Source organism: Hibiscus syriacus, unplaced genomic scaffold, assembly GCF_006381635.1.
Source record: "Hibiscus syriacus cultivar Baekdansim isolate YM2019G1 unplaced genomic scaffold, ASM638163v2 tig00110418_pilon, whole genome shotgun sequence".
Lineage (NCBI taxonomy): Eukaryota > Viridiplantae > Streptophyta > Magnoliopsida > Malvales > Malvaceae > Hibiscus > Hibiscus syriacus.
The window spans coordinates 1354779-1426867 of NW_024062730.1; the positions used below are offsets into that span (position 1 = coordinate 1354779).

The 72089-nt window shown below is 32.2% G+C and overlaps 3 protein-coding genes and 1 pseudogene across 6 annotated transcripts; 2 read left to right on the plus strand and 2 right to left on the minus strand.

The window, feature by feature from the left end:
* The first annotated feature begins 21810 nt into the window (after positions 1-21810).
* Positions 21811-24803, plus strand: LOC120124375 (phosphatidylinositol transfer protein 1-like). Of its 2 annotated transcripts, none has more exons than XM_039143079.1 (10): positions 21811-21948; positions 22057-22100; positions 22183-22331; positions 22939-23030; positions 23157-23164; positions 23265-23336; positions 23526-23693; positions 24099-24194; positions 24318-24440; positions 24562-24803. In XM_039143079.1, exons 2-10 carry the CDS (start codon positions 22080-22082, stop codon positions 24658-24660), a joined length of 828 nt encoding a protein of 275 aa, XP_038999010.1. In that variant the 5' UTR covers positions 21811-21948; positions 22057-22079; the 3' UTR covers positions 24661-24803. The 2 variants fall into 2 exon arrangements, with proteins under 2 accessions (XP_038999010.1, XP_038999009.1); XM_039143078.1 differs by having other exon boundaries at positions 21814-21948; positions 22070-22100.
* Positions 24804-39357: 14554 nt separating this feature from the next.
* On the plus strand, positions 39358-42848 carry LOC120124492 (annotated as a pseudogene).
* A 477-nt stretch (positions 42849-43325) lies between these two features.
* LOC120124493 (arogenate dehydratase/prephenate dehydratase 2, chloroplastic-like) lies at positions 43326-56482 on the minus strand. 3 transcript variants are annotated; one of them, XM_039143156.1, is made up of 14 exons: positions 56473-56482; positions 48237-48246; positions 47300-47603; positions 47146-47213; positions 46906-46998; positions 46574-46774; positions 46411-46491; positions 45983-46078; positions 45825-45902; positions 45611-45700; positions 45421-45485; positions 45188-45269; positions 44938-45014; positions 43326-43592 (listed from the first exon to the last, which is right to left on the minus strand). In XM_039143156.1, the coding sequence occupies exons 3-13, from the start codon at positions 47562-47564 to the stop codon at positions 44955-44957; spliced, it is 1179 nt and encodes a 392-aa protein (XP_038999087.1). In that variant the 5' UTR covers positions 47565-47603; positions 48237-48246; positions 56473-56482; the 3' UTR covers positions 43326-43592; positions 44938-44954. The 3 variants fall into 3 exon arrangements, 2 of the variants coding, with proteins under 2 accessions (XP_038999087.1, XP_038999085.1); XM_039143154.1 differs by having other exon boundaries at positions 43329-43571; XR_005516278.1 differs by lacking the exons at positions 43326-43592; positions 45421-45485 and having other exon boundaries at positions 44960-45014.
* A 13497-nt stretch (positions 56483-69979) lies between these two features.
* On the minus strand, positions 69980-70784 carry LOC120124377. The gene is made up of 2 exons (XM_039143081.1): positions 70507-70784; positions 69980-70160 (listed from the first exon to the last, which is right to left on the minus strand). The coding sequence occupies exons 1-2, from the start codon at positions 70687-70689 to the stop codon at positions 69993-69995; spliced, it is 351 nt and encodes a 116-aa protein (XP_038999012.1). The 5' UTR covers positions 70690-70784; the 3' UTR covers positions 69980-69992.
* Positions 70785-72089: the final 1305 nt, after the last annotated feature.

Sequence of the window (72089 nt, forward strand, 5' to 3'; positions counted from 1 at the left end):
GGTTTGGCTCCGAGAATTCCAGTATGCTCGGAGGGAACCGATTCCCCCCCAGGGGGTACCGATTCCCCCGTTGTATAACGGTCAAAATATTTGAATTTTACACTTAGGGAACCGATTCCCCATAGGGGGTACCGATTCCCCCCACGCTCCAAGCTGTTTTATTAATTGTTTTCACACTAAAACGGCTATATGATCTTCACTAATCATCCCCAATGTTCAGAAGTGATTCAAGGTATATTTAAACAAGTTCTGAAGCCTTTGATCAACAAGAAATCATAGAGAAACAAGAGAGAAAGCATCAAACACCAAGTTTGTGCAAATCAAGCCAATTTTCCTTTCAATATTCATTTTGCTTTCAAAGAACACCATTTGTGCTCATTTGTAATTATTTGTGAGTGTTATTTTCTTGTTCTAGAATTGTGCAAACATCTTACCTTGTGAGGTTTTCCTTATAAGTTTGCAAATTTGTGTATTTCTCTTTGAAAAAGAGTGTGCTCAAGAATTTGGGGTATAATTCTTGAGGGAGCTGTAAGGTTACTCTTTGTCCTCAAAAGAAAGAACAAATTAGTGAATTTGTTGGAAAATCCTTAGTGTGGATAGCTAAGGTAGTGGACGTATACTTTGGTTGATAAAGTCGAACCACTCTAAATTGATGTGCAATTACTTTCAATTTTCTGCAAAAGCTTCCACCAAAATTTTAATTGCCAATTCACCCCCTCTTGGCCAATTCCGTCAATCGATTAACTCAACAATTGGCATCAGAGCCTAACTCATTTGAAGGTTTAATCGCCTCTTGAGTCGATTCGGGAAGAGTTATATCGATAATCAAAGTCATCAATGGCCTCCGCTTCAAACTTCGACTCCGGTCTCGATTCAATGCCCGTCAACAAGCCTCCTTTCTTCAATGGGGCTAACTATGCCTATTAAAAGAATATAATGATGTACTTCATTCAAGCAAGTGACATGGGAGCATGGAATGTCGTAGAAGAATGATACTTCAAGCCTCTCACTCATCCAAGATTATGGAGTGAATGAGAGACAAAAATGTTCCAGCTCAACTTCAAAGCCATCCATATCATATTTTGTGCTCTTGGACCAGATGAATACGGAAGAGTTTCATCTTGTACAACCGCCAAAGAAATATGGGACAAACTTCAAGTCACTCATGAAGGTACCGATGAGGTAAAGAAATCTAAAATTAGTATTCTAACGCATAGCTATGAAAATTTCAGGATGAAACCAAATGAAGATATCAAAGCTATGACGGATAGATTTTCAACGATTTTCAATGGTCTCAAATCATATGGAGAGATCATTTCAAATGAAAAGCTTGTGAGGAAGTTAGTCTACTCCCTCCCAAAATCGTGGCAATCAAAGAAGGCGGCAATCATCGAGTCTAAGGATCTAACATCCTTAACTCTTGAAGAGCTAATCGGTTCACTCCTCACTCATGAAATGATGCTTGAAGATGAGGTGGACCTTGATAAGATTGAAGAGACACCAAAGGAGAAGGAGAAGAAGAAAAACATTGAAGTTGCTCTCAAATCCACAAAAAATGAGAGTGATTCGGATGAAGATGACGATGACGAGGAAATGGAATTGTTTGCCAAACGGTTCAGAAAAATGATGAGACCTTACCGAGGAAGAAAATTCAAACGAAATGAAGGCCTCAAAGAAAAGGACCCGATTATTTGCTATGAATGCAAAAAACCAGGGCATGTCAAATATGATTGCCCACAATTAAAGAGGAAGGGTCAATCAAAGAATAAGCACAAGGATCATGTGGCTACATGGAGTGATGAAGAAGGTTCCGATGAAGAGGAACAAGAAGTAGCAAACTTGTGCTTGATGGTATTCGGGGAAGATTCTAAGGTAACCTCTAACTCATCTGATTTTGATGATTTATCCTATGATGAGTTATTAGAGGAATATAATGGGTTGGCTTCGGATTATGAGAAATTGTTTTTAAAATATAAAAATGATGTTTCAAAATTGAAAAATGAAAATAAACTAATATCCAAAACCAACAACGATCTTGAAAGTAAAATCAAAGATTTGCAAATTAAACTGGAAGAGTTTGAAAAGAAAATTTTAGATTTGTAAAATTTACTTTCAAAGGTCAATGATGATCATCAAAAGAAAATTGATGATCTTAAAGCTTCTTTTGATAAAGCTGGAACAAAACGTTTTGAAAGTGGAGAAAATTCAAAATCCAACTTTGTTAGAAAAAGTTTTAAAAACTACAATCATAGAGGTCCCCAAAGAACCTCTAATAGAAAAATCGTTAGAAGTATATGGGTTCCTAAGGAGCTCATTACTACTAAAGATAAGGATATCCTACACAAATGGATACCTAAGGGGACTAGGATTTTGGAAACTAATGAATATAGACCCAAAAGAATTTGGGTACCAAAAATTAGAAATAATCTATGTTTGTAGGAAAAGGAGCATTGGTACAAGGCACGAGAAACAAATTCAAACTCATGGTACCTTGATAGTGGATGCTCGAGACACATGACCGGAGACAAAAGCCGATTCATTAAGCTTAACGCCAAAAATGGAGGAGAAATGACTTTTGGTGATGATTCAAAAGGTCACATTGAAGGTATTGGTACTATCGGTAATACCTCTTCCATACAAATTAAGAATGTTTTATATGTGAATGGATTAAAGCATAATCTATTGAGTATTAGTCAATTTTTTGATAAAGGACTCAATGTCATGTTTGATATTAATGGTTGTAAAGTTATTGACATTGCATCTAATCAGATTATGCTTGTTGGTCATAGAATATGAAACATATATATGGTGCATTTAGATTCTATTGATATGACTAATTTGTGCCTAGTGGCTAAGGATGAACATGATAGTTGGTTATGGCATAGGAGACTAGGACATGCTAGTATGAGTGTTTTGCAACGGCTAATTCAAGGTGATTTAGTTCGAGGGTTGCCTAAGCTTAAATTTGATAATGATAAAATCTGTGATGCTTGTCCAAGGAAAACAAAAGTGAATTTCTTTTAAATCCATTAATGACGTATCAACTAGTAGAGTATTACAATTGATCCATATAGATCTTTTTGGGCCAACTAGGACTACTAACTTGGGTGGAAAACAATATGCATTTGTCTTGGTAGATGACTATTCTAGATATACTTGGGTTCTATTTTTAAGTACTAAAGATGAAGCATTAGAACAATTCATCACGTTTTCAAAAGTAATCCAAAATGAAAAAGGTTACTCTATAACTAGTGTTAGGAGTGATCATGGAACTGAATTTGAAAATCTTGGATTTACTGAATTTTGTAACTCTAACGGTATTAGCCATAATTTTTCAGCACCTAGAACCCCTCAACAAAATGGAGTTGTTGAGAGGAAAAATTAAACTTTAGAAGAAATGGCTAGAACCATGCTTTGTGAAAATAATTTGCCAAAATATTTTTGGGCGGAAGCCACAAATACCACTTGTTATGTTATAAATCGAGTAATGATTAGGCCAATTTTAAAGAAAACTCCATATGAAATTTTCAAAAATAAAAAGCCTAACATTAGCTATTTTCATCCTTTTGGATGTAAATGTTTTGTTTTAAACAACGGTAAAGAGAACCTTGGCAAATTTGATACTAAAAGTGATGAAGGAATTTTTCTGGGTTATTCCTTAAATTCTAAAGCTTATCGAATATTTAATAAAAGAACTTTAGTTGTAGAAGAGTCTATACATGTTGTTTTCGATGATAATCCCCTTCCGAGGAAGGACTCTTGTATGAATGATGATGTAGGTGTTATAAATACAAATGACGTTAGACATGACGTTAGAGAACCATCATCAAAGGAAGAAATAAAAAATGAGGAAACTCATGATCCTTTTGAGAATCCAACCATTGAAGAAAGGGAAGTATCTTATCCAAGAGAGTACAACTATGTCAAGGATGGTGAAATTATAGGTGATCCATCTAAAGGGGTAACAACTCGATCTTCTCTTAGAAATATTTGTAATTATGTTGCATTTATCTCATGCATAGAGCCTAAGAATATTAAAGAAGCATTAAATGATGAACATTGGATTATGGCTATGCAAGAAGAGTTAAATCAATTTGAGAGAAGTAAAGTATGGACATTAGTTGAAAGGCCTAGTAATAAATCTACTGTAGGTACTAGATGGGTATTTAGGAATAAGCTTGATGAGAGTGGTAATATAGTGAGAAACAATGCTAGACTTGTTGCTCAAGGGTATACTCAAGAAGAGGGCATAGACTATGATGAAACATACGCTCCCGTAGCTAGGATGGAAGCAATTAGAATGTTATTAGCATTTGCATGTTTTCATGAATTTAAATTATATCAAATGGATGTTAAAAGTGCATTTTTAAATGGTTTTATAAAGGAAGAAGTATATGTGGAACAACCTCCAGGTTTTGAAGATTCAAAATTTCCGGACCATGTTCTTAAATTGACAAAAGCTCTTTATGGTTTAAAACAAGCTCCTAGAGCTTGGTATGAAAGATTGTCAAATTTTTTAATTGAAAAAGGTTTTTCAAAATGGAAGGTTGACACTACATTGTTTTTAAAGCATAAAGGTAAAGATTTATTAGTAGTTCAAATTTATGTTGATGATATAATATTTGGTTCTACCAATGATGTTCTTTGCCAAGAATTTTCTAAGCTAATGCAAAGTGAGTTTGAGATGAGCATGATGGGAGAGCTCTCATTTTTCTTGGGACTCCAAATCAAGCAAAGAAAAGATGGCATCTTCATCAATTAAGCTAAGTACGTCAAAGATATACTCAAGAAGTTTGGACTGGAAAATGGGAAACCTCATGACACTCCAATGAGCTCTTCAACAAAGCTTGACTTAGATGAAGGAGGTAAATGTGTAGATATTAAATTATATAGGTCAATGATTGGATCTCTACTTTATCTAACTGCAAGTAGACCGGACATTATGTTTAGTGTTTGCTTATGTGCTAGATTTCAATCATGCCCTAAGGAATCACATTTACTAGCTGTTAAGAGAATCTTTAGATACCTTAAAGACACTCCTAGTTTAGTACTTTGGTATCCTAGAGACTCTAGCTTTAGCTTGCATTCTTTTTCTGATGCGGATTATGGAGGATGCAAATTAGATAGGAAAAGCACCTCCGGTACTTGCCAATTCCTTGGAAATATGCTGATTTCTTGGTTTCCAAAGAAACAAAATTGTGTTGCATTATCTACTACTGAAGCAGAATACATTTCAGCTGGTAGTTGTTATGCACAAGTTTTATGGATTAAACAACAACTTTTTGATTATGGAATTAAATTTGGTACCATTCCTATCAAGTGTGACAATACTAGTGCTATTTGTCTCACTAAAAATCCCATCCAACACTCTAGAACTAAGCACATTGAAATAAGACATCACTTCATTAGAGACCATGTCACTAAGGAAGATGTAGTTCTAGAATTTGTGGATACTTTGCACCAATTAGCGGATATCTTTACAAAACCTTTAGATAAGGAATGATTTTGGACACTTAGGAGAGAATTAGGTTTGACCAACCTATCTTCACTTAGTGTTTAAAATAATTTTAGCATTTTTAATAATAAATGAAAAATGCTTATAATAGTAATTTTTGATTGCATTCATTGCTATTAGTTTGGGGGAGTTTATGATTCTTGATGAAAAATTAATTTTATGTTCAAATATCGTTTAAAGATTAATTTAATTGTTTGAACATGATTAATTTTCAATATATGAGTTGCCAATACCACTAGAGGAAATTAATTTAGCATTTTGGGTGTTTAAAATCGGATTTTAGAATTTTGGTGCAGAGGGAATCGATCCCCCCATGAGGGAACCGATTCCCCTTTTGAAGGGGAACCGATTCCCCTCACAGGGGAATCGATACCCCCCTGGGGTTCTGGATATACACGGGCAGAACCCTTCAAAACTTCAAACCCTCTTCTTTTCTCTTTGCCGTCTATCACCCTCTACACTCTCAAATCTCCATCTTTACCCCAAATCAACGTTTTTAATCGGAATTCACTTCAAATATCATCTTCTAAACCTGTTGGAATCATCAAAAACGTGCAAACTTCATCTAATCTCACTCAAATCCGAAATCCTTCAAGGTATTTTTCAAAAACTCCTATTTCATCAATTTATGAACATGGAACTAGTTTTAATTAGTTCTAGGATAAACTTTAGATCGGGCATTGATTGTTTAGTGATTAGAAACTAAATATTACAACTAATTTCATCAAAAACACAAGAATTTTCCAAAAAATTTTAAATTTTTGAAATAAAAAAAATATTGATTTTCAAATTATTATGTTTTGATTGAATTATGTTGTTGTTATGAAAACTATACATATATTGTTTCTCAAAACCATATTTTTCAAAAGTTTTCAAAAACTTTGCCCATTAGGATTGATTTAGAGAACCTTGAAATATTGAGGACTCAATTGAGTTTTGGGATTGATTGAATTGCATACATGTGTTTTCTAAATTGCAGGTTATCCATTCTATTCTGATTTCCTAAACCATATCCAATCCAAAACGTGCTAGGTCATCATCTAGTCACTCACACCGTCAACCAAATCCACCTCCAAATCCTCAAAATCCAATTCCTAATCCTAATCCCATTGATCCTAATTTGACTATCCAAAATTCGTGCTTCAATCATCCTGGTCCTAGAAATCATCGTTTTTGGTATTATCAATATTTCGACTCTTACAAAATTAGAGAAGAATGTATTCCTTCTCGTCAAGCTATGTTAGATATTAATTTTAAATATCTTCCTCTTTTACAAGAGTGGAAATTTGACAAACTTTTTGATCTTGAACCCATTGTCCACCATCAACTTGTTCGTATTTTATATTCTAATGTCGTTTGTGTTAAAAACCAAACTGAAACCGAAACCATAGGAATTCGTTCCTACCTCCTAGGACAATTCTTATATATTGACTCGGCTTACATAGCCAATACATTCGGATTAGATAACGATGGTATTTCAAATGAAAAGCAAATCTTAGGATCTCTTTATAAAAGAAGAGATAGTGCAAGTGTCTTAGACCTTCATGAACGTTTTCTTCATCTAATGATTTCTTGGTGGTTTCGACCATCCGGAGGTCGTTATTCTACTCTTAGAGCCTTAGATCTTTGGTGGTTACATTGTTTCGAAAACAATATTAAAATAAACCTACCTCAGATTATTTTTACTGAAATTGTTGAAACCGTAAATCTTATTCCTAACAAGAAACTATGTTCATCTCTAGTTTACGGTTGCATTTTGAGTAATCTGTTTTCCAAAGCTGGGCTTAAAGTCGGTCTAGATGTCGTTTTTCCCCTTAAGAAACAAATTAATCTTCTTTCCTTAACGAGAGCGGGATGGATAAAGGATAAGGAAACCGGTGAATGGGTTCGATCCTCTGCAAATACTCCAGGAGCTAGTTCTTCACGAGCTCCACCAGAAGCTGATGATGATCTCGAGCTTGAGCAATTAATGCGAGACATCGATGAAGCCGAAGATGAGCCTGATCAGCCCGAGGAGCAAGCACAACAAACGCATCAAATGCCTCCATATTTCAATCCTTTATGGAGACATTCGATTTCCGATATGCTTCCATGGATTCGCGCTTTACTTCTATAGAGGCTCATTTATCCATAATGGGAGCTCAACAATTAGAAGTTCTTCGGGTGATGCATACAAACAACGAAGCAACCAACGCGCGTATTAATGAACTCACTCAAGAAATGGCCGCTATACGAGCTCGTTTTCCTCTTCCTGATCCTGATATGTGATTCTATGTTTTGCTTTGAACTCCAAACTTATTGTTTTAACATTTTGAATATTTTGGAATGTTTGAATTTGTGGATTGATTGATTTTGAATTTGTTTTGATTTATGGATGATATGAATTTATATATTTGGTGTGATTTATTCATTGTTGTATCATTTACATCATTATAGCAATATGACCAATTTTGCCATGTCACATTAATTATGAATATTGATTATGGAACTAATGGCTAACGTTTCACTTGCTTGTGATCTTAACAGCTTATACTATATATAAATCAATTGTCTAAATGAATTCAAAACCTTGTTTAAATTATTTAAAATGTCTTTTTGATTTAACAAAAAAGGGGAGAAGTGTTAAATGTGTTTTAAATTTAAATGATAAATGGGAGAAGTGTTAAAGTAAGGGGGAGTAATTTCAAAACTTGATTTCAAAATCTTAAAATTACTAAAATGTTTTGTTATATAAAAAAGGGGAGATTGTTGAAAACATTTTGATATTTCGATATAACAAATTAAGTTAAATGAATTTTAAGATTTTCCAAATGATTTTCTAAGTATATTCGATATAACTATTCGAATATCAAAACATTACTCCAAATCTTTCAAAAATCATTTTTAATCCTTACTCAAGTGTAAAATTAAGTTTTAATCTTAAAACAATCTCAAAATAATTTTACAAAGTATTTCGAACCATTTCAAAGCCAAAAATTCCAGATTGCTCAAAGGGAACCGATTCCCCCCCAAGGGGGTACCGATTCCCTCCTGAATGGTTTGGCTCCGAGAATTCCAGTATGCTCGGAGGGAACCAATTCCCCCCAGGGGGTACCGATTCCCCCTTGTATAACGATCGAAATATTTGAATTTTACACTTAGGGAACCGATTCCCCATAGGGGGTACCGATTCCCCCCACGCTCCAAGCTGTTTTATTAATTGTTTTCACACTAAAACGGCTATATGATCTTCACTAATCATCCCCAACATTCAGAAGTGATTCAAGGTGTATTTAAACAAGTTCTGAAGCCTTTGATCAACAAGAAATCATAGAGAAACTAGAGAGAAAGCATCAAACACCAAGTTTGTGCAAATCAAGCCAATTTTCCTTTCAATATTCATTTTGCTTTCAAAGAACACCATTTGTGCTCATTTGTAATTATTTGTGAGTGTTCTTTTCTTGTTCTAGAATTGTGCAAACATCTTACCTTGTGAGGTTTTCCTTGTAAGTTTGCAAATTTGTGTATTTCTCTTTGAAAAATAGTGTGATCAAGAATTTGGGGTATAATTCTTGAGGGAGCTGTAAGGTTATTCTTTGTCCTCAAAAGAAAGAACAAATTAGTGAATTTGTTGGAAAATCCTTAGTGTGGATAGCTAAGGTAGTGGACGTAGAGTTTGGTTGATAAAGTCGAACCACTCTAAATCGCTGTGCAATTACTTTCAATTTTCTGCAAAAGCTTCCACCAAAATTTTAATTGCCAATTCACCCTCCTCTTGGTCGATTCCGTCAATCGATTAACTCAACAAAATTGTACTTTTATTTTAAGTTCGTTAATATTTTACCTTGAAATTAATATAAATCTCTAAATTCTTTATGGGTTTCTATTATGTACTTTATTTTTTTAAATTTTCAAAAAAAAATTATTAATTTGTCATTATGAGATTTTTTTGTAAAAAATGAATTTAAAAAAAATGAAACGGCTACTTGTAACCCGAAATATTGGGTACTCAAATTTTATGGGTATCTGTTAGTCGGGTACCTGAACCTAATAGGATGGGACATGGGACAACAAATATATTATTCAGAGAACCATGTACCCAATTTGAACACCCCTAATTTGTTTTCTATTTTTAAGGGTAAAGTATACAAATGATCGCCTATTATAGGCGTTTGTAACACTTATTCCTCGTATCCGACCCCGAACACAAGTCGAAGATATCACATGTCTTTTAAAACATTTTCCATACTTGAAAATCTGTAAAATTTTATTTTTTTTTTAAATAAAATGGTTTGATAATATAATATTTAAAACGTTTGACTACTAATATATATATATATATATATATATATATATATATATATATAGCGTTTAAGTTCAAACATAATATAATACTACAAACCATATATCAAATATCCTACCAGAGCATAAAAACATAACTAAGTACATGTCGAATAGTAATATCAAAATAACATCTAGAGATGTCATACTGTTATTAATGAGGCAATCATTGACAGATGATATCAGCTGCACTCCTCACTCCGATCGTATGTGTGAAACAATTACACGCTAAGTATTCACTTAGTGAGGCTTAATAAAATAAGTAGGGCATTTAAAAACATAAGTCAATCATGAAAGATAAAAATACGGTTTAAGTCGTATAAAATATATAAACGCATAAAATTGACTTGATAAGCTAAGTTTCCCTCACATAATCTGCGAAATATTATTTCATATCAACCGGTGAATTCAAAATCCATTCACAGTCCAATGTATGACAGATGAGAATACAAGGTACACAATTCGCACCTAAGTGCTACAATGATGTATAGGTATTGTATTACACAATAACACTATACTTACAATTTCGGAGTGGTAATACATAACTTAATTCATTATGAACATCATCCTTGCACACATAGTTTCATAGTACAACAAATGTACTACTACAAGAACGTAATAATGCATTAAACAAAATAGATCGATAACACCTTATTCAAGGTATTACAATTGCATCTATGAATCTCAATGTACATACAACATGATCTTATATCCAAATCGCCGATTAAACACTTTATGATGAAACATCAATATATATTAAATAATGTGAGATACATCCATTTATTTTAGGGCAGTTTATACCCTAAAATCATTCATAAAATTCTTTTCTTAAAACTTTATGAAAATATCTCAAAATGTGTTAAAAACATGCTTATTGAAAAAATATTCGAGGTTGACTCGTCGCAAGTCTTCCTTATATTATATAAGACATAATAAATGCACTCACCTGATATGCCTCACTATTATGCCTTAATATCGATATACGATTACTCTTAAACTTTTTCTTTGCCTTTTGATTTTCTTATATCTCGAGTTTGATCACGATCTACACAAGCATAAATACATAGCACATAAAACTATAAAATACATGTTAGTATTCTTACTAACATTTTATACATAATAATAATACTCAAAAGTACTACTATTTACGAATTCTTCTAGAATACATCTTAACTTTTCCATTTTCTTATAAAGGTCCCTTGCCATTATTTCTTTAATTCAAGTCTCAAACAAATTAATAAAATTTTCAACATCTAATTTCCATCCCAATACCTCAACAATGTCATTATTACCACTTAGGTAACTAACTTTCTCAATATTTACCATTTGCTGCTCAAGCTTTGCTAACTTCCAAAATAGTCCAATTTCACATTCTAACATCAATTTCAACCCTTTAATATAAAATTATAGAAATGTATAACACCTATTAGGCAATTACACATTTAGTCCTAACTTTTTAAAGTTACCAATATGCCCCCCAACTTTTACAAAATTACAAAATAGTTACAAAATTTCTAAGGCTTGTAGAACCTTCCAAATATCATTTCTAATTCATGGAAAATTTTTCACTATTTTCCCTATTTTCCCCTCAATGTCGAACATTATAGGGGTTGAAATTCCATGATTTTCACTTGAATCAAACATGGATTTCACTCCTAAACAACATTTCAAGGTTTCTACAATCAAACCCCTAACCTAATTTAATCAAATCACAATTTTCACCAAACTTAGGGTTAGGAAAAACCTTCAATAAACATATATAGATGATTTTAATCAACAATCAAACTTGGAAATGATTATACAACATCAATAACTCAAAATCCATCATCATTTCTCAAAACCCTAACATGTTCATAAAACCTAAAATTTGGGATCTTTGAACTCAAGCAAGATTAACATGCAACATTGGTACCAAATGATAAAGCTCATCGAATAAACAATTTTCTATTTCACATTTTAATCTAAAAACCAAAGGAAACTGCTTGAAAATGAAAAACAAAAATTCTCTTACCAAGAGTTCGGGGTACACGGCCACAAAGGATGAAGAATACCAAGCTTTCATGAAATTTCTACTTAATTTCATATTAATTTATCATTTATTTAAGCTTAAAAGAATTTAAAATTCATTTAATTGGGAAATGACAATTTTACCATTAATGAAACTTGATAATTACCACCATACCAAGTCACATAACACTTATCATCTTCCTAAAGTCAAGGATGTACAAATTATTTCACCCTTTACAACTTTGCCCATGCATTTTTCCAAAAAATTTAATCTTGCCAAATTTATTCAATGGTCCAAATTAAACATGAAAATAAATACTCAAATCCAATGATCTATATTATTTTCTGTTATTTTAAAATGTGGAAATAATATTTTTAAACTTAATTTATCATTCTTCAAAATTTCTCAAAATTTCTATTTGATTCGATTTATCGAATTTTTATTGGACTTTAACACTTTATAGCTTTTAACATAAATTCCAGATCAGAAATCTGATTTCCCCCAAAACGTAATTCTTGGGGGTGAACTACTCAATTATGGAATAATTTTTTTTTTTGGAAAATTACCATTGGGTTCTTAAAATTTTCCCAATTTTATACTTTGGTCACCAAACTTTCAAAATTTATGTTTTGGTCACTAAATAAAATTTGGGGTATTACGATTCTCCCCTTAAGAAAATATTTCCTCGAATTTTAATACGTACATGATGTGAAGAAGTGTGGATATTGCCTTTTCATGTCCTCATCTCTTTCCCAAGTAGCTTCATCGACCTTGTGATTCCGCCAAAGAACTTTGACCAAAGAGATCGTCTTGTTCCATAGTTCTTTGACTCCTCGAGCCAGAACCTCTACTAGTTCTTCTTCGTATGTCAAATTTGGTAGAATCTCTATTTCCTCTGGGGTGATGATATGCGAAGGATCTGATTAGTACATCCTAAGCATCGACACATGAAAAACATTATAAATCTTGTCCATTTCCAGAGGTAATGCTAGCTAATAAACCATTGGTTCAACTATTTTGAGAATCTCATAAGGCCTAATGAATCTTGGACTCAACTTTTCTTTGCATCCAAACTGCAATACTGTCTTCCAAGGTGATACTTTAAGAAATATTTTATCTCCCTCTTGAAATTCAATCTTCTTTCTCTTCAAGTTTGCATAAGACTTTTGTCGATCGGAAGCTATCTTAAGATTATCTTGAATAATCTTCGCTTTATCTTCCACTTCTTTTATCAAGTCAGGACCAACTAGATCTCGGTCTTTTAACACGAATCAATTTAATCGTGTTAGACACCTTCTCCCATATAAGGCTTCATATGGAGCCATTTTGATGCTCGATTGATAGTTGTTGATGTAGGCAAATTCTGCTAAAGGAAAATACTTTTCCCATGATCCCTTGAATTCAATCACACACGCCCTTAGCATATCTTCCAATAACAGAACAGTCTACTCATATAGACCATCTTTCTGTAGATGAAAATGTTGTGCTGAAATTTAATCGAGTACCTAAGGCCTCATGCAAAGACTTTCAAAACCTCAAAGTAAATCTTGGATCTCTATCAGATAATATTGATGCATGCACTCTATGAAGTCAAACTATCTCTTTTATATACAACTTAGCATATTTATTCATCGAGTAATTTTTCAACAATTACTTATATTGAGTTTTTCTTGCTAGATATCAAAGGTAACCCGATAATAAAATTCATGGTGACTCGTTCCCACTTCCATTCAGGGATATATATCGGTTGAAGCAAACTATAAGACACTTGATGTCTAGCTTTCACTTGTTGACATGTCAGACATTTTGTAACAAACTTAGTTATAGCTCTTTGCATACCATGCCACCAATATCGACTTTTTAAATCCTTGTACAACTTGTTTCCACCTGGATGCATAGTCAATGGAATGTAAAGTGCATTTGTAAGAATATTTTCTTAAATTATTCATTATCTGGGATACAAATTCTTCCCCGATAATACAAACATCCATTAGACTTAACCTCAATATCCTTAGTTTTGCATTTTTCCACTCGCACAATCCTTGCCAAGAACTTTTCATCTCTCTCTTGCAGCTCTTTTATCCGATACAACATGACCAAAGAAATCAATCTCTGTCAACCAAAATTCACACTTTGATAGCGTGGCGTACACTTTTTCTCTCGAAGGGTCTGAAGAACAATACGAACATGGGCATTATGCTCATTCTTTGTCTTTGAGTACACCAAAATGTCATCAATAAATATCACCACAAACTGCTCCAGATAAGGCTGGAATACTCGGTTCATCAAATCCATAAATGTTGCAGGAGCATTAGTCAAACCAAACGACATTATCACAAACTCATAGTGTCCGTACCGAGTCTGAAAAGTTGTCTTCAGAATATCCTCATTTTTAATCTTTAATTGGTAGTATCCATATCAAATATCAATCTTAGAGAACACCACTGAGCCTTTTAATTGATCGAACAGATCATCAATCCTCGAAAGATGATACTTGTTCTTCATTATCACCTTATTCAACTAACAATAATATATGCATAACTGCATAGATCCGTATTTGTTTTTCACAAAGAGCACATGTGCTCCTCAAGGTGAAACATTGGGCCTGATGAAGCCTCGATCAAACAACTCTTGTAACTGTGTCTTTTGTTCTTTTAACTCTATCAGAACCATCCAATATGGGGCCATAGAAACAGGCTCAGTATCAGGAAAAACATCAATCTTGAATTCCACCTCTCGATCTGGAGGTAACCCAGGTAATTCATGTAGAAATACATCTGGAATTCTAGAACTGTTTGAATATCATCCAATTTAACTTCAGATACTTGAGTATTTATCACATTAGTCAAAAAAGTTGTACACCCTTCCGACATCATTTTCTTGGCAGTTACTGCTGATATCACATTGGGTGGTGATTTCACTTTTTCACCAACTATGATATTTCTGAACCCTCCACATCTTTTAAAAATAATCGCTTCTTGCGACAATCTACACATCTATAATGCGGAGACAACCAATTCATACCCAAAATGATCTCAAACTCGTCGAAAATTAATTCTATCATATTCGTCGGGAACACATCCCCTTGAATCTTTATAGGGTAATTTCTACAAATGCGACTCACCCTTACACCATGACCCAAATGGTTTATCGTTATCATATCACTTGAAATCAGTTCTAAAGGAATTATTCTATCTCTAATAAGCTTTCTACTGATATAAGAACACGTAGAACCAGGATCAACCAAAATAAACACAGGTTCATCACATATATGAAACATACCAGCTATAATCTTTGGGTCATCTCGTTCCTCATTAGTCTTGATATTATAAATTTTGGACACTGCACATGTCTCTGGTTGTGAAGTCAACTCAGAAGGTCCTCCGGTTCTAGCTCTTCTTCTACCTCTCTGAGTAATTATTGTTAATCTTTTAGTCTGCACTGATTTTCCACTAGACTTCATAAGACAATCTCGAACAAAGTGTCCAATATGACCACAAAAGAAACATAAGCCACTAGCAACTCTTCATACTCCACCATGAAACTTGTCGTTTGTCTAACACGACAAATATTGATCCCGAGGTGCTCTGCATGAGCTAGCAGTAACTGAATGAGATTGTTTATCCTTATAAGAAGCTGCAGTAGAACCAAATCTCCTATTGTATCGGGAACCTGAACTCTTGCCTCTATTGGCATGATAAGGAGTTGAAGATGCTCCTGATCTTTTCATTGTTTGCATGTTCTGCTCTGCTGCCAACGTCTCCTCTTGAGCCCTTTCAATTGCATTTGCTTGGCTTATCACCTCCTGCAATGTAAGTAAGTTTAATTCTAACATAATATCTTTCATCTTAGGCCTCAAACCCTCGATGAACCAATCATGTCGACTCTTGTCGTTGAGAACCAATTTAACAACAAATCGACTTAACTTATTATACTCAGTCTCGTACTCATGTATTGCTCGGTTTCCCTACTTTAGATTAAGGAATTTCAACAACATTACTCGCATGAATTGCTCACCGATGTACTTGTTCTTGAAATCATCCTGAAAGAATTGTCAGGTCACTTGCTCAGGCAGCACATACATCGTGTTGTTCATCCACCACAGTCAAACTGATCCTCAAAGTAACGATACAACTCCATCAATATTTTCAGAGTCTAAGCAGTTAAGATTGTCTAAAATCACTTTGACATCATTTAACCATAAGTTCGCTTTGATAGGACCGTCTTATTCTTCTTCTCTGAACTCGGGCGCTCCCAAGCTTTTCAACTCTTTCGGGATTGATATTAGAGGCGCTGGTGGAACAATGGGAGGTGGAGGAGGGTGATATCGAGATAACATCGCATCCAAAGAATGAAGGAAAGCTTCATGATCTTGCACTGGCACGCCCTCATATGACGATGTGCTATTATGTCCAGAATGAGTCAGGTGCTCATTATTGACTTCATTGCTCTCGCTACCAGTCCCTTCTCAGACTTCTTGTTCGGTATCTCTCCGTGAATTCACAGATTCTGACATCTAACACGACACATAATCATAACAACTTAGGTTAGTAAGGAGTGACATCAATCATATCATATCATATCATATCATATCAATACCATATCAGTAACTTTGACATCCTAGTGGCACATACACATTTTTCACATAAAATACACTTAGTTTAGGTCGAGAATCAGCTAAACCTGCAACTATGATACTAATAAATGTAACACCACTTCTCGTTACCCGGCCCCAAACACGAGTCAGAGATGTCACATGTCTATTAAAACATTTTCCATACTTGAAAATCAGTAAAATTTTGTTTCTTTAAATAAAATGGTTTGATAATATAATATTTAAAACATTCTTTGACTACTAATATATATATAATGTTTAAGTTCAAACATAATATAATTCTACAAACCAGATATCAAATATCTTACCAGAGCATTAAAACATAACTAAGTACATGCCGACTAGTAATATCAAAAGAACATCGAGAGATATCATAATGTTATTGATAAGGCAACCCTTGAAAGAAAATATCAGTTGCACTCTTCACTCTGATCGTACTTTAAAATCTACGCGTGAAACAATCACACACTAAGTAGTCACTTAGTGAGGCATAATAAAATAAGTAAGGCATTTAAAACATAAGTCAATCATGAAAGATCAAAATATGGTTTAAGTCGTATAAAATATATACGAAAAAAACTAACTTGATAAGCCAAGTTTCTGTTACATAACATGCGAAATATTATTTCATATGCATAGCATACTTATCAACTGGTGAATTCAAAATCCATTCACAGCCCAATGTATGACAGATAAGAATACAATATACACAATTCTCACCTAAGTGCTACAATGACGTATATGTATTGTATTAAACATCGACATTATACTAATAATTTCGGAGTAGTAATACATAACTTAACTCATTATTAACACCATCCTTGCACACATAGTGTCATAGTGCAACAAATGTACTACTACAGGAACACAATAATGCATTAAACAAAATCGATCGATAACAACCTTATTCAAGGTATAACAATTGCACCTATGACTCTCAATGCACATACAATAGGCTATTATATCCAAATCACATATTAAACACTTTATGATGAAATAACAATATATGTTAAATAATGTGATATACATCTATTTATTTTAGGGAAGTTCATACCCTAAAATCATTCATAAATATCATTTTCATAAAACTTTATGAAAATATCACAAAATATGTTAAACACATGCTTATTAAAAATCATTCAAGGATGACTCATCGCAAGTCTTCCTCATATCATATAAGTACATAATAAATGCGCTCACCTGGTATGCCTCACTATTATGCCTTACTATCGATATCCAATTACTCTTGAACTTTTTCCTCGCCTTTTAATTTGCTTGTATCTCGAGTTTGATCACGATCTACAAAAGCATAAATACATAGAACATACAAATATAAAATACATGTTAGTGTTTTTACTAACATTTTATACACAATAATAATCTCAAAAGTATTACTATTTACAGATTTTTCTAGAATTCATCTCAACTTTTCCTTTTTACTCATAAAGGTCCCTTGCCATTATTTCTTCAATTCAAGTCTCAAACAACTTAATAAAATTTTCAGCATCTAATTTCCATCCCAATCCCTCAACAATGTCATTATGACCACTTAAGTCACTAACTTTTTCAATATTTACTATTTGCTACTCAAACTTGGTTAAGTTCCCAACATAATTCAATTTCACATTCTAAAATCAATTTTAGCCCTTTAATATAAAATTCTAGCAACATATATAAACTATTGGGTAATTATGCATTTACCCCATAACTTTTTAAAATTACTGAATAGGTCCCCCAACTTTCACTAAATTACAAAATAGTCACAAAATTTTTATAAGGCTTGTAGAACCTTCCAAACATCATTTCTAAGCCATGGGAAATTTTTCCCTATTTTTTCCTCAAGGTCGAACACTATATGGGTTGAAATTCCATGTTTTTCACTTGAATCAAACATGAATTTCACTTCTAAACAACATTTCAAGATTTCTAAAATCAAACCCCTAACCTAATTTAATTAAATCACAATTTCCCCCAAACTTAGGGTTAGGTTGAACCTTCAATAAGCATATATAGGTGATTTTAATCAATAATCAAGCTTGAAAATGATTCTACAATATCAATAACCTCAAAATCCATCATCATTTCTTAAAACCCTAAAATGTTCATAAACCCTAAAATTTAGGATCTTTGAACTCAAGAAAGATTAGCAAACAATATTGGTACCAAATGATATAGCTCATCAAATAGAACAATTTTCATGAAATTTCTCTTACCTAGGGTTCGGGGTACACTACCATAAAGTATGAAGAAGATCAAGGTTCCATGAAATTTCTACTTAATTTCATGTTAATTTATCATTAGCTTAAATGAATTTAAAATTCATATAATTGGGAAATGACAAATTTACCATTAATGAAACTTGATAATTACCACCATACCAAGCCACATAACATTTATCATCTTTCTAAAGTCAAAGATGAACAAATTATTTCACCCTTTACAACTTTGCCCATGCATTTTTCCAAAAATTTCAATCTTGCCAAATTCATTCAACAATCCAAATTAAACATGGAAATAATATTTTTAAACTTAATTTATCATCTTTCAAAATTTCTCAAAATTTCTATTCGATCCAATTTACCAATTTTTACCGAACTTCAACACTTTATAGCTTTTAACATAAATTCTGGATCAGAAATATGATTCTCACCAAAACGTCATTCTTGGGGTGAATTATTCAATTATGGAATAAAAATTCCTTTTGGGGAAATTTATACTTTGATACTAAATTTTCAAAATTTTATGTTTTGGTCACTAACAAAAATTTGGGGTATTACAGCGTTGTTTTGTTGATTTTCTTGACCATTAAAAGTTACAAAATGATCCCCTGACTATAAGACAATGCTTTGTTGAGTACTCTAACTATTAAAAGTTACAAAATAGTCATTCAACTATTCATGTGTTCAAAACATGTTATTTTTTGTTTAAAAAAAATTACGATCGCCTGAGCTGGACATTGATATGCTTCCTAAGATATAATAAAATATGATCTCATAATTGTTTGAGTTGTATTTATATTATGTTGTTAGCCCAATGCTTAAAATATTGTGTTGTCGAGTCAATGTTTGAAAGCAACGATGGTGCCAATAAAGATCATTAAAATATGATTTTATCATATTCCAATCAATAGGTTAACGTCCACCTCAAATGGTCATTAATTTTTAGTACAAAATGACAAGTTTGGAACATATGAATAATCAAGTGACTATTTTATAATTTTTAATAGGCAATAGACTCAACAAAGTAATGTCCTCTAGTAAAAGGATGATTTTGTAACTTTTAATAATAATAATATTCAACAAAATAATATCTTCTAGTCGGGAACTATTTGTGTATTTTACCTCTTTTTAAAAATAGTGTAATTTGCTTCCTTTGGTTGGCGGGCATTAATTTGTTATTGATTTTCGCTTTACAGCCTTGACCGAACAATGCTTTATCCTTTTGGCGGCCTTAATGGTGTTGAATATTACTCTTTTGATTTCTTGTAGGAAGCTTCCACAGTATGGCAGCGGTACTATTGAAAATATTAATATTTTTGATAAAATGTTATTAAAATATTATTTTTTATTAAAAATATTAATATTTGATGTTATTTAAAATATTTAACATTTCTGGTATAGCGTTACTTAAAATATTATTTTTTTCTATCAGAAATGTTAATATTAAATTCTACCGAAAATTAGTTAGTGAAATTAATATTTCCGATAAAAAAATAATATTTTAGATAGTATTTTACTAGAAATATTAATATTTCTGATAAGACATTTCTTTAACTGTATATTAAGACTATCGTATCCACAAAAAAAAAAAAGGATTTGTTTTCAATAATGATCAAAAAATGGAATCTTGGAATTGAAGTTCCGAAATTGGAAAATTCCTCTCTTGACTTTCCCTTGTCAATATATATATATATTTTTTATTAATTCTAACATCAGTTATTTTATATTTTCTACGTGAAAAGCTTAAAACAATACTAAAAATTTATAAAATAAATATATCTCAATTACTAAAAATCATAGATTTATAAAACCATTAAAAGTTAATAAAATGATAAAATAATTAACATTAAATTTTATAAATCTACTTTTAATTAATTGTTTTAGTTTTATAAAGAAGCCAAAAATAAATAATAGCATACCTTTCTGGTTTTACTCACATGCTTGATAATTAATATCGGTAATCCAGTTCAAGCCGACCAAACACACAAAAACAAAAAAGTCAACGGTCGGCATCCACGTTGTACTTTCACTTTCTCTTTCCTCGAAAAATCCGACGTCGTTCCGGAGCCATCAAATAAAGGACAAATTATGTTAACACGCCCTATAAAATGAAATTTCATACTTAATCATTAAGGCTTATTTACTTCTCGGTGTATTCGCTATTTCTTTCCATTTCTCTTTTAATCTCCATAGCGGATATAACTCATGAACTATTTTATATTAATTTAAGGGTAAAATATACAAATGGTCCCTCGACTATAGGATGATGCTTTATAGAGTTTTTTTACTATTAAAAGTTATGAAACAATCCATTGACTATAAGATATTGTTTTGTTGAGTCTCTCGACTATTGAAAGTTATAAAATTTTCATTGGGCTATTTATATGTTTCAAACTCATCATTTTTCGTTAAAAAATCGATGACGATTTGAGTTTGATGTTAATATGTTGGATATGATATAATAAAATCTAACCCAAAATTTCAAACGAGTATGATATTTCAGTCAATAATTTAATGTCAAGCTCATTCTGACATCAATTTTAAAAAAAAAGAACGAGTTTGAAACATATGAATAATATGATGATCATTCTGTAACTTTTAATAGTCGAAGGGCTCAACAAAGCAACACCTTATAATGAAAGGGCCGTTTTATAACTTTTAAGGGGACTCAATAAAATAGCATCCTATAGTTGAAGGATCATTTATCATCCTTAATATAATAACTTTTTAATGACAATTACAATACCACATTAGCTTTTAAAACTATTAAAATTGTCAAATCAATATAATAAATGTAAATTAAAAAACATCAAATTATAAAAATTATTAGCTTTTAATAGTTACTTTTTTGCTTATTACAATAATTTGATATATTTTTCATCCTATAATATAATAAATGTAAAGAAACCCAAAATGACTATTTCTCATCCTATGTGCATTATATTTCAGGGACTAAATTCCAATATTTATATATATACAAGGATGATTGCATACAAGGATGATTGCATAATTTTCCTATAACAAAATGAATAAACTTTCTCATCCTATGACTGGTCCTCGGGTTTATTTTCTACGACATCAACGATTTGATTTTCATTCTAAACCCCAACTCCAAAGCTTCTCTTCTCTAATCTTCTTCTTTGTTCGGTCTCTCTCTCTCTCTCTCTCTCTTTTCCAGAAGACAGTTTTTTGCCCTTTTTTTGAGTTTGTTTGCAGATTTCCAAAGGAGTTTGATCGATAATTCAAGAGAGATGGTTCAACTCAAGGAATTGTATCATTTTTTCTCACATGGGTTTTGGTTACACTTCAATTTTCTGGATTTTTTTAAATTAAAGTTTTGGTTTTTTGTTTTCCTTGACTTTCTGATTTTTTTATATGGGAAAAATCTGAAGTCGAATAGTGATGCCTATGTCTTTGGACGAGGTAATACTTTAGCTGAGAAGTTTATTGAAATTGAGTGATTTTCTTTGTTTGTTGGCTGACCATCACCATGTTTGATTTGCAGTATCAGGTATCTCAAATGTACATGGTGATGAAGATGCAGCAGCAGAGTACAAATGGTGCTGAAGGGGTTGAAGTCTTGGAGAACATACCTTTCCAAGATGATGTATTTGGAAAAGGTCAATACACTTCTAAAGTTTATCGTCTGCAGAGGTAAATTCATTACCTTTTTGCTTCAAGATTATCTATTATATTCATGGACGGATACAATATTTTATTATGCTAGAGGTGAACTTATCAAATTTTAGGAAGTTGAAAACAAATTATCAATAGAAAATACAAAGAAAATAACGAAATTATATGAGAATTTGAAATTTATAGGGAACGATTTCACCTGCCAGCTCCTCTCGGTCCATCCCGGATTATTCCCCTGCCAGCTCCCCTCGGTCCATCCCTGATTATGTTGTCAATTGAATCAGTTCTTTATTTGTTACCTTTTTAGTATTAGTGTTGTTGTAGACATTGATGAACCATCCAAAGTCCTATGTATGGCCCCTCGGTCCATCCCGGATTATTCCCCTGCCAGCTCCCCTCGGTCCATCCCGGATTATGTTGTCAATTGAATCAGTTCTTTATTTGTAACCTTTTTAGTATTAGTGTTGTTGTAGACATTGATGAACCATCCAAAGTCCTATGTATGGATGTTTGTATATATGCATATGTTGTGTGTGTGTGTGTGAGATGGAAGTGGAAACCTTGTTTTTTCGTTGCTGTTGTTGTTGTTGCCTTGTGTTTCTTATTTTCGTACTAATGTTTGCAGCAAAGCACCTGCTTGGCTTACGAGCATTGCACCGACTGATGCTCTCGTAATACAAGAGGAAGCATGGAACGCATACCCGAGATGTAAAACAGGTTTGCAATGTACTTTAGGCACGTTGGTTTTTTGGTTTTCTTTCGCTTTTCTTGAGTTTATTGTACAGGTTGTATTAACATTTTTCTTCCTTCTGTTGTTTACAAATTGGGTCCTATGTTTCTCAGTGATCAAGGTAACTGTTTTGCTTCCCTTGGACATTTTTCAGGATGTTTTATGACTAATGTTTTGATTTCCTTTGAATTTATGCCCTCATAAGTCTTGTACTCTTGCAGTGCCCATATTTTACCAAGTTCTCTCTCACAATTGAGACCATCCATAGGGCGGACAATGGCACGTCGGAAAATGTCTGTTTCTTTGAAAGTCATTGTATTTAGCTCTTTCTTTGTAAATCTAATCTTGGCATCGACATCAGTAATTAGAAATGTTTTGGGAATTCCGATTCGATGGGAGGCTGCATTATATCCTGTTATTCTTTCTTGTCGCTTCTTTTTCTTTGTATATTTGCATTTCTGAACTATGAGTTTTACAAATAGGTGCATGGTTTAAATGAAGAACAACTGGCTGCCAGACAAGTAGAAACCATAGATATCGCTTCATCCGAAACAGATTGTTGGAGTTATGCTATCGGAAGTAGCAATTTCGACTTTTCCAAATTCAAATCCTCAAAAGCTGGCCGTGGTCCGCTTTTGGATGGATGGCAGGTTGGGATTTTTCCACACTTTTGCTCGAATTTCAATCATGACTTCACTGAACCTATGCTTGCCTCTGCCTCAACTTTCTCCTTTCGTTCCCTCCTCCTAAAGCAATAGTCACTAGCCTTACTCATAACTACAAATAGAATTCTTGTCCTATTTATTAGGATTTTGTAATGCTTGCCTCTGCCTCGACTTTCTCCTTTCGTTCCCTCCTCCTAAAGCAATAGTCACTAGCCTTACTCATAACTACAAATAGAATTCTTGTCCTATTTATTAGGATTTTGTATAGGCAAGATATCGAGCCTGTGATGCGATAATGGATCTAACTGACTACATCTTTCTTGGGATACATATAAAATCTTCAACCGAGATATGTTTGTCAATGATTACATGTGATGTTCATATTTGCAGGAGAATTGCAGTCCAGTAATGACGGCATATAAACTGGTGACGATAGATGCACCATATTGGGGCTTTGGTTATCGACTTGAGCAAGCGTTGCTTGCGGTAAAATTTCTTCAACTTCAAGTTTTAGATGTAAACTTTAAACTGCAGACCACTCGGAAAAGGTCCGGTGCGCTTTTGACACACAAAAGGGCAGCAGTTTTACATCATTTATCAATTATGTAGGGTGAAAGGGCTCTTTTCATTGTAAGTCACCGGAATTGTTTCGGTTGGATCGATGAATGGTTTGGGATGACAATGCAACAAATACGTGAACTTGAACAACAAGGTGACTGCTTATTAAATGAGGTAAGACTCCACTGTTACTACCGAATTCGTTGAACACTTGCGTGCGCTTTCACGTTCACGTGATTTTGCCGTCTTGTCCATTGGTTTCGTTGGATTAACTGGTATCCCCTTGCATTAACAGAAAATCGGCGAGCCGATTCTGCTGACGGATGCGGCGGACTGCGAGCAAAGTTTTTCTGGTAACGGTGAAAGACAGGTACCGCAAGTCATCCATACATGATTCCGAATCACAGTGGTGTTTACAACTACAGATTGACAAAGATTAGAGGGAAAAGACTTATTTTTAAACCCACAAAACTGGGGTTCTTACATTTGTAATAACCATATAATTGGAATTCCCATTTTTTTGCATAAGTCTTTTACGTTGGGTTTTAGATAAGATATGTAGTCCGTTTTCATTCATATTTTTTGTTTAATATAAAGTTGTATCATACAACGTGAACATTATTATTTCATATAATCATTGGTATCTAATTTATTTGTTTATTAATTTGGATATGATATTAATCAGTTTTAGTATCTTAACCTTCAATTTTTTAAAAAATTTAAAGTTTAATTTTAAACGGATATTAAAATGAAACAAAAATTAAAGTTTTTAATAGATGGTATTAAAATGAAACAAAAATTAAATTTTAAGTATGATTTTAAAAAAATTAAAAATTTAAATACTAAAACAAATAATTGATAGTTTAAGAAATAAATAAGTAGTCTATCTAAAATAAATAAATGAACGAGTAAAACAAAATATGAAAATAGTTTAAATGTGTGTCAATTCTCGGCTTTCAAACACATCCTATACGACACGTCAAATACAACATTAATGACCTTAAACGAAGTTTTCAAACACATCCTATACGACACGTCAAATACAACATTAATGACCTTAAACGAAGTTTACACACGTTTGCAACTTTGTCATTAATCAACATCACCAAGCATATTAAGCACCATGAATAATATGTAACCAAATAATACATTACACATATTCAAACATAGGGTAGGAGCTAGGATTCTAGTTTAAGGGGCCAAAGTATAGTTAACTATAAAAAATGAGGGGTAAAATATAATTAATTATAAAAAATAAGGAATAAAGCATGATTTATCCATATAATTTTTTGAAAATAATAGTGCTGGTTTTTTTTTTTTGGGGGGGGGGGGGGAATGATCCCCTGGGACCAAGGTAGTTCTGTCACTATTCAAAGAATAAAATCAAGTTTGATGTATATTGCACACATTTAAACATTAAAGCCGCATTTGGATTAAGGAAAAGATCGTTATTAAGGAAAATAATTTTTTTCAAGAATCATATACTCACATTTGTTCAAAAACATTCCTACCGGGAGGTAATGAAACATTACATACGGTGCTTTTTTACCTTGCATTCTCGGGAATCTCAATCTTCCATTTTCTTAGGTATTAGATAATTCACTCATCTTTGGATAATAATACTCTTGAATAATATAATTATTTCAAAACGATCATTCATTTTGTATATAATTATACGGGTACAAATCTAGTTTATTTATTTTTAATGATTCATGAATTTTTTTAATACTTATTATAAAATAATATGATGCATATAAAATAAGAAGTAAAATAAAAATATATCAAAATTTTATTTTAGTTTGATTATTTTTATGTATGTGTTTTTTGTATATATTTTATTACATGTATTATTTAGGATTAATTTTCATAAAAGGTTTTTATATTATATTTTTTAATATTTTCTATTAGTTTTGTCATATAATTTGATATGATGTTTTGTTGTACAACTCATACATGTAGCCAGAGCTGTCTCATACATTTTCAGGGCCTCGAGCGAAAACTCAAAAATATATCTTTATAAAATTAATGTATTTTTCATTACTTTGAACAATTAATTTAATATTACATAAATAAGTTATAGAAAATTGATTAAATTTTGTGAAAATATATTATTTTTATTATTTTATTAAGTAAACACATTAGATACAACTAAAAGGGAATAAATATAAAAAAAATTGAATGCATGTACGATACATAGCTTGATTTTGAATAATAAATAAATAAATTATATATTAATTTATTGTTAGATTTAGATTGAAGAAGACTAAAAATTAAAGGGTATTTGATAAATTGATTAGTAAGATTTGAAAAAAGAGAAAAAATTATTAGATTTAATTCAAAATTGAATGAATAAATAAGAGAAATGGAAAAAGAGTGTCAAAAACTAAATATTTTATGAAATTATAAAAATTAGGGGTACTAATTATTAATATAAAAATGATTAAATTTAATTCAAAATTGAATGAATTAATAAGAGAAATGGAAAATGAGGGTAAAAACTAAAAAATTTATGAAATTATAAGAAATTAGGGGCTTAATTATAAATATAAAAATTGGGGATTCTAAGTGATTGTTCGGGGTGCTCCCCTAGAGCAAGCCCTGCATATAGCATAAATAAAAAGAAATATATCAATTAACACATACTTACAACGGTGTAAGTATGTACATCTCCCAACCTAAAAATAAATATATACTTACACGGGTTTAAATATGTACATCTTTCAATATTTTAATATCTAAATATAAATCATAATTATATTGATGTAAATATGTTAAATATTTTTAAATAAAAACTAAAAATATATTAAATTATTTGTGTGCAAAATTTATTGAAAAATATTAAAATTAGAAATAATAGAAAATTATATTTTATATTAACTTTTATGTAAATATTTTAACTTTAATATTGAGAATTCAATTTGTTAAAAAAATATATCCCAAGGATAATTTGATCAAACATACATTTTTCTTATTTTATATTTCTTCAACTAAACACGCAATTTAAGATTTCGGTAATCTCATTCCCAAAGGTAATCTTACATAGAGATGACAATCTAACCCGAATCTGACGGGTTTTGACCCGACCCAACTTGATAGGATAGAATATTTTATAAAAAAATCAGGTTCGGGTCGGACCGTGTTATATTTTTTAAGGCACGAAGTTGAGTCAGGTAGAGCTCGGGTGGAGGGTGAAAAAACTCTGACCTAATCCGACCCGAGAATAATAACTCGTTAAAAAATTTACTCCATATGTCTCATAAAACATGTCTATTATTGACTTTTTTAGTCAATTTTTTTAAACATTGACTAGTTATTATTTAAATTTATTATTGATAAAAATATGTAAAAATATATTTTAAAAACCTTCAACCAAGTAATTTTCGAATATATATTTTATAAAATTTAATTATTTTAAATATTTTAAATAATCATGATCAAAATTTAAAATTTTGAATTTAATAAGTCAATAAGGGACATTTTCGTGGGACGAAGAGAATATTATTTTTTAATTAAATTCTTATTTTATATCGGGTCGGGTCAGACTTATACTTTAAAAAATCGGGTTGAGTTGGATTCGATTGAAGATATATATTTTTCGAGTCGAGACAGATTCGGTGGATGATATAAAATTTTTAGGTCAGATCAAATTTAGGTGGAGGATACATATTTTTAGGTTGGGTTAGGTTGATAAAAAACTTATTCTAACTCGATATATTACCATCCCTAATCTTACATTCCATAAGGCAAGAACCAAACAACCATAAGGGGTCATTTGATTCGCAGAAAAGAACATTACCAAGAGGAATAATATTTTATGGAATTGCATTTCCATGTTTGATTCATAGAAGGAATAATCTTTTCCCAATAGTAGTATTTTTTTGTTAAAATGGTGAGAATGTCATTACTTCCAAATTCTTAGGTATTAGACAATTCTCACCCCTTTGGATAAGAATACCCTTATATTAATCAAATCTTTTAATCATTATCCTCTTCAATTCTTTTTTTTATGATTTACTCAAAATTATAAATATAATAATAATATATAAAGAGTTTAATTTAGTGAAATATTAATAAATTTGAGTATTTAAAATTATTTTATATTTTAATATTCAATATATTAAAAATTTATAATTTTATGAGGTAAAAAATAATATGATTGTAAAATATGATTATTTAAAATAATCTCTAATTTAAAGTTATTTTTTAAAAAAAATAGATCTTATACATTGAAAAATAATATCATTGTTCATTCGAGATAATAATGTTATTTTTTATATTATATTATATTTTATATAAATAAATATGATGCTTATGAAAATTATTTAAAAATATAAGTTTAATACACTAATTATATATTAAATATATTTTTCTCAAAAGTTAGTATAAAGATTAAAATATTTCTATGAATTTTTATTCAAATATTTATAATTTAATATTAAAGTTTAAATTTAAAAATATATACCACAAGGATAATTTGGTAAAATTTACAATCAAGTACTCTTATATTCCTCCAACCAAACACTGTAATTTTATATTCCTACTAAACAAATCAAATAAACTAATACAACATTTTCATAGTAAAGTTACATTCCGATAATATTATTTCTAAATATAATCTTATATTCTATGAACCGATCGCCCGTAGATATATACGAGTCATATATGTGTGAACATTTTGAGCCTGCCTAAATTAATTACTATTAAAAAGATAATGATTGATACAATAATGCTGCATTAAGGAATTAATTAAAATATTCTGAAATTTGAAGTTGGAAATTTTGTAAATCAATCGTTAGTTTTAAAATAGGACAAATATAATCAGTGTTACGAAAATCAGATTGGATCGGTCTGTTCGACCGATTGAACCGTAAATCAGTTGTCTATTCGGTCCGGTCACCCTATAAAACTAATTTTGTAACAAATCAGTCAAAAACCGGTAAAATCAGTGTGAACAGGCCGGTTCAACCGGTTCACCGGTTCTATTTTTTTTATTAAAAAAATTAAATCAAACGACGTCGTTTGTTATGATTTTTTTAGCCCCAAATTTATTTTCTAATTATGATGATTAATACTTGTATCAATTATATACTTTTATTAATTAGTTGTTGATGAATTTCATTAGGTATTGACCTTAAATATTATGTTGTAGTTGATTTGAATCATTTTGTTTCACTTGATTTTATGATATTTAACTTATATATGTTATGACTTGTGATATTTTTATACCTATTAATATTGTGAACTTAAAAATAATGTTATATATATATATATATTAATATTACTTTTAATATTATGTAAAATTTTAAAAAAATATTATTTTATATAAACCGATTTAAAGTCCGGTCCGATTTTAAAAACATTTAATACAATACAAAACACACTTTCTCCCTATTTCTCACCCAAATTTCACATTTGTTTACGGCTTAATCTCAAAATAAGAGTCTAAAGTATACTTTTCCCCCCAAATAAGTGTATATATATTTTTTGGTATGGACCGTTAACAGCATTAGTTATGCCCGTTAAGTGACACGTGTTATAATCTAGTAATTTTAAAATTTTTATATTAAATTTAAAAAAAATTATATATTTTAAAAAAGAAAACACATAAATTTTGAAATAACCTCTAAACTTTGAAAACTTTCATTTCAACTCCTAAACACACGCTGACTGCCGCCCTTTGCCATCAAAGAAACTCCACCAGACTAGGGATGACAACGGGGAGGTTTTGGGCTGGGGATTGATCCCCCGTCCCCGTTTAAAAAATACATACCCGCACTCGCTTAAAAAACTACGGGGATTTAAACGGGAATCCCCATCGGGTAATCAGGGAAAACCGCGGGGAAACTGGTATCCCCATTTAGCATAAACGGTTATTTAAACGGGTAATTTTCACTGCGGGGATAACCGAGGTGAAAATTACCCGTTTAAATAACCGTTTACCTTAGATGATTATTTTTCACCGCGGGGAAAGTGACGAGTAGGTCAAGATGTGTTCTCCTAAATCCTAATCTCCTTTATATATTTTTTTAATTTAAATTTATTAATATTATATATATATAATTATTTTTAATATTTATCGGGCCGGGTATTCGGGTAATCAGGGAGGAGATTACCAAACCCATCCCCGTTTAAAAAATTCGATTTTCCCCCATCTCGTCCCCATTTATCATCCCCAAATCCGACCCGTTTAATTCGGTTTTCAGTTTTCCTCGACGGGTTCTTTTTTTTTTTGTCATCCCTGTAACATCCTCAATACCGGGTTAGTGACCAAATTGTAAAGTTTTAGAAATTGTTGATTAAAGTAGGATAATTGAATAGTTCAATGATTTATTAGAAATATGATGAAGGTTATTTAGTAATTATGGAATGAATTAAAGGGTAAAATGGTTAATTGACAAGTAAGCTTTTTATATTTCTTTTATAAGATAAGGAACCACGTGGAAAATGAGAATTATCCAGAGTTTTCTTTCTTCTTCTTCCTCCTCCCGTATATCCAAGCTCAAAGGTGAGTTTCTTTGTTTATGGATTAATTGTTGAGTTTAAGGTTAGGTTTTGATTATTAGATGATAACTAAGCTTAAGGAAAGCTTAAGTTATCTTAAAATCAAAGTATGATGGAGTTAGGAAGGATTAAAGATTTGGGGTTCTTGGGTAAAATCTTGAAATAGAGTTCATTACTCAAATTGGAAGATAAATTTGACTTGTCAAGGGTTAAATTAAGAGATATGAAGTGATAAAATGAGTTTTGAAACATGTTGGAAATCTGGTATAATTCTTGAAGTTAATAAAGAGGAGAGAATATTAAGGTTCAAGACGAGATAAATGAGTTTGAATAGGAGTAAGTAAGTTAAGAATACGAAATGGAATGATATATGAAGTAATTAAGTTGAAAAGAGGGGATTTTCGGGCATAAATTGGATTTATGGGCTATGTGCATCGATGCACATTCAAGGTGCACCGATGCATCAAGGGTAAATCTCTAGAAATTGTTCAGTGTGTATCGATGCACAGGAAGTGCATCGATGCACCTATTAAAATGGAAACATCGAATGCAATTGGTGCATCGATGCATAAGGAGTGCATCGATGCATCCCCTTAAAATGAAAACATCGAAAGTGATTTGTGTATCGATGCACGGGTACTGCATCGATGCACATGCTAAAGAATGCATCGATGCACTGTTGAATGTATCGATGCACTTCAAGAGAAATAGAAATAAATCTTTCTTTTGGTCTAAGAAATGATAGATTATAGTATATTAATTGGATATTGATATGTATCAATGTATTATTATGTAGATATTGAACGTGACTTTGCTTCAAAGTAATCGAAGGGTTAGAATTGATTCAATTCAAACAAGGCTAAGGTGAGTGCATATGCATAACATGATTATGTTAGTATATTCAGTTCTAGACTTGCGATAAGTCTAGATTTAATATCTTGATACATGATTCATTCAATATTATTAAAGATTATATGAATTCATACCATATGCATTATGGAATATACTATGCAGATTGTGGTAAGTATATTTTCCAGATTAGAGCTTATATATGAATATATGCGTCATATGGGATTAAATGAGTTACGAGATATCTATATTAGGTATATGAAGTGTGTGTGATGTGTTTGTTATGGTTTATATGTATGAATGAGCATATGTATTGACATGTTACAGTATATATATATATTATATGAGTTGTGTAAATAGGTAGATAAATGTGTTAAATATGTGAAATAGTTAAAATGATCAATATGATTTCATAAGAATATGAAATAAGAAGTATAGAAAGGACATAAGAAAGAATATGAAATATATAGCATATGAATATGAAATCATATGAGGGGTGACATGAATTATATGAAAAATAAACTACGTGATTACAAATATATGAAAATATGATAGTGTGATGGGACCTAGGAACTAGTATACGTGATATATATACATTTATATAAGTTATTAGATGAAAAATGAACAAGAGATAAAAGAGATGAAGGATAATACTATAGGAGTATGATAAAAACATAAATGATGACATGTATATATGTATGTATGTATGTATGTATGTATGTATGTATGTATGTATGTATGTATGTATGTATGTATGTATGTATGTATGTATGTATGTATGTATGTATGTATGTATGTATGTATGTATGTATGTATGTATGTATGTATGTATGTATGTAGTATGTATGTATGTATGTATGTATGTATGTATGTATGTATGTATGTATGTATGTATGTATGTATGTATGTATGTATGTATGTATGTATGTATGTATGTATGTATGTATGTATGTATGTATGTATGTATGTATGTATGTATGTATGTATGTATGTATGTATGTATGTATGTATGTATGTATGTATGTATGTATGTATGTATGTATGTATGTATATGTATGTATGTATGTATGTATGTATGTATGTATGTATGTATGTATGTTGTATGTATGTATGTATGTATGTATGTATGTATGTATGTATGTATGTATGTATGTATGTATGTATGTATGTATGTATGTATGTATGTATGTATGTATGTATGTATGTATGTATGTATGTATGTATGTATGTATGTATGTATGTATGTATGTATGTATGTATGTATGTATGTATGTATGTATGTATGTATGTATGTATGTATGTATGTATGTATGTATGTATGTATGTATGTATGTATGTATGTATGTATGTATGTATGTATGTATGTATGTATGTATGTATGTATGTATGTATGTATGTATGTATGTATGTATGTATGTATGTATGTATGTATGTATGTATGTATGTATGTATGTATGTATGTATGTATATGTATGTATGTATGTGTATGTATGTATGTATGTATGTATGTATGTATGTATGTATGTATGTATGTATGTATGTATGTATGTATGTATGTATGTATGTATGTATGTATGTATGTATGTATGTATGTATGTATGTATGTATGTATGTATGTATGTATGTATGTATGTATGTATGTATGTATGTATGTATGTATGTAATGTATGTATGTATGTATGTATGTATGTATGTATGTATGTATGTATGTATGTATGTATGTATGTATGTATGTATGTATGTATGTATGTATGTATGTATGTATGTATGTATGTATGTATGTATGTATGTATGTATGTATGTATGTGTATGTATGTATGTATGTATGTATGTATGTATGTATGTATGTATGTATGTATGTATGTATGTATGTATGTATGTATGTATGTATGTGTATGTATGTATGTATGTATGTATGTATGTATGTATGTATGTATGTATGTATGTATGTATGTATGTATGTATGTATGTATGTATGTATGTATGTATGTATGTATGTATGTATGTATGTATGTATGTATGTATGTATGTATGTATGTATGTATGTATGTATGTATGTATGTATGTATGTATGTATGTATGTATGTATGTATGTATGTAGGTATGTATGTATGTATGTATGTATGTATGTAGTATGTATGTATGTATGTATGTATGTATGTATGTATGTATGTATGTATGTATGTATGTATGTATGTGTATGTATGTATGTATGTATGTATGTATGTATGTATGTATGTATGTAGTATGTATGTATGTATGTATGTATGTATGTATGTATGTATGTATGTATGTATGTATGTATGTATGTATGTATGTATGTATGTATGTATGTATGTATGTATGTATGTATGTATGTATGTATGTATGTATGTATGTATGTATGTATGTATGTATGTATGTATGTATGTATGTATGTATGTATGTATGTATGTATGTATGTATGTATGTATGTATGTATGTATGTATGTATGTATGTATGTATGTATGTATGTATGTATGTATGTATGTATGTATGTAGTATGTATGTATGTATGTATGTATGTATGTATGTATGTATGTATGTATGTATGTATGTATGTATGTATGTATGTAGTAGTATGTATGTATGTATGTATGTATGTATGTATGTATGTATGTATGTATGTATGTATGTATGTATGTATGTATGTATGTATGTATGTATGTATGTATGTATGTATGTATGTATGTATGTATGTATGTATGTATGTATGTATGTATGTATGTATGTATGTATGTATGTATGTATGTATGTATGTATGTATGTATGTATGTATGTATGTATGTATGTATGTATGTATGTATGTATGTATGTATGTATGTATGTATGTATGTATGTATGTATGTATGTATGTATGTATGTATGTATGTATGTATGTATGTATGTATGTATGTATGTATGTATGTATGTATGTATGTATGTATGTATGTATGTATGTATGTATGTATGTATGTATGTATGTATGTATGTATGTATGTATGTATGTATGTATGTATGTATATGTATGATGTATGTATGTATGTATGTATGTATGTATGTATGGTATGTATGTATGTATGTATGTATGTATGTATGTATGTATGTAGTATGCATGTATGTATGTATGATGTATGTAATGGTATATGAAAAAGTATAGATGATCATATGAACATGTGATAAAGAGCTATAGAAAAAGAAAAATGTGATATGATGTGTGAATATGTAATAAGGTAAAAGATAATGCCCATGATATGAGTTATGAGAACTGTAGGTATAGTTGGCATACCAAGAGTCAAAGAACTACCTATGTCTTTCGAGATATATGGACAGTATACCTATGTTCTAAGGAACATATGGATAGTTTACCTAGGTTCTTCAGGACCTCTGGACAGTTACCGAGGATCTTTATGACCTCTTGATAGTTACCGATGATCTTTATGACCTCTGGATAGTTACCGAAGATCTTTATGACCTCTGGATAGGTCCTTCGGAACATTCATTGAGCTGTGGTGACAGCATACATGTGCACAACCTCATAATACTCGTATACCTTGGGTTCTCAATAGTGTATATGGGCTTAAATAGGACATAACGAGGATGTATATAATTGTATCTTAATATGGTATTATTATGATTTATATTATCTCATATGTGGTATAATAAATGATGATATGATAGTATAATTGCGTTTGGATAGTAGACGACATGTTTATATTTTTAGTAATTCTTTATTATGTAATTATGCCTCACTAAGTCTATGACTTAGCGTGTAAGTGTTTTTACACGTAGGTTTCGAAGAGCAGGAGAATCAAGAATAGGAATTTGCAGATCAACATATCTCCACTCAGCGATCAGATCAGAAGTAAAGTCACAGTAGGTATTTTGTTGTATGTAGTGTGTTGGCATGTAAGAAAAGTGTTAGTTACAAATGCTCTGATTAGTTTTGTCTTATTTTGGTTAACTCGTGTACCGTGACAATGTTATTTTAATAAAAGTTTTAAATTTCATTGGTTTTCATTAAAAGTTAAAAGTTTGAAAAGTCAATGTGACACCTCAGACTTGTATCCGGGTCGGATACGGGTTGAGGGTGTTACAATCCTTACACCCGACGTCCCTTTCCCCCGATGACCAAAATCCTATGAAATTGTGACAAATCGACGATCGAAAAATTGAATTTTAAATTCCGTGAACCTTAGGATGAAAATTGCAATCCCACGCGATTCTGACGGTGAATCGACAACAACTACGATGACATATAACTAGGATGATGGCAAGGACTACTTCGACGGCGGAGGTCGTGGACGGAGAGGGATGTGACGGTGAATTAAGGTTAGGATTTACGATTTTTGTGCTGTTTTATAATATAATAAAAGTTAGATTTTTTAAATAAATATAATAATATTTTAATATTTATTTTAAAAAATAAATTTCAAAATTTTTAAGTTATGATACATGTCATTTAACAAAAAAAAATTAACGTTATTGTTATTTCAAACATCTAAAATACTAACATTTATAAAGTTAAACATCCAATTAAAAAAATATAGACACTTATTGACATAAAAGGTATACTTTAACACTTATTTGGATATTAAGCATTTGTTTATTGCCACTTATCTTTTCCTTTTCCTCCTCTGTTGAAAAAGAAACAAACTGCTCCTACCAGCTATGGAAAACAAAACCGTAAACTAATAAACTACAGCAATGAAGCACCGATCCCTCGGGTTCCGAGCCGAAGAAAATTATCAAATCAAAGAAGACTCAACACTCTACTAACCCTAGGAAGAAAAAAAAAAAAGAACAGTCTTTCGATTTGAAGTTATATCCACTGTTTTGAAAATCGGATTGGATTAGCCGGTTTAATCGGGAATCGTTGTCTAGTTCTGTTCAATCTATACCGGTTAAACCGTTACTAGTGAACCGATCGGAAGCGTTGAACCGTTCGAACCAAACCGACTGAAAACCGGAAAAAACCAGAAAAACCGCCAATTTTGTTTTTTTTTAAATTAAACCAAACGACGTCGTTTGTTAAACGAGCCAAGTCGAACTCGAGTATTGCTGAGCTCGACTCGAACTTGAAAACTTTAAAAGTAAGCTCAACTCGACTCAAACTCACGAGCTAAAAATTATTAAGTTCAACTCGAACTCGAAATATAATATTGAAACTTGAACTCGAAAAGGCTTGAACTCAAAAAAAAAATTAGAAGCTCGATTGAAGCCTAAAATTCGAGTTTGATTGAAGTGAAAGAATAGTTCACTCAATGCTCATCAAAAGTCTCCATGATTTTGAATGTCAAATTACCTCTATTATTTATAGAAGTTAGTTGAGATGCTATTCTATGTTTCTTAGCCGGGATTGTTTTGTTCTCATATTTTTACTCTTTAGACTTTTGGGATGCTCTTTTATGTTTCTTAACCATTTGAGATTGTTTAAAAAAAAATTAAACCAAACAATATCATTTTGTTATGATTTTTTTAGCCACAAATTTATTTTTTAATTATAGTTATATAATTATATTTATTATTTAATATGCTTTACCTTAAATATTATGTTGTAGTTAATTTGAATCATTTTGTTTCACTTGATTTTATGGTTTTTAACTTATATATGTTATGACTTGCTTTGAATATGACTTGTGATATATAAAATTATTTTTTATTAAATATTTTTGATATTTTTATTTAATTTTTTAAATAATTATGACGTCTTCCGATTCTTCCGATCGGTCGAACCGATTCGACCGATTGAACTAATGAATCGATAGTATGATCGGTTCGCTAATCGATCCGGTTCTGAAAACCATTGTTATATCCATTAGCCTCTGTTTTGAAAACCGGACCGGACCGGCCGATTCAACCGGGAACTGTTGCTTAGTCCGGTTCAATCTAAACCGGTTGAATCGCTATTAGTGAACCGGTCAGAACCGCTGAACCGTTCGAATCGGACCGGCTGAAAACCGGAAAAAATCGAGATTTTTATTTTTTTTTAAAACAAATTAAACCAAACAACGTCGTTTGTTAAACGAGCCAAGTCGAACTCGAGTATTGATGAGCTCGACTCGAACTTGAAAACTTTAAAAGTAAGTTCAACTCAACTCAAACTCACAAGCTAAAAATTATCAAGTTCAACTCAAACTCGAAATATAATATTGAAACTTGAACTAAAAAAGGCTTAAACTCAAAAAAAAAATTAGAAGCTCGATTGAAGCCTAAAATTCGAGCTTGATTGAAGTGAAAGAATAATTCACTCAATGCTCACCAAAAGGCTGCATGATTTTGAATGCTAAATTACCTCTATTATTTATAGAAGTTAGTTGTGATGCGCTTCTATGTTTCTTAGCAATGTAAGATTGATTTGTTTTCATATTTTTACACTTTAGACTTTTGGGATGCTCTTTTATGTTTCTTAGCCATGTGAGATTGTTTTTAAAAAAAATTTAAATTAAACAATATCATTTTGTTATAATTTTTTTAACCCAAAATTTATTTTTTAATTATAGTTATATAATTATATTTATTAATTAATATGTTTTACCTTAAATATTATGTTGTAGTTAATTTGAATCATTTTGTTTCACTTAATTTTATGGTTTTTAATTTATATATATGTTATGACTTGCTTTGAATATGACTTGTGATATAAAAAATTATTTTTTATTAAATATTTTTGATATTTTTATTTAATTTTTTAAATAATTATGACGTTATTCGGTTCTTCCGACCGATCGGACCGATTCGATCAGTTCGAAAACCATGCCATTAGCAAAAGTTTTATTTTTCAACAAAGCTTTGAAAGTTAACCCATTTCGGTAAGCTCCACTTTACAATTTATTCTTCTTGTTTCATTCTTGTTTGGGTTCCCGAGAAAATGCGTTGAAGGAAAAAGACAATTCCTTTTTCTCTCTCCCTCGACATTTGAAGTTCTAACTGAGTTTTTTTTGTGTGTGTGTTGTTTTTCACACGCTCTTTTGGGTAATAATGTTGCATTTGGTCTTGTTTTTTTGCTTTGAAGTTGATGAAAAAAATTCTTTTTTTATGAGTTGAAAGTAACTTAGCTGAGCTCTGTGTTCAATTCAGGAGCTTTGTAATGGCAGCCTTGCAGACATTATTCTTTTTTCTTTAGGTAGATTGTATAAAGGAAATCGAATCTTAGAAAGGTTTTCTTTTTGGTCTCTTCAGTCTCTTATTTCTTTTATTATTTAGAAAAATGGGTTAACTTTTTTTCTTTTCATAACCTGCTGTAGATCTTGTTATAATGAACTTTTCTTAGCTAAAAAGGAACTTTCCCAGAAAATATTTTCTTGAGAAACAAACGGGGTTAGTACTCAATATCGTCTTTTTGGAACTGGATAAACAAAAAGGTTCGAGTGGCATTTGAAGTCATATTTTTTTTCATGTTCTCAAAATTTCAATTCCGACGCTTTGTTTTTTTTTTTCCTTACAATACGTTCTCATTTCACGGCAACAATGGAGGAAGAAGGTTCACTTGCTAGATTACGACAATAACCCTTTCTTTAGTGTTAAGAGACCACGAAAAAAGGCACTTTCATGTAAATTTGCCTTTCACCATCCCCTTTAGCTGTAAGGTCGCTTGTGACTATCATAATGTTCCATGGACCATGAACAAAAGTAAGTGTTTTTTTGGTTGCATTGAATGCGGTAAAGATGAAGGGTAGCTATTGCTGTCTGGTTAATTAGTGGATAGCTCATGCTATATTTTTGGCTTTGTGGTTTCATAAGGAGCACTTGACATTCATATGAGCTCATTAATTTTTTTTCACCCTACATTCACATTGAATTCTTCTGTTTCAGCTCGTGATAATTTTCCGATTCGTTGCAGGCGTGGGGCAAGGAAGCATTGAAGTTGTGTAGGATAAATATCTCACTTGTTTTCATTTTTCCTTTAACTTTGTGTAGGGACAAGATTCTTTAAATTATGCAGACTCCGAAAGCAAGGTAACTTCTAAATTCTATTGCCTTCATGACTGCTCACTCTTCACACTTTAGAAGTTTCTTAGTGAGTTTCGTCAATGTGATTGTATGGTTGTTCTCGAAAATTAAGCAATGCATGTGTATGATGCAAATACAGGGATGATCGTCTTTCAGAATTTTATCTGGTAGATACTATTAAGGGCCGAATTGTCCTGTTACCGTCTTGAGTTGCGGTCTCTTTCTGCACAAAAGTGAATCTCTTGTTTGTTTCCTACCTTAAGGATAGAATAAGCCAATGCCCTTAATTGAACCAGCAAATGCTGCAAGTGATTCATTCTTCCAAAAGTAAACTTGTAGTTTATCATCTGTTTGAGACCATTGCCTATAATCTGTTCCGTTGCGTAGTACCTTATCGATAATCTGCTTATTGCAGGAGCAAGAAAGAGTAGAATTTGCAGTTTTAGTACTTTGTTTCGATTTAGGAAGGTGATGAGGTAAAAGATATATGATTGAAAATTGGAATAAGGGAAGTTTTGGTTTAAGTAATGATTTTTAACCTTTTGTAAAAAGGTTGGTTGGCTCCCTGCTCTTGAGCTCAATCGAATTGTAAGTAGCTCTTAACTACTACAAATACAGTGAGATCGGTCAAACATTGCTAGGTCAAACTAAGGGATTCGTTCTGTTCTTGTATCCCGACTTCAACTCTAAGAGTTTTGTTCTGTTCTTGTATCTTGGATTTTGTATTTGTTCTTGAAGTTTCGAGTGTAATTGTGCTTTTTTCATCTGCACCAAATGAAATCACAGTTAACAATTGTTTAGCAGAAACGGATCTTCAGAAGTGCCACAAAGGGTGTCTAATCAAGCTGTTCGTCAACTCAAACCAACCACAATAGAGACTGGTGTTGTATCTAGTCCTAAGTCAACTAGTAGAACTTCAAAAGAGAAGAGCCCTAAAGTTGTTGATCGTCGTTCACCTAGAAGCCCGGCTTCCGAGGTAGTCAAAGTAGAGAACATGATACAGGTTTTGGACACTGCTGAACCTTAGAAAGCTTTTGATAAGTGTTTATTAAAGCCATTTTCTCTTCTTTTCTTTTTTATAGAAGCATGTCAATAGGTTACTTCATTGTCATTCGAATAATGATGGATTTCTCTTCCACCGATCCGTTGTGAAGAAAACTAATGGTTTGCATTGTTTATCGATATCTTGTGTCCAATAAACATTGCCGTTTTGGATTAACTGATCATATTCTGTTCTTGCTTCAGAAGAAGCGCCCGAGCAGAATATCCGAATTGGAAGCACAGAATTCACAGCTTCAAGAAGAACTAAAGAAGGCAAAGGATCAACTAAGTTCATCTGAATCAACCAGGAAGCAAGTTGAGCAAGATGCTGAAGAGTCCAAGAAGCAACTATTGGACTTGTCTGCGAAGGTTGAGGAGTCTCAAAAGCAGCTTCTTGAGCTTCCTGGTTCCAAGGACACTCACGTAGATGAACTCCATAGGGTCTCAGAAGAACGGGATCAAGCATGGCAGTCGGAGCTTGAAGCTATACAGAGGCAGCAGTCTCTTGACTCAGCTGCTTTGGTCTCAGCCGTGATTGAGATTCAAAGACTTAAGGATCATCTTGAAATGGTGGCTGAATCTGAGGCTGCACAGACCAAGCAAGCAGAATCAGCACATTCAGAGCTTGAAAGAAAAACTGGTTGAAACTCATTCTTTTGTGGAGAACATGAAAAAACAGCTTAAGAATAGCCAGGAATCGGAAGCTCGGGCCAAATCATCTGCGAATGAAACTCAGTTACAACTAGAAGCTGCAAAAGAGACTGTTGAAGCACTTAGGTCGGAAGGCATGAAAACTGTTGAAGCTTACAACTCCATTGCTTTTGAATTAGACCAATCGAGGAAACGTGCCTGTTCACTTGAAGGACTTGTTAACAAACTGAAGGCAGACACGAGTGATGCTGGTGGGAGTATCTCGATTGATGGTAACTGTATTTCTGTTGATCATCAAGCTGGAGAAAACGAGAAACCTGAGGAATCTCGCCAGCTTGAAGCAGAGATTTCTTCTTTGAAGTCTGAGGTGGCACGTTTAAGATCTGCTCTCGAAAGTGCTGAGATTAAATGCCCTGCAGAAGAAACCCAAGGCACCGTAGAGATAAAGAGTGCTCATGAAATGGTTGAGCAGATAAAATCTGAGGCAAGCTTGAGAGAGACCGAGCTCTTAGCTGAACTAGAGAAGGCAAACATTAGTATTACTGACTTGAAGGCAAATATGATGGATAAGGAAACTGAGTTGCAGTGTATCTCCGAGGAAAACAATGAGCTTCGCATGAAACTTGAGAAAAACATGTCACAACAACGAGAATCCGAACTTGAAAAAGAGCTGAAGCTATTGAACGAAACTACTTTTGATCTGAAGGCAAATATGATGGATAAGGAGACTGAGCTTCAAAATATATCAGAAGAGAATGAGATGCTGAGGTTGGAAATCAGTAAAAGGGATATGGACAAATGTAAAACAAATGAGCTAGACGAGGCAAGGGCTGCTGAGCGAGAAGCTATTATGAAGCTTGGACATGCAATGGAGGAGGCTGATAAGAATAACAGGAGAGCTGCCAGGGTGGCTGAACAGCTCGAAGCTGCTCAGACTGCCAATTCTGAGATGGAAACAGAGCTGAGAAGGTTAAAGGTGCAATCTGATCAGTGGCGCAAGGCTGCGGAAGCAGCTGCTACAATGCTTTCAGCAGGCAACAACGGGAAGTTCATGGAGAGAACTGGTTCATTGGATAGCAATTATGATCCAGTAAAGGGAAGGGTTGGCTTACCTTACACTGATGATTCTGATGATGAGTTGCTGAAGAAGAAAAATGGGAACATGCTGAAGAAGATTGGGGTTTTGTGGAAGAAGCCGCAGAAATAGGAGACCATGAGGTATGCCAAATATACTTTCTATCAAAATTGCATTGGTTCCATGTTTTCCTCTTATTTTATCTCTAACTTTTCACCTTATTTGTACAGATTTCATGTACCTCAAATGAACAGTCTTCTTGCTGTGTAGTTTTCAGTTATGTCATGACGATGTCTGAAAAGCTTGTAGTTTTCACTTATGTCACGACGATGTTCGAACGGCGGTGACACAATGTTTTCTTCTCCTTTTGTGTGGATATGTAAAATGTGAGTGCCATGTCCACACCTTGCGCTTATAGGATCAAACATTTTATCTCTTCACAATGTAAGCTTGGATTTGGATTATATGGGTTTTCTATTAAGCCGCCTGCCCAAGTATGATGATCACTTCATCAGCTGCTAACTGCGAGCATGAACAATCGTTTGTTTTTACATTCCGTTCACCTCCCATGGAATGAGGTGAATGATTTACAGTAAGGCAGTGTCATTAACCAGACTCAGGTGCGTTGAATATGGGTTCAGAAACGAGTGCCCGATAAGTTTATTCATGAAAGCCAATGTGAATCAAACTTTTCTTGCTTAAGAGTGCATCTGCAGGCGTCTCTGGTTTGTTCGTTTTATTTGTTGGGTCATTGGCTAATTTTTGTGCATACTGCGGTGTATTAGTTTAAGAACATAGCACAGCATTGTTTACCTGTTGAACTTCATTGAATATAAATGTAAGAACCAAGAAAACTCAAATGACACCGGTGGCTTTCATTTGGACAAAAAGGAAAAAATAAAACGTAAGCGCCGTTGCACCATGTTTTCTATCATATAGCGCCGATCACTTTCAATTATACTTGGAAATAATGTCTATTACAATGCTATTCATATCCTATTTTGTTATCATGTTCACAATTGTCTAAATCTATATGAAAACAAGAGTAAATAGTCTCTTACCAAAATTTAAAAAAATCTTAAATGTTGAAAGGAGCTTACGTTAAGTACATAATGCCATATAGCGAGGTATTTGTCAGCACTAGTTCATGCAATGCAGTGGCTTTCTGGTCGGCTTGGCCATCTATCGACGTCTCTCTCATTATAAAAAAATCCACCTTACGTAATAAGTGACAAATCTGCAATTCATTGATACAATTCTGCATCAGAATTGTCAATCAAGTGTATATGCATAGGTGTGTCTAAATACATAAATTAACTATGGGTATTAGTGGGCAAAGTTCTCTAATGTAAACAAGAAAAAGGTTTCAATGATTCTAAGCAGAACCTAAAGGTAAAAAAGGAAGAGATTAACAACTAGCAACAACTACCATATTTGTCATGTAACCAAGAGAGCTGGGAAGAAACAGGCCAAGAGGGAGGAGGTAAATCCGAGACCATCCGCAGGGTAAACAACTTGGCTGTTGCTCCTTGATGACGGTGAAACTAGGAATCATTTCGTGAAGGAAGAAACATACCATTCCAACAAGGAAGTTGACCATAATTATAGTTTGACCAGTTCCCTTATGTTGCCCTCCCCAGTTTGCATATTATATATATAACCAGGTAAGTCCCAAGAAGAGACTGAGCAAAAATAACCTTAAATTTGAACTACCATTATGCCCATCCAATTATAACAATAACAGAGACAACAGGATAGCATGCATTAGCCATCAGAAAAAGAATACGAGTGTCTCTGATATTAAGTGTCATATTCTTGGAGATAAACAGCAATCTTCCACAAGGCATCCCTCAAAGGATAACTTCTTGAGACTCTGAGCAAAAGTAACCTTAAATTTGAACTACCATTATGCCCATCCAATTATAATAATAACAAAGACAACAAGATAACATGTATTAGCCATCAGAAAAAGAATACGAGTGTCTCTGATAATAAGTGTCATTTTCTTGGAGATCAAACAGCAATCTTCCACAAGGCCATCCCTCAAAGGATAACGATTAGATAATCATCATTCATCCTAGAAATCATACATTTATATTGAACTGTGAAATATCAAGCATCCACCATTACACAAAACAGCTCCAACTTCTAACATTCAAGAAAGGAGGAGGAGCAGGGAAAATGTTCAAAACTCCAGTGCCTTGTGTCTTTTCTTATAGCTACCACCAAATTCAAATGATGATTCTTATTATAACAATGCAGACAAGAGAATGAATTAGTGATTACGTCTCAGATTAGTCACACTTCAATAACAAAATATTCATGAACCAGAGCAGATTGACATGATAGAATGATTTCTTTCTTAAATTCTAAGAAATACAAAATTGTTTTAGTTCTATTAATCACTGATGGCATCAGTCCAAGCAACCTAATTTTTTTTCCAGCATTTTATTAAAGCTCTAAAAATTAATTTGAAAACGATATACAAAATTCTAGAAAATGATAATGATCTCTAGCAACATTCTGCCACAAAATCATTGTAAAGAAAATGAAGCCTGTCATCAATCTAACCACTGATATTTGTTCAAATATTGAAAACTTACCATGATTCACAACACATTCATAGCATGGTAGTATCCACTGGATAGCTCCCTAGAACTCGCAAGAAAGTTGCAAATTCCTGCCAAGGGAACATTCTGTTAGTTATGTCACAACTTTGGTTAAAGGAGAAGACGACGGAGTTATCCAAGGTTTGAATACTAGACTCGATGCCAACTGTCGAATTGAAACACATTGATAAATACCTAACAACTAATTCTTTTGAAAGGATATGGAAGAGGCAGAGCAATATACCATTAGATGTCTAAGGGCATTCTGTGCTCTCTCTTCAGCCATGGATGCTTCGAAGTCCACATAGAAAAGGTAGTCAAAATATCTAATAGAACAAATTGACACAATTAGGATGAAATCTTTTCAAGTAACCAACTAAATGCTTGGTAGCAAGATGTAAATAAAGATGTATATAATTTATTAAAATTAGAAAAAGCTATTTTGAACAAAAAAAGGCAATATTTTACTAAAATTACTTTGAACCATTGTTGCCATCATCAGATGCTCTCAAAGGCTGGTTCCTCAAGGGACGGCTTTCAATCTGATCGAAGGTAATAAACAAATAAAGGATGTTAATACAAACTAGGAAAGAAAACCTTTCAAATGATGTTTTTCAAGGCAACTTAAAAATGTAGAGAATTTATTTTTTAAATAAAAAAAAACTACCTTTGTAAGGTTGATCTGCCTAAGAGCAAAAACAGCAAGTGCCTTGAAAAGAACACCAGGACCCTCCTCTAGTGAGAAAACTATGCTAGTCTGCAAATTAATTGTATTAACAGAGAACTTCATGAGCAATAACGATTCATAAAGGCAGCACAGCAAAAGAAAAACTATGATCAAGTACTTTGACTGCAAATGGTAATGTTGTTTGGAGGCTAACCTTGAATGGCTTCTCCACACCAGGAATAATGGGATCCCTAGCCAGCATGAGAAATCGAGTAACATTATCACAATCATCCTGTCAAAAAGGGGAGGCATACAAGAAGTTCTGACAAATCCAACACAAAACAACTATGAACAATTATAACCGACATAAACCTGAATGTCTTCGGCAAGAATGTTCAGTCCATATATCTTTGCAGCCTTAGAACTTGCAACAGCTCCCGTATCTTTTAGTTTCTCAAAAGCCACATGCTAAGAATGTAAACAATCATTAAACAAGTCAAAATTAGGAAGTAGTCATCATCTGATAGTGGCAATTCACTCCAAAAGGCAACCATCTAATCCGAATTCCATTCTTTTCTGTTATACCCAGACAAGAAAATAAAATGTATTTGATCAATTTTGGATCACCAAGGAAGCCACCTGAACTGAACCAGATAAAGCATTTCCTGCCTACCTCCTGTATGCTAATATGCTATCTTAGACAGTCAAAGAACTTAATACACTTGACTTAGAACATGCAGCTACAAAGCTTACATAATCTTTTATGTCATGATAATTTCAGTTCTCAAATAAAGACTTACCTTTGCTGCAAGGGCTGTATCATCAACCGCTTCCCTACTCAACCCTATTTTCGTTAACGTGTACTCACACTGAGCTAGAGCCTGGAACATGATCAAGATAAAAACCATTATATTAAAAACAGAGGGAACTTAGTCAACAAGAAGGTTAAATCTTACATCATACCTGAGGATGACTAAGAACCCTTTTCAAGTCCTCAACTCTAACACCATGATTGGCCAGTAAGCAATGACGGACTGCAAGCTTAACTTCCCCAACAATGTGCAAGCTATGGCGAAGCAAGAGGTCATAATTCCGATGAATACTACCACCTAAGGAATTCTCGATCGGTAATACTGCTCTATCCACTAACCACTTTTCAACAGCCTAATTAAAAACAATAATCAAAATCAGTTCCTAATGAAGACTAAGCAAATATGCTTTCAAATTCAAGATGAGCCTCGTTTTCTAACATGAAAAAAAAAGAGAAAAGAAAAAAGAAGAGCTCAAGTAATTACTTCAAAAGCAACATCAAATTGATCACAGGGAACAGGTTCACAATTCGGATAGGCCTTCTCAGCAGCTGCCTCGCTGTAGGCACCGCGAAACTCCTTCGAAATTCATCAAAAGTTCATGCAAACATCAAAATAATTAATAAATATACATTGTCCCGATTAAAAACAAATAATAAAATTGGTCCCGATCTGCAAGTAAAAAAAATAATTATAGATAAATAATTGCCAGAGCTAAGTAAACACCTGATATGCAACGCGAAGACGAGGGCCATCAGAGATTGTATTAGATAATTGGGCTGAAGTAAGAGGTCCTGGAGAAAATAAAGAGAAATGTCAATTTTAATAAAACAAAATACAAAAACTAGAAAGAATAACGAAAAAACGGAGATTTTCATACTGGGATGCGAAGGGGAGTCTTTTGAAACAACGTCGTACGGGGAATCCACGAAAAGCTTCTCCAATCCAACAGCCTTCGCGATCTTATTACTTCCGTCGTTGATGTTGTTGCCGTCGTGGAGGGAGGCGAAAAGAGAGGTGAAACGACGGCGTTTCAAGGAAAACTGGGGAATTTGAAAGGGAGACGAAGTTTTCTGATCGTATACTGTCCCTTTTCCAGAGAGTAGGACCGCCGGGGACCGTATGATTGAAGTGGCCGTAGCCATTAATATGTCAGCTTCGGATCCCGACAACAATGGCGGTGGCTAGATGTTGAAGACTTAAATGTATTGAGCAAAAAGGACGAATATATTTTAGGTTCTATACGTTTGATTGAGAAGAGAAAAAGGGGTAGGAAAAATATGTTAGGGTTTGGACTGTTCACATCTCAATGCGGTTTAGGATTAAATAAATAATATACTCTATAATCTTATCATTAAATTCTATATTCGAACAGTTACATCTGTAACGAGTGTATATGCATAATCAATAGTTTAATTTTTTTTAAATAAATATTATCTTATAATAATCTCACTATTAAAAAATAATCTTAATATTAAATTTTAAATTTATTTTTAAATTTTAAAACGCTTAAATATAAATATTAGATTATTAAATTCAAAGTGTCACAATAACAAGAACAACACTTTTATGTCATTGTACTCATATAAATATCGAAGGGCATAAAAAAATATAGGATATACATAGTCACGCGACTATTATTTTAATATTTGTGGTTATTTAGTAAATAATTTTTAAACATATCTAAAGTTATATTTAGTTTCGTTTTGGTCACTAGTTGTTAAAAAAGATTAACGATGATGCCGTCGTATCACCGTAAGTAAAAATAAATAAATAAAAAATTCACATCAACAATTCTATTTATTTTTTAACAATAAGTAATTAAAACAAACTTAAAATGTAACGTTAAATATAATTTTGAAAGAAATATAGTTTAAATGATCAAAACAAATTAAAATAATAATTGAGTGATTAAACATATAATGTACCAAAAATATAACATCAATGTTGATATAAATATTAAGAAAATATTACTATATCGCCATGGTGCTACCATATCATTTTCTACTAACAACACCACCCTTCTCTTTCTATTTTCTTATTGAATTTTCAACTTAATTTTCCTTTTGAATTCTCTTTTATTTTGATTATTTTTCTTTCTTCGAATTTAATTAATTAATTAATTTTGGTTTGGTGAAGGGTCTTGATTCACATTTTAGTATTTTAGGTTTAATTGGGGATGGGTTGATTTTGAATTAGGTGAAGGTTGAGTGGATAAAATTTCGGACATTGGGTATATTGTGGGGTAGTTGTTGTCGGTTTCAAAATTTTCAGGTGAACTGAAAAATATATTTAAGTTACCCAAAAAAAATCTTATCTTATCTAATTAATTAATAATAATATATATATTAATAATTTTTGTAAATTCCAACCGATCTTTTAACTGAAAAATTCATATGAATCTTGATAATTGATTTTGGAAAATTCTACGACGCTGGAAGAGTACAGATAAGTACCAGTAATGATGAGCACCATTAATTTAATTTATATAAATTTAAAATTCTAAAGGGCACAAGGTATAATTATAAATTAATTGAAAATTTAGAGGTAAATTATTTAAACTAAAAGGTAAATTGTACTAAGGACCAACTAACTATTGTCCTTTTTTATTTGGATCACCATTTTTGAAATTTTTTCAATCATGTCACTCAACTATTTAAATGCATTCAATTAAGCCACTTGACGTTAATATTTAACGGAAAAGTTGATGTGACAGTTAAAATATTTGATATTATTACACATTTGGTCCATGTTACTTATATATTCTATTAATTTGGTTCAATTTTTGAAAAATTAAAAAAAACTTTTTTCAAAATGCATCTATATTAACTAAAATCAAAATTTAAACTCTTAAAAATTAATCCAAACAATTAGATTTTACTTATAATGTGACGAATTAGATAAAAATAAAGTTATAATACTTTGATAGTTGACTAATAAAAAATAAATATTTTTAAAGAAACAGTTCAAAAGTAATTACAAAATAAAATAAAACACAAGTTGTCATGCGTGTATCAATGTAAAATAAATTATTTTAAGCTAAAAAAAGGAAGAATATGGAGAAATGTTGGCACTTCTCAACACAAAACATTGACATATTTATTTTACTTTATTATTAGAAATAATAAAAGAAGATAAAGAGAAAAAAAAATTGTACTTGCCGATATTAAATTGGATTCCTCTCCCATTAACTAATTTGGCATATTTAAGGGCAAAATTTAATTTTGATTTATTAAAACTAGGACCAAACTTATAGAATATATAAATAACAGTGATAAATGTATAATTATACCAAATATTTTAATTGTCACATCATGTAATGCACATAGCTCGTATATATCTCGAAATACGAGCTAAAGATGACACATAAACTAAAAAAACATTTGTTGAACATAAACACTTAATTTTTTTCTTTTTAAACATTTTCTGTTTCAACCTTAAACTTTTACCTTAATCGTATAAAATCATAAAATAACATTTAATCATTGAAAACAAATCTAATTTCAAGGAGCAATTAGTCAATTTAGTGTTGTTCATTAATTATATGAAACTATCTAAACACTGCTTGATTTGAAAATCATTTATAACATAGTATTATATATAAACTATTTAATCATAAATACGAACATAAATAAACTACCAAAAATAAAATGTCCTAGTTTACTAATACATACCTTTTTAAAATAAATTTGATAAAGTAAACCAACTATATAATGTACATGCCATTAATAAGTCAAAGATAAGACATCTTACTGATATTGTCGGTAGGTTTGATTTCCAAAAGATGCACAGAAAGCTCCTCACTTCACGTCCTTTTTTTATTCGAGCTTACGCATGAAAATCATCACACGCTAAGTAAAACTTAGTGAGGCAACAACATAACTAAAGTGATATATAACATAAATTTCGTAAAGCATTATAACATAAAACTAAAATTTTAATAAAAACTTTAAAACTGAGCTATTTAAACTGATTTCATGTCATCTTCTCATGATTTTATTAAAAATCATGTAAATCAATATTAAATATTATAAACAATTCATATTTCTTTCATTCGTACATATTTCAGAACTTTCATTTCATTTAAAAATCATGAAAATCATCATTTCATGATTTTATCAAAAATCATGTAAATCAACATCAAATATCATAAACAATTTATATTTCTTTCATTCGTACATATTTCAAAACTTTCATTTCATTTTCATATTCTTTTCTTTCATATTATTTGTATAGCCCAATGTATATGGAAGAGAATATAAGGTACGTGAGTAGAACATAAGGTGCACACTGGACGCATCACGGTACTAATCATAACTGAAACATATAATGCACTCCAAGTTCAATCATAACATAAGCACCAACGATGCAGATAATTGAAAACTGATAACAGATAAATGGAAAGTACTCAACTTAATGACATGCCAAGTGTACATACGACTCTCAATGCAACATACAATAGGCTTATATTTCATAATATAATAATTTAATAGTCAACGTCTGAAAATCATAAATATTTAGAATTCTTTCTCATAAAATCCGTACTTGGGCAATTTATACCCTAAATCATCCATAAAACATTTATACAAACATTATATAAATAATTCATATTTAAAATATAAAACATACTTTAAAATAATATGAGGTTAACTTATAACAAGTCGTTTTCAATCAAATTAATTAAATAAACTAATTGTACCCATTTTAACACTTTAATTATAAATCAAAATATAAGCCTATCTAAGTTTTAGATTTAATCCTTTGCTTTCAAATGCTTCAACTACGTATTTTATCAATATTTCATTTTCTAGCAGTTTGCACTACCTTCAAAGAAATATTATTATATATTAATATACATACTTAAAAACTATTCCGTTAATACTAATGAAAACCAGGCTCGAATACAAATATAACCATATAAGACACTTCTTCTAGTTTTACTTGTACGATTAATAGCGAATTTTCAAAGTTGACTGACAAAAGTTGTCTTGAGCAAAATATGTTGCCCTATTTTCTGGCCTATCCTCAATTAAAAATTCACATCTTTTCGTATACACCTCAAAATCAGTATTCGTTTGTTCTAGACAAAAATAGACCGATATACAAATCCAATGGTATCAAAATTCATCCTCTAATCGTTTTTGTATAATTTATGGTAAATTTCTAAACTTACTATTTGAATCATAATTTCTAGACAACTTTACCTAATTAGCATCCTTAAATCAATTCCATTATTCTATAAGCTTAATAAATGAACATATAGGCTAGAATCACATTTCACATAACATTATGAGTCACTTCTTACCGTAGTAACTTCGTCACTTCTTACCGTAGTAACTTCGTCACTGGTTCATCGCTAGCCAATGTTGTGTGATGACATAAATATAAATTAAATGCACTCACTTTTGCCTCCCTATCGAACATTCTCCTCGATAATCTTCTCAATTCCTCACTTTTTCCTTCTTTTCGAGTTACTTGGATTACTATATTTATCTTGGTCTAACAACATCATATAATACATAAATTATTTAAACTATATGTTAGTGTAGAACTAACATAGTCTAAGCTTAAATATAAAGTTCGATAGAAATAAAATTGATACTTAAATCGGTATAAAACTAAATCGCACTTCCATCGTAATTTCAAACTTCTCAAAATATTCCTTAAATTCCATAAATACTTATTTCATCATCAACCCTTCAACTTTTGCTAAATAAATAATTAAACCACTAATTTTGAATTATTTCTAGAATTCACCTTAACTTTTCCATTAACTTCATAATAGCCCTTCACTATCATGATCATGTCACATTAATCACATAAAATTTCCAGCACCTTAATAAAATATTCAAATCAACACTTAAACATTTAAAAACTTACAATTTCATCCTAAACTTTCTTAGACTTTTCAATTTCAACCTTTCACCTTACCAAACTTGCAAATCAATCCTCAAATTAATATTTAATTAAAAATCAACATACTAATAAAATTTCCAGTATTTAATCATTATAATTCAACATTTAGTACCTCAAATTTTAGATTTATACATAAATGTCCCAATATTCTCAAAACTAGTAAATTAGCCCTTTTTCTAATTTAAGCTTCCAAATTGATCCGAATTAATCTCCAATTCACATAGAACACTTCTAATATCAATTCTAAACCATAGGAAATTTTTCAATACCCCCAAATTTTCCCCATGGACAAATACTATAAGGTAGTGATTCCATGATTTCCTACTTGATTTCAACCTCTAAACAACATTACTAAACTTCTAAAATCAAACCCCTAACATAATTAATCCAAATCAAAATTTCTTCAAAACCCTAGGTCATGGCCGGATAGTCTTATACCCAATTTCAAGTGGTTTTAATCATCACACATGCCTTAGAATTAATCTCCAACATCAAGAAAATAATAATATTTCAAAATCCCTAAACCCTACATAAACCCTAATTTCCAATTTCATGAAATAAGCATGTTTATCATGTAATTTTTATACCAAATGATAAATAATTTCATGTAAATGAATTCTTTATTTCATAACTTAGTCCAAAAATCAATCATGTGAGCTTAGAAATCTAAACATAAATTCTTACCTTGTAGATATGAAACCCATGGCCAAGAGAGCTTGAAGATGAGAAATTCTTGATTTTTCTACATTTAATTATCATAATACACATGACTTAATAATATAAATGAAATTACAATTTTGTCATTAATGAATTATGATAATTACTAAATGACATTGCATTATCTTCCATTAAAATATTCCTTAGCCAATGATGAACCAATTTGATTTTGACTTTCTACTTTGGCTATGCAATTTTTGAAAATTACATTTTAGTCACTAAATTTTCCACTGTTCGGTCAAATCTGAAAAATTACACTAATCTATGCTAAATTTCTATAATCTAAAATATGGAAAATAATATTTCCAACAATTATCTAGCATCCTTCAAATTTTCGTAAAATTCTGGTTCGATCCGATTATTCGATTTCGAAATCAAATTTTATCGCTTTATAGCTTTTAACACATATATCGTATCTGATTATCACAAAAATCCTTGTTTTAGGTCAAACTGTTTATTTACATACTAAAACATATAACTTTTCTAAAATTACATTTTGGTCCCTAAACTTTTATAAAGTTTATATTTTAGCTATCAATTTTTCAAAACTTATATTTTAGTCACTAACCAAAATTTGGGGTATTACACATCATCTTTTCCGTTAAATATTAACGGCAATTGTTTTTATTGAATGCATTTAAATAGTACTTGAGTAACATGATTGACAAAAATTCAAAATGATGGTCAAAATAAAAAGTGACAATAGTTAAGTGATCACTAGTATAGTTTACCTTTTATTTTAAATAATTTACCTTTAAACTATTAACTAATTTATAGTTATACGTTGAGTCCTTAGAATTTTAACGTTTTATAAATTAATTTATCGGTGTTCATCATTAGTGTTATCCATCGCTTTCGTCGAACGTGAGAATCATCCATTGATTTTAGAGTAAACTATATAAATAATCCTCAAACTTTTAAAATTTATAATATAATTACTATACTTTTGGAAACTTATATTATAATTACTCTAGTCCGTTGTCGTTAGGGGTGCACAAAAAATTCGAATATCCGATTTTGCGAAAAAAAATATCCGAAACCGGAATTGGGAAAAACCGGTTTTTTTAACCGGATCGGATTTTTTTAAACCGGTTATTTTAACCGGTTTGGAGAAAAAAACCTAGACCGGTTTTTTTACCGGATAAAAAACCGGTTTTTATCCGGAAAAAAAATTGGTTTGGGTTTAAAAAACTAGACGTTAATATAGCCGTTGGGGGGGGGGGTTTGTGACCGTTTTTTACCCTTTTTTCTTTAAAAAATTACCATTTTACCACCCTAAACATGTATAAATAGGTTGGGGATGTATTTGGTTGATTACAACTTTCTCAAATCTTATTACACAACACCAAAACATCTCTCAAATCTTATTTTTGTAATTTTTTGTTCATCATGAGTAACACGGCTGAATCTTCCGTCGGGGGAAACCTTGAAGTCGTGAGAGTGATCGAACACACTCGAAACAAAGATATTTGGGATCACTACGATTTATGTGAGATGTCAAATGGCTCGAGGAGGGCGCGTTGTAAACTTTGTCTAAAGTTTCTTGCATCGGAAGGAAACACAACGTTGAAGAACCATTTGACAAAATCATGCAAGGCACTTCGCTCAAGATCGGATCCTAGTCAATCGAATCTTACACCGCAAGGTGGTGTTTTTGTTTACGACAACGAAAAATTACGAGAAGCGTTTACAAAGTTCGTGATTACAAAAGCATTGCCGTTCGACCACTTTGATGATGAAGATTTCACGACAACAATTCAACAACTAATGCAACCACGTTATACTCAAGTAAGTCGTACTACCCTTAGAAGAGATGCTATAAAAATGTGGCGTACGGCGAGGGAAAAAATGATTTTAGGATTCCAAGAACACCGTTATGGTGTGTCGCTTACATGTGAAGTTTGGAGTTCCCCTCATAATACCGAAAATTCTTTTTTAGCCGTTACGTCACATTGGTTAGATCAAGATAATTGGCAAATGATGAAAAGAACAATCGCGTTTGAATTATTCGGTGAGCCGCATACCGGTGCTAATTTATTTACACTTTTAAAAAGGGTAATTTGTCTTTATAAATTAGAAAATAAAGTTTTTTCTATATCCTTTGATAATGCATCGAATAATACAAACGCGGTTCCAAGATTGAAAATATTACTTTCACCGATTTTAGACGGTGCGTTTTTTCATACCCGTTGCGTTGCACACATAATTAATTTATCCGTGCAAGCCGGTTTGGAGGTTATTGAGCCGATTAGATTAGAATTTAAAACAATGATAAAATCGGTTCTTTGTAACAACAACAAAAGACTAAATGATAATAAACAATTTTGTAAGTCTGTTAATAAAAAAGCTTTGGGTCCTAATTTGGATTGTCCAACTCGTTGGAACTCAACTTGGATGATGATGCATACTGCCTTAAGGCAAAGGGAAACATTTCAAACATTTCACGATCGGCTTTTCGAGAGGGGTCATGTCCCAAACATTTATCCGGATTCGAGTTGGGAAACTATAGCCAAAATAACCGATTTGTTTGGGGTTTTTAAAAATGCAACAACTTTTTATCCGGTGTTTATTACCCTACTAGCCCGTTGGTTCTTAATCAAATATTTTTGTTGGCTACCCGACTAAATGACTTTGAATTTGAAACCGAAGTTTTTTAAGAAATTGGCTTTGCAATGAAGGAAAAACTTTTAAAATATTTTAAGGAGATTCTCCCCATTTTTACTTGTGCCGCTGCTTTAAACCCAACGTTAAATGTTGGCGGGGTTGAAACACTAATTAAACAAATTGCGTTTGCTTTTAATCTAACCAATGATGAACCCAACTTTGTCCAAAACCAAATAAATTATTTTAACAAATGTTTTCGAGACATGTTTGCAATTTATTTAACTAAATACGGATCAAGTAGTGTAATACACGATCAAATGAGAATGAATACAGAATCATCTAGTAGACGTCCAAGTAACATAAATTTGAATCTTTTTAACACTCTTGTAAATTCCCAATCCAAACGATCACGTACTACCACCCCAAGTAGCGAGTTAGGAAATTACATGTCATGCGATTTTCTATCAAAAATGACATTTGAAGAGTTTGAAAGTTTGGATATTTTGGGTTGGTAGAAAGAAAAGGAAGCACAATTTCCGATTCTAGCCGCCATGGCCCGTGATTTACTAACCGTCCAAGCTTCTACGGTAGCTTCGGAATCCGCTTTTTCTGTTAGTGGCAGGGTTATATCACAACGGAGATCAAGACTAAGTCCCGAGTCGGTGGAAGTATGCATTTGTTTAAAGGATTATTTGGATGGAGCGGCTCGTAAGCAACATATCACCACCCTAGAAGATGCAATTGATGCTGATTTGGAAGCAAACTTACACATTGAAGAAGTCGAACTTGGAATATCCCTTCCAAACGAAGAAGGCGAAGATGATGAAGAAGAGATGGCAATGTAGTTTATTTTTAAACTTTATTTCAATTATCGTAAACTTTGTTTCAATTATCGAACTTGAAGTTTTTAAGTATTTGAATTTATCGAACTTGAAAGTTTTTAAGTATTTGAATTTATCAAACTTGGAAGTATTTAAGTATTTCAATTATGTTGAGTTAATCGATCGATGGAATCGGCCAAGAGGGGGGTGAATTGACAATTAAAATTTCGGTGGAAGCTTTTGCAGAAAATTGAAAAGATTTGCACAGCGATTTAGAGTGGTTCGACTTTCTCAATCAAGTCTACGTCCACTACCTTAGCTATCTACACTAAGGATTTTTCACAAATTCACTAATTTGTCTTTCTTTTGAGGACAAAGAGTAACCTTACAAACCCTCAAGAATTATACCCCAAATTCTTGAGAAAACTCTCTCCCAAAGAGAACAATACAAATTTGCAAACTTACAAGGAAATCCTCACAAGGTAGATTGTTTGCACAATTATAGAACAAAGAAAAGAACACTCAAAGATGAATACAATTGAGCACAATATGTGTTCTTGAAAGCAAAATGAATATTGAATGAAAATAGGCTTGAAATGCTCAAACTTGAGGTTTGATGCTTACTCTTTGATTCTCTCTTGATTCTAGTTGCTTGATGTTTCTTGTCTTTGATCAATAGCTTCTAAGCTTGCTTAAATACACCTTGAATCACTTCTGAACGTTAGGGATAATTAATGAAGATAATATAGCCGTTTAAGTGTGAAAACATTTAATAAAAATGCTTGGAGCGTGGGGGGAATCGGTATCCTCTCATAGGGAATCGGTTCCCTAAGTGTAAAATTCAAATATTTCGACCGTTGAATAGGGGGGAATCGGTACCCCCTATGGGGGAATCGGTTCCCTCCGAGCATTCTGGAAATCTCGGAGCCAAACCATTCAGGGGGGAATCGGTACCCCTTGGGGGGGAATCGGTTCCTCTGAGCAATCTGGAATTTTTGGCTTTGAAATGGTTCGAAATACTTTGAAAGATTATTTTGAAATTGTTTTAAGATTAAAACTTAATTTTACACTTAAGTAAGGATTAAAAATGATTTTTGAAATATTTGGAGTAATATTTTGATATTCGAATAATTATATCGAATATACTTAGAAAATCATTTGGAAAATCTTAAAATTCATTTAACTTAATTTGTTATATCGAAATATCAAAATGTTTTCAACAAATTATCGTAAATTTTATTGCAATTGATGACGATATAATTTTAATAATATTAAAATTGATTTTTTTATAACCGATTTTTTTAAAAAACCAATTTTTTTAAAATCGAAACCAGTTACACCGGTTAGGATATCCGGCCCTCCAAACCGATTAGAAACCGAACCGGTTATTTTATAAACCGGTTTTTTTTTCTATGAAAAAAAAACCAGATCAGATAAAAACTGATCCGGATCGAATTGAAATCCGACTTCTGTGCAACCTAGTTGTCGTTATCAAATGCTAACGTGAATTGTTAAAGTCTATTTCTTTTCTTTATTTGATTTTCTCATAAAAAAGAAAGTAGGAAACAAAAACCTAAGACTAATATGGATTAGGAGTGTGTAAAAAAAATTCGATATAAGCGATTCAACCTGTTGATTTATTTTAAAATTTTAAATATTTGATTTGTTTTTTGAAATTTTGATAATTTAGATTGGATATCTGGAAAAAATAAAAAAATCAAATCGAATATAGATTACCTAAATTCTACTTTTGTATTATTAAAAAAATACAATTAAAATTGACCCTTTTGAATTTAGATGTCCTCTAGCACAATAAAATCCTACTAATGCACTAACCCAATTAAGAGTTACAATGTTTAATTGTTTATTATGTATGACTAATTGTGTATATATATATATACCCGTTTTTGACCGGCTTAAAAATATTATTATTATTATTATATATATGTTTGCAGGCCCAATTTACAAGACCCATTTACAGCCCAATACAATCCAACAATCTCACCCAAGACCCAAATGGAGTCAACCCAACAACCTAGGAGAATATCCAATACAGCAAATCGGGTCCATACCACCACCCGACCCGAAACCATTTGATGTTGCATAGTGCTCTACCCCACTGCCACTAGTCCCTGTTTCCTGCCACTCACGAGCCTCTCACAAGGAATAAATCAAGAGATATTATATTCAAACATCACCACACAACAAGTGTTTAATATTTTATGCTAGATATGTAAAAACAATGGCTATAAAAAGCCGAATCAAATGTAAGAAGTGGGGGATTGCACTCGATTTTTTCCCAATAAAAATACAACAGTTGAAACATATTTTCAGCAAGTGCAAAAAAAAAAAAAAAATCCAAGGTATTCTAGTAGGTTTTACGTTTTGTTTATGTGCTAACATTTTAAATTATAATTTCGTTCTTGGTGTTCATACATATCTTACGATTGCTTAAAGAAAATAAATAGAAAGGGGTTCGAAAATTACCTTGCTGCCGGAGTAATCGTCGGGGTAACAGTGTCGTTGGTGTGAAGTTGAGGTCGAGGGACCACCGCACATGGTGGTCCAGTGCTGGATTCTCGCTGGAGGAGGGAAACATCGTAGGGAATGATGTTTGCGTTTCGTGGTGTTTCCGACACCGTTTAGCTCGGACGAGAGGAGAGTGACCATCCATTTTTGGTGACCATACGCGGCGGACCATGGTTCGTCGGAGAGCTGCTGTGATGGTGGTGAGCGAAATGAAGAAAATGTTAGGGATTAGGGGGAGTATCGTGCAGAATGAAGAGAAAAAGGGAAAGGGAATTGCTTTTATTTTAATTTTGGGAAAATCATACGTTAACTCCTCCTTATTTTATAGCCTTTTGCGTTCTAGTCACTAATTTTAGTTTAATTCTATTTAGATCCCTTTCTTTCCTATGTATTACATTTAAGTCATTAGATTTAGGGTCAAATCACCTCTAAGTCCCCCTAATCTAGCCATGTTTTAATATTATGATAATTATGTGTATTTGTTTTTATTGTGAACTCTATATTTTATTTAGTTTTAATTTAGTCATTAAACTGCTATGTTTTTATTTTAATTTAGTTATTGTCCTTCTAGTTTATGTTAATACTATTTTTATCCTTTAAATTTATGTTTGTAATATTTTGGTACTTTAAATTTCTGTTTTTTTATTTAATCCCTTAAATTTATGTTTTTCTCTTGCAGCTCATTTATAGAATTCAAAGAATTTTAATCATTTCCATTTTTTTTTAATTCGAATTTTCTTTCATTCCTTTTATTTACTCTTTTTTATTTCGATTTTAATACTAACTCTTTGTTTTTGTTTGTTTTATTTTTTAACTTTATTTATGATCTTTTTTTAGAATAATTTTAACCAATCAAAGGTAAGTACTTTGAATTGAATATCTAAATTGAAATTTAAATTACAATTTTCGCAATTAAGACAATCGACAAATTAAATGGTACCGAATGGGTAGTTCAATGGTGCTAATTCTTCATTGATTGTAACTGACTCCCGAATCCGACATATTTCTGGTAAAAAACAGATCAGGTAAGATGATATCCAATCAACCTAAATTTTTTACGAAAAATAAATGATCGGTGGCGACTCTAATATTTTATTCAAGTCGAAGCCAAATTCTGGGCCCACCCAAAAGACAGTTCCGACAGCTTGGCGACTCTGCTGGGGACAGGTAAGTGAGTCAGGCCAGAATTAATTTTCGGTCGTCTTTTTAAGAGAAAATAGTAAATTTTAATTTTAATTTATTTATTTGATTCCAATTATTTATCTTTGATTGTTTTTTCAAATAAATAGTTGTACTGACGTTTTTTCAATGATTTCAGATCTTTAACTTTTTCCATCTAAGACCCTATACCCGAGCTTCGAACCCTTTTAAGTGGGGGTGAAAGCGACGCCTTCGTGAGAAATTATTCTCCGCATAGGCCTAGCAAGTAACCTTCGGGATTCATATATCTTATGTCTTCGTGTGAATTTATTCACCGCACAGACATAAGGGAATGTGTCTTCTCGAGTTTAACTTAGTCCACACAAGCTTGTAATGGGCTTAGGACTAAGGGTCTGGCAGCCCAATGGGGCACCAGCAAGAAGAACTCGGGTACCTTCTTTAGAACCTAAACAGGGAAACGACGGGGAATTAGAGTCTACCCCAAAACCTCATTTCAAACCCTAGGCTACTTTGATATTATTTCCTACTTTATTTCCCGTTCAAAGCATGTGAACTAGAAATTTATGCGGTTAGGACTGGTTTAAAATTAGCATGTGGGATAGAGATCATGTCCGGGTAGGAATAATAAGTGTAACATCCCAAACTATGGATTAGTGACTAAATCGTAAAGGTTTAGAATTTGGTGACTAAAATAGAAGAATGGAATAGTTCAATGATTTATTTAGAAATATTACTTGAAAGATGTTAGTAATTATTAGATGAATTGAAAGACAAAAGGGTCATTTGCAAGGAAAATAATTAAAGATGGTTATATATTAAACACGTGGAAGGGAAGAGGAAACAAAGTGGTTTCTAGAGTTCTCTTCATCTTTCTTCTTCCTTCACGCGTAAAAACCAAGAGCTAAAGGTGAGTTTTTTGATTATTGAGTTTCTGGTTAAATTTAAGCTTGGTTTTTTATTATTAGATGATAATTAAGCTTAAGGAAAGTTTAAGTTATCTTAAAAATCAAAGTATGATGGAGTTAGAAGGGATTAAAGATTAGAGGTTCTTGAATGAAATCCTGGAATAGAGTTCATAACTAGAATTGAAAGTTAAATTTGACTTGTCATCAATCTAATTAAGAGATATGAAGTAATAGATTTTGATTTGGAACATGTTAGAAATTGAGTATGATTCTTGAATTTCATAAGGAGGATAGGATTTGGAGGTTTAATATGCAATAAATGAGTATAAAGTGGTCTAAGTATGTATACTGGAGTTAAGTATATAAAAGAGGATGAATCATGAAGTTTTGAAGCTGAAAGAGTGAATTATCGTGCCTAAAGAGTAATTTCTGGGCAAGGTGTATCGGTACACATTCAAAGTGTACTGATGCACTCTTTAAAGAAGAAACATCGAATGCATTGAGTGTACCGATGCACAGTTAGTGCATCGATGCACCCATTTAAAATAAAAACATGGAATGGAAGGAGTGTACCAATCCACAGTTAGTGCATCGATGCACCCCCTTGAAATTGAAAATATCGAATATAATTAGTGTACTGATACACTATGGAGTGTACATATACCCTTACAAGAGAAAATGTGAATTAGACATTTCTTTTAGCTTAAGATATTAAGGATCGAACCATAGTATTTTGAAAGCTGATATGCATATTATACGTATGATTGTGTAGATTTTGATCGAGAGCAATATTCGGACAAGTTGTCAAGTATTAGACATCGAGAAGAGATAAGGGGTCAGTATAATCTAGTGAGGCCAGGTGGGTGCACATTATTTCGTATATGATGTTTAATGGGAAATAAGACTTGCGACAAGTCTATTTCCTATAATATTATACATGAAGTATTAACATGAGCATGTGTTTGTTATGAGTGTCTGGGTTATATATTATGGTATGTGTGATATGATTGACATGAATAGATGCTAGTGTGATAAGATATAGAAACCAATATAAGTAATTATATAAGTTATATGATATTTACATAAGAAATGATTGGTTCATGTGGTATATGAATATATGAGATATAGTGATGATGTGAAACTAAGATATAGGTTATATAATATAAATGATCTATAAGAGTATATGTTTATATGATAAATATAAGAAATTAGGTGAAAATATGAGAAATGATATAAACTATATATATGTTACATGACATAAGTGATCTCATAAGAAATGACAAGTTATGTGATTATATGTGTTTATATGATTGATGTGAGCACATGTTATGTTATGATGATATAAATTATATGATATGATAAGAAATTATAAGAATACATGTATAAGTGATTGAGCTATGAGATTTGTGATTGTATAAGAATATGAAATAAGCTAAGTGATAAAGACATAAGGAATGAAATGAACATGTGACATATGAATATGAAATCATATGAAAAGTGATATGAACTACGTGAATATAAGCTGTATGATTACATGTTCATGTGAAGGTGAATTACATGAAAATATGCTACATGTAAAGGAACCATGTGATTATATAAATATGTGAAATGACCTAAATGATAATGCCCTTGTTATGTGTCACGAGAGCTAGGAGTATAGTTGGCATGCCAATAGTCGAGGGTCTATGCAGTCATTTGGGACATATATGTATTCTTTGGAACATTTATGGGGTCTTTTGAGACACTTATTTGGTCCTTGGTATATGTATATGGTTCTTAAGGAATTTCTATATGGTCCTTATGGACATTTTATATGGCATTTCGGTGTATTTCTACGCGTCACTTCGGTGCAATTATACGTGGCACTTTGGTGCATTTATACGAGCTGTGGTGACATCATATATGTGCACAACCTCTATGTACTGACATACCTTAAGTTCTCACATATGTACATGGGATAATAAAAGAGATGAGAGAAAAGAATCTTGTATGATGTGCATGTAGCTTGGTTAAGAAGAATAGATATAAGAACAAATGGTTAAAAGATCAAGAATGAAAATAAGATTAATAAAGAGATAAAAATCAACATTAAATGTGACTTATATGCTTTTGTGCTATGAATTGTAGTACATAATTTATACGATGATATGTAGATTGTATGATTAAATGAGTCATATGTTGGTTAAAATGTTAGATATAAGAGGATATGTTTAAGTAACATAGATGATAATAATATTGATAATGAAATAAGGCTAAGGATGGAAATGATGAGTAATGAGTATATGTGTTCATGTTCTTATATATATAATGATATATTGCAGTTGTGTTATGGGTTAATGTATATGTGAATAAGTATAAATGAGTATTTGATGATATAAGAATTTGTTATAAGATATAGGATATGAACATAGGTGATAGTATGAATAAGATATGAGTGATATGATATGATAGCAGTAATTATTCATGTATGATTACAAGTTATAGTTTACATTATATATTTAATTGCCTCACTAAGTCATAGACTTAGCGCGTGATTATTTCACACGTAGGTTATAGAAGAGAGAAGAGAATCTAAGAGGAGCAAGATAGGTTAGCATATTCCTTACAATGTTCAGATCAGAAAAGAAATGTTTAATATGTATTTGATTCTTTTAGATATAGTTGACATGTAATATAAACGATTTGAATAGCATATGCTCTGATAAGTTTGTAAACTTTTATGATGAGATAATATGAAGTTTTTTTTACGAGAAATTTCTCATTACTCTTAAATAAGTAAAAGTTTTAAAAGTTGATGTGATACCTCGGACTCGGATCCGAGTTGGATACGGGTTGGGGGTGATACAATAAGCATGTGGAGTAGATATCATGTGGGGTAGGGCTTTTATTTTCGTGATTGTTTTGATTATTATATTTACCTCACTAACTCTTTTCATTTTTATTCTCTATCATTTTATTTTCATCATTTGCATCATTCAAAAGAGGTGTTGATCCACCAAAAACGTGTTCGTTAAACATAAATAATTTGCATTAATGGACAAAGGGATTATAATACAAGAGATGAAAAGCTCAGAAGTCTCGCTATGGTCAAAGAATGCTCAGAATGGATTGGGATTTACACTGTGTACACCAAAATCAACTTTTTGAGCTGGCAAGGGTTGCAGGAGCAAGACGAGACAAAAGGTTATTGACCTGAAAAGTCCTTTCGAAGACAACAAAAACAAAATGGCAAAGCGATAGTTGAAACTAGAGACCACTATTGACAAATTCCAAAAGTAAGCAGATAAACTTCAGATAGTTCCTATCGATGGAGGGCTCCAATGGCGCTTTCGTTAGGAATAGGCTCAGCAGAGAGTAAAAGCCGGAGATGCAGTCATTCGAGACTTTTTGGAGCAAGTAGCTCGTCATTTGCAAAATTTAGCCAGAGAAGCCAGAACTGTTCGATAGGGTATTTAACCGGTGATAGAAAAGGCGAAAGATGAATCAACCTGTCAGAAGCGGTCCAGGGTCTATTTCTTTCAAATATTTTTTTTCTCATAAGACGTAACACTTTTGTCCCCAATAAGGATTATTTATAATAACAGACACACTTTTGGATTAATGCATTGAACATTGCATGCATCATGCATTTAGACATATTTTGCATTTTTATTATTTTCATTTCTTTACATTCGCATTAACTTACAAAAGAATGTCTCCTCAAAAAAAGGAACAAATACGGGATATACCACCTCATACATTGGACACTCCCTATCCACATAACACCCGCTCAAAAAAAAAGAAGATGGAAGCCAGAATTGCTCAAATCGAGGAAAACATGTTGAAGCTACAGAGAGAGCTAGAAGACAAGATAAACCAGAGTAGTTGAAATACTATGGATACAATCACAAAGAGCCAAGAGTCCTTGGTTGATCAGTTTTTTGAAAAGTTAGTTGGCCTACATCAGACAAATGCACCTGGGGCAGGTTCATTGGAAGGGGTAACTATGTCACTTACCCCACAAGTGGTTGTCTCACCTTGAATCTTACCAGAACTTCAAGGGGACTCATCCACTGTAAAAGTGAAGACCCCATCTACTACAAAGATACAGACTGATGTATCTAACCCTGAGAACTGAGTTATTACCATATACCATATTTGGACGAAGAAGACAAAGCAAAGAATATGGAGAAAAAAATTAAAATGCTGGAAGACCAAATGAAGTTGGTTAAAGGGGACAATGATTATTATGGAATAGATGCATTAGAGCTTAACCTGATCCCGGATTTGGTGCTTCCACCAAAGTTTAAAGTCTCTAAGTTCGAGAAATTTGACGGGAATAGTTGCCCCTCAACCCACATCACTATGTTCTATCAGAAAATGACATGATATGTGGGAAATGATCAACTTTTAATCCACTGTTTCTAGGAAAGTATGTCCGGTTCAACTATCTGGTGGTACAATCAGCTGAACCAAACTCATATCAAGACATGAAAAGGCTTAGCCAAGTCTTTCTTGGAGCATTACAACTATACTAATGATATGAGACCAGACCGAGTAATGCTACAAAGCCTGGAGAAAAAGCATAACGAGAGTTTTCGACAATATGCACAGAGATTGAGAGATTTGGTTGTGCAAAGAAAACTAGGAAGCTGTTTGTACAGACCCTGAAGGCTCCTTACTTCTGGCACCTGGTTGCAATCACATCTGGAAATTTTGCTAACTTAGTTATGGACGGAGAAATGATAGAAATAACCATAAAGAAAGGAAAGATTGAATGAGGGGAGGTTAGTAAGAAACCTCCTATGCAGAAGAAGGATGGAGAGGTGAACAACATCAACACCTACAACAACAAAGGCGTTACGATCTCCAATCCAAAATCAAATATTATTGTACCATCAGGTACTTTTAGACAAGATTCAGGAGAACCTAGGAAGGAAAGGGAAATGGAACATTTTGATCATATTCCCATGACCTACAAAGAACTTTATCAATAACTTTTTGACACTCATGTAGTGCCACCTTACCCTGTGGAACCAATGAAGCCCCCTTACCCCAAGTGGTATAATGAGAATGCACATTGCGAATATCATGGTGGTGTCCCAGGGTACACTATCGAAAATTGTCTCGCATTCAAAAGGATTATGCAAAAAATACGAAATAAGAATTTGATTCAATTCAACAACTCAAGGGCACCGAATGTTGCCCAGAATCCTTTGCCTAATCACCAAGAAGGTGGGGTCAATACAATTATTGAGGAAAGAGTTGAGATTAACCTAGGGGAATCTTACCTAACTAATCTAGGGATTAGACCTCAAAATGTCTTTCGAGAAAAGACTCGCATCAATCCAATCCCAATGACATATGAGGAGTTGCTTCCAACACTAGTTGAGAAGAATCTTGTGACTCCAGTTCAATCCAAACCTAGAGAGGCCCCATATCTTGAATGCCATGATATTTACGCCATATGCAACTATCATATTGGGAGCACAGGGCACACCACTGAGAACTGTGGGGCATTGAAGCTTAAGGTCCAAAATCTGATCGATTCAGGGGCATTGACTTTTAATGTGTAATAGGGTATTCTGATCGAGAGTTGATTGGGGCATCCATCCGAAGTTTTGTTGTATTCTCATGCATGTCATCTTGTTTGAAATTGTTTTTCTTTTGTGCTTCTTATGTTTAAAAGTCACTTGATGTTCAAACATTTTAAATAAAATGCTTCTTTCTGAGGAAATGAGCAAATTTTAATACTGAATTCCTTGAATATCACCTTAATTAAAAGCTTTTTAATAATTGAGGTTGTAAATATTTGACAAATGACAAGATTGAACCTGCAAAAAAAGACCCCTTGATCCTAATTTAAAAGATACATCAGACAACATACCATTCTCTTGCAGGGACCAAGCTAGTTTTCTATTCTCATGAAGAGTCCATCAAGGGTTTCGCATTCATACATGTATTAAGAGAGGATAAAATGGGGCATCTAGTACCTAAAATATCAAAGCTAATTGGTTTCTACTTCTGTTAATGACGTTTAATGATGATCATGATCTTCTCAGATGGAATGGTCAAGTAGGTGAATCTAGTTTAGGTCAATTGCTTAAGAACTAAACTCTAACGATGAGATTTTCTGACCTTCAATAAACACCTAGACTATAATAGGTTCTCCTCAGCGAGCTTAAGAAATAGAATCCGGTTACCCAACAAAAAATAATAATATATATACAATAAAGCTGAGCTATTTCACTAAGGCAATTGGTTATAGAGGAAACTCGAAAACCCTAGCTTTATGAATATATTATATTCAAACCATCACATTGATCGAGTACCTGGAAATTCGGTGTATGCTCCACTGTGATTGTCAAGTCAAAGACTTTGTGACAATATGAATCCTTCAGCTAGACTGATAAAGGTGATTATAATATATATACAATAAGGCTTGAGTTATCCCTCTAGAGTAATTGGTTAAACACCCTGACTTTATGAATAAGATTCAGCTAGCCAGACAATGGCAAATTAAATCAAATTTACTAAATAAGGAGTTTCGGTGAATATGGACTAAGGGAGTTGAGGAACACCTGTTATAGTTGAATTCACATGAGCACTCAAAAATATTATTTTTAGACCGATATTTCTGCACTACCTTGACTAGGCGAGTCTACGAAGCTTGAAAAAATGTAAGATTTCAGACAAATGAAACAGAAGTGTTTTGAAAGGTCTAGCCATTGATCATGCTAGTTGTGTCATTTTGTTCGCCTCCAATCAAAATGCCAAATCAAGAAAGAAGGGCATGCCATGATCTTCACGATGACCGAATCAATGAAGCAAACCTTATAATTTAAATAGCCCACCTCTAAACCAACTTTTCGATCTTGATATTTGTCAAAGATTTGCAACTATTAAAGATTAAAAGAGCAGTTGATTCTTTTGATATCTAATGAACTCCTGTTTTATGAATTGCTTCAATTGTGAAATCTAGAATGAGACAATATTTTCTGAGATTCCTTTTGATATGTTTCAAAATTTTGAAAATTCAAAGGAATAAAAGAATTTTCAAACAAGATAAGTTCTCTGGAAGCATATCTTAGAATTCAACAAATATCTATTTGAAGCTCAAGATCGAAGTTAGGGCAAATGAAGCCAATTTTTGGGCAAAATTTAATGGGGTAAGGAAAACAAATTGTCTTAAGTTGAGGTTTGCAAGAGTACACCCTGGTGGAAATGAAGACAAACTGAGTCAGGGATAGAATAAAGTCTGCTCATACAACCATTCCCCTCACATATCAACATATACATCAACACATACATACATGACGCATGAAATTTGCATCTTTGCATTCATCATCATGTGCAATAAAGACCTTAATTTTCTCTCTCTTGAGGACAAATTCAATAAAACAACAAATAAATTTCATCTTGGCATCCATCATAACATCCAAGATAGTCAGTCAGAAATGCATCGTTTTGATCTTTCAGGAAATCAATGTTCGGAAATGACCAAATATCTCTAACTTGAAGAAACAAGGATTTGACCTCCTGAAGTCAGCAATCAGATCTTCTGAAGACATTTCCTCCACCAGCAAGAACGAGCAGACTATCGATCGCCTCTGAGATTATTTTTATCGAAACAAAGTGTCGTCTCGCTAGAGATAGCTTTTCTTGAAAATCAAAATTTTGTCTAGCTTGAGACAATTTTTATCAAAACAAATTGCATCTCGCTCGAGACAATTCTCCTTTGAGATGAAAATTTTGAATTTGTTTCACTTAAAATGAAGTTAATCTCACTTGAGATTGTTTTTCTTAAAACAAACTGTCTCACTTGAGACAGTCTTCCTTAAGATACAAACATTTGATATTGTTTTTACTCAAAACAAATTTCATCCCGCTTGAGATAATTCCCTCGGAACACAAATTTCAAAGTTGTTTTACTTGAAATATAATACATTTGAGATTGTTTCTCTTGAAAAAAATTTTGTCTCTCTTGAGACAGTTTCTCTTGAAACATAAAAACATTGAGATTATTTCCCTTGAAACATATTTTGTCTCTTTTGAGACATTTTCCCTTGAAACATATTTTGTCTCGCTTGAGACCGTTTCTCTTGAAACAAATTTTGTCTCAATCGAGACAGTTTCTTATTAAGCATAAAACTTTGAGATTGTTCCCTTGAAACAAGTTTTAGTTTCCTTGAGACTGTTTCTCATGAAACAACAACCAAACTTTAAGATGTTCCTCTTGAAACAAATCTCATTTTCTTTGAGATCGTTTCTCTTGAAACAAATCATATTTTCTTTGAGATTGTTTCTCATGAAACAACAAATAAATTTGAGATCGTTTCCCTTGAAACGAATTTTGTCTCTTATGAAACAACTTCTCTTGAAGCATCATCTGTGAGTCAGTTTCTCTTGAAACCATCATCCCTAATGATGGCCTACCATCCTCGTCACATAAAAACCATGTTATCATCCCTAATAATGGCCTACCGTCCTCATCACGTATGAACTATGTCATCCCTCGACCAGATCTCCTCATCACGTAGGAGCCGTGTTATCATCCCTAATGATGGCCTTCCATCCTCATCACGTAGGAACCGTGTCATCCCTCGACCAGATCTCCTCATCACGTAGGAGTCGTGTCAACCTTAGATAACCAGTCGTCCTCATCACGTAGGAACCGTGTTATCATCCTTAGACGATCCGAACTCTTTATTACGTATGAGCAATATCGTCCTCCAAATCAAACACTATCAAGTCTCAAAACAAAAAGAGGACCGGACAAAAACTGATTGTCTTTTTCATCTTTACCCTATTCTTGTTAACACAAGAATGTGCAAAGAGGGGCATCTGTAGGCACTAGTTTTTACCGAGCTTAAAAAATATTATTATTATTATTATTAACTATATTACATATATGTTTGCATGCCCAATTTACAAGACCCATTTACAGCCCAATACATCCAACAATCTCACCCAAGACCCAAATGGAGTCAACACAACAACTCAAGAGCATATCCAATACAGCAAACCGGGTCCAGACCACCAACCGAACTAACCCAGAACCATTTGATGTTGCATAGTGCTCTGCCCCACTGCCACTAGTCCCTGTTTCCTGCCACTCACAAGGAATAAATCATGAGATATTATATTCAAACATCACCACACAACAAGTGCTTAATATTTTATACTAGATATGTAAAAACAATAGTTATAAAAAGCCGAATCAAATGTAAGAAGTAGGGGATTCTCTCGATTTTTTTTCCAATAAAAATACAGTAGTTGAAACATATTTTCAGCAATCCAATTCTAAAATCAAAGGAAACAAAATTCCAAGGTTTTCTAGTAGGTTTTACGCTTTGTTTATGTGCTAACATTTTAAATTATAATTTCGTTCTTGGTGTTCATACATATCTTACGATTGCTTAAAGAAAATAAATAGATAGGGGTTCGAAAATTACCTTGCCGTCGGAGTAATCGTCGGGGTAGCAGTGTCGTTGGTGTGGAGTTGAGGTCGAGGGACCACCGCGCATGGTGGTCCAGTACTGGATTCTCGCCGGATGTGGGAAACATTGCAGGGAATGATGTTTGCATTTCGTGGTGTTTCTGACACCGTTTAGCTCGGACGAGAGGAGAGTGACCATCCATTTTTGGTGGCCATACGTCGCGGACCATGGTTCTTTGGAGAGCTGCTGTAATGGTGGTAAGCAAAATGAAGAAAATGTTAGGGATTAGGGGAGTATCGTGCAGATTGAAGAGAAAAAGGGAAAGAGAATTGCTTTTATTTTAATTTTGGGAAAATCATACGTTAACTCCTCCTTATTTCATAGCTTTTTGAGTTCTAGTCACTGATTTTAGTTTAATCCTATTTAGATCCCTTTCTTTCCCATGTGTTACATTTAAGTCATTATATTTAGGGTCAAATCACCTCTAAGTCCCCCTAGTCTAGCCATGTTTTAATATTATGATCATTATGTGCATTTGTTTTTATTTTGAACTCTATATTTTACTTAGTTTTAATTTAGTCATTAAACTGCTATGTTTTTATTTGAATTTAGTTACTGTCCTTCTAGTTTCTGTTAATACTATTTTTATCCTTTAAATTTTTGTTTGTATTATTTTGGTACTTTAAATTTCTGTTTTTATTTAATCCCTTAAATTTCTGTTTCTCTCTTGCAGCTCATTTCTAGAATTAATTTGATCCATGAATTTTAATCCTTTCCAATTATTTTAATTCAAAATTTCTTTCATTCCTTTCATATACTCTTTTTTATTTCGATTTTAATACTAACTCTTTGTTTTTGTTTGTTTTATTTTTTAACTTTATTTATGATATATTTTTAGAATAATTTTAACCAATCAAAGGTAAGTAATTTGAATTGAATATCTAAATTGAAATTTAAATTACAATTTTCGCAATTAAGACAATCGACAAATTAAACGGTACCGAAAGGGCAGTTCAAGGGTGCTAATCCCTTTTTTACTGTAACTGACTCCCAAATCTGACATATTTCTGGTAAAACGTAGATCAGGTAAGATGGTATCCGATCAACCTAAATTTTTTACGAAAAATAAATTATCGATGGCGACTCTTATATTTTATTCAAGTCGAAGTCAAATTCTGGGCCCACCCGAAAGATGATTTCGACAATATATTAGAGTTTATAAGGATGTTACATAAAGTCACAAAATATAAAAATTCAACTTAAAATTTTTATCAAATTAAATTTTATATTCAAATTCAAATATTTGAATATTCAAAAAGTGATCAGAACTTTCCAAATCAAATTTAGACCATAATTTTAGTAATTCAATTTTTTGAATATCTAAAAATTTAGACCGAATACTATCTAATACACGTCCCTAGATAGGATTATATGAGGTTAGTTTTAGGTTAGGCGTGAAGTAGAGCTGATAGTAGGTAGGCAAGTCGAACATATAAGAGAAATTTCCCCTATTCTATTGAAATGACTTTAAGGGTTTCATTATGTGTTTGTGTAATAGGATTTTTATCTTCTTCAACAACGTTTCTTTTGGGCATGGA

What these genes read in the sequence shown, in the direction of transcription:
- LOC120124377 (XM_039143081.1), bottom strand. Translation starts at nt 70,689, where the DNA reads ATGGTCACTCTCCTCTCGTCCGAGCTAAACGGTGTCAGAAACACCACG. An exon ending in ACGATTACTCCGACGGCAAG is followed by an intron (nt 70,161 to 70,506) that starts GTAATTTTCGAA and finishes TGTGAGTGGCAG; the next exon opens with GAAACAGGGACTAGTGGCAG.
- LOC120124375 (XM_039143078.1), top strand. Translation starts at nt 21,929, where the DNA reads ATGGTTCAACTCAAGGAATT. An exon ending in AAAGTTTATCGTCTGCAGAG is followed by an intron (nt 22,332 to 22,938) that starts GTAAATTCATTA and finishes TAATGTTTGCAG; the next exon opens with CAAAGCACCTGCTTGGCTTA. An exon ending in ACAATGGCACGTCGGAAAAT is followed by an intron (nt 23,337 to 23,525) that starts GTCTGTTTCTTT and finishes TTTTACAAATAG; the next exon opens with GTGCATGGTTTAAATGAAGA.
- LOC120124493 (XM_039143156.1), bottom strand. Translation starts at nt 47,564, where the DNA reads ATGGCTACGGCCACTTCAATCATACGGTCCCCGGCGGTCCTACTCTCT. An exon ending in ATACAGCCCTTGCAGCAAAG is followed by an intron (nt 46,079 to 46,410) that starts GTAAGTCTTTAT and finishes TTACATTCTTAG; the next exon opens with CATGTGGCTTTTGAGAAACT. An exon ending in GGCAGATCAACCTTACAAAG is followed by an intron (nt 45,486 to 45,610) that starts GTAGTTTTTTTT and finishes ACCTTCGATCAG; the next exon opens with ATTGAAAGCCGTCCCTTGAG.